Raw genomic sequence first — 72,089 nt, forward strand, 5'->3', positions numbered from 1 at the left:
TAAGTATAGAAAGTATTGATATTAATATAGTTGTTCTAATTTATTAATCAAAATTTTATCTTTTATACCAAATATAAAACAATTTGTTCATCAATATCGTATATATGTTCCAGATTTTCAATGTTTTATACAACATTTCATCCGAAAAATAATTGTAGCTCAGAGAGAAAAAATATTTTGTATGAATCAGGAACTATAAAGAATGTTTCAGTCTAACAGAAAATGAACACACATGTAACAATGTTGTTGAGGATTTAAAAGCAAGTCTCCCTTGTTTTACCAATAATATTATGTTATTAGATGTTTTAGAAGACTGAATAATGTATTAATAAAATTAAAATATTATCATAATTTGATTTTAACGAACTGTCATTTCAAGGAAAGACAAAATACATTTTTTACTATTATTATCTTAGGATATGTTTTTCGCATAAAACATCACTTTGGGATTTTACTATTACTATTAACATTTTAGGATTTTTTTTTTCAATCCTATAGAGTCCTTCATTGTTAGAAGCTTGGATGACGTAGATCCTCCATATTTTACGGCCACTTATTCTATATGTTGAAGTTAAATTATATTTCAAATTTAATATTTTTACATATGAAATAATTTTAAATATTAAATGTATATAAATATTACTAATATATATAGTGTTAGACTTAAATTTGTTGTGGAGATGCTAGTAAAAGTGGATATGCTAGTAAAAACCAGTAGATGCTGGCTTAGTACAAAACCAGTAGATGTAAAATAGCAGAAAAAACAGAAGCACTTGTATCGAGCTAAAGACCAGTAGCAGCACTTGTCAAGTACTGTTTCTTAGCTAAAACCAGAACTAGAAGGATAAAAAATTCGAAATATACACTAACAGAATCTTGCGTATTTCAAAGTCTCTAAATATTACCGTTGATCTATTAACGTGATACCAGCATTTATTGCTTCATTAAATGCAATTAAATGTTATACAAGAACATTTAAGACGGTATACCATTTTTGGTATGAACTGCGACTGATTACTTTTAATGTATTCTGCAGGGTCCATTTTCGGCAATAAACCTGAACCACTGAAAAGTCAAAAAGAGCCGTTCAGATTTTAACGTTGGATAAAGTCTATATATATGGAGACGAATCACTTTTCAAAAAAGAGAGAGAGAAGTGGAACGAATCTAAATCAAAGAATATCATTTGAGCATCGCTAGAACTTTCAGTCATCCCAAAAGCTCAACACTGAAAAAGCAGCACACGCTTCATTGCATACTCTTGATCATTGAGATCATATTGTGCTAGCTATTTTCATTATATCTTCTCAAGCTATTCACTTCATTATTTCATTGATAGAAGAATTTGTAACTGGAAAAGAGTCTTTTCCAGAATTTAAGATCATTCAAGAAGTTGAGTTGTAAAGCTAAAAGTTTCAATAGGCGAAGGGCAAGTCCTATTGAAGTGGGTGTGTACAATTGTTGTGTTGTATTCACCAAAGTCTTTTAGTGATACCTTCTGGAAACAGAAGAAGGGGAGACGTAGAAGATTCATCTTCGAACTTCCAGAAACAAACCTTGTGCCATCTACTGTTTTTCTGTATCATTATTTTTCACCTACTAACTAACAGATCATTTTCGCACATTATCTTGTGATCTGCTGGTCTTTATACTTGAACAAGAATCTGCTAGAATCTTTAACAGGACTCTAGCACATCATTCCGAAAAATCGGTTAAGTTTGCCGTTGAGTTTATTCAACCCCCCTTCTAAACTCAACCCGATCCTCAACAAGTGGTATCAGAGCAGAGTTATTCTTGTTCTGAAAAATATTTAATAGACATGGCTCATTTCAGCAAAGTTTCAATGTTCTCAAAAGAATATTTCGATGATTGGAAAATCAGAATGCATGCTCATCTTGCGGCTCAAGATGATGACATGTGGTATGTCATCACTGATGGTCCATTAAAGATCTTAAAGCCAAATCCAGCTATTGCTATCACCGAAGGTGCACCTCAGATGCTTGAAAAACCAAGATATGAATGGACAAGTGAGGACAAGAAGAAAACCAATCTTGACAACGTTGCGAAGGACATTTTATACAAGACACTCGACAAAAATACCTTCAGCAAAATCAAGATGTGCCATACTGCCAAGGAAATCTGGGAAAAATTAATTCAGATCTGTGAAGGAAACGAAGAAACAAAGGAAAACAAACTGTCTGTAGCCATGCAGAAGTTTGAGAATATGAAGATGAGGGCTGGAGAAACTATGAATGAATTTGATGAACGATTCAGCAGCCTCGTCAATGAACTCTCAGCTCTTGGGAAAGACATTGGCAATAGAGAAATTGCATTAAAGGTAATGAGAGGCCTACCCAGAGAATGGGACGTCAAAACAATGACAATGAGAGCTTCCAAGGATCTCAACAAGTTAGAACTACACGACTTGTTCTCGGATTTAAAGGCATATGAGTTTGAACTTGAAGTTCGAAGTGGAGAAGTGCCCTTAGCAAATCCACCAACCAAAGCTCTAGCAGCTATTGTTAACTCTACTACTACAGTTGCTCCAAGCTCATCTTCTGTTACTGCTTTAGAGAACACTTCTGAGAGAAGTGTTGAACAGATAAGCAATGACGCAATGTCATTATTTGTTAAGAAGTTTTCCAGATTCATGAGAAAGAATCATAGAACATTTCAAAGTCCCAACCGCAATTTCAAAAAGGAATAATCACCTAGTGATATGGCATGCTTTAACTGTGAAAAAGTTGGACACTTCATTGCTAATTGTCCAAAACCAAATAAGGATGACCAGAGGAAGAAGGGTGTCAAACTCAATGATAAAAAGATCAGAAGAGACAGGAAGGCAATGGTTGCAAAAGAAAGTAAGTCCAAATGGGCAGACTCAAGTTCTGAATCTTCTGGTTCTGAAAGCCATTCGAGTGAAAGTGATGAAGATGAGATCAAATGTCTGATGGCAAATACTGAGTCAACCTCGACATCCGGAGATGTATTTGACTTTGACTCTGATGAATTTACACGCAATGATTTAGTCAAAGCATTACACGACATGGCAGAAGAGTATTCTAGACTTTCTCAATCATTCGAGGAAGTTAAAATTGAAAATCAGAACTTAAGAGATCAGAACAGTAAGTTAACTTGCTTGCAAGTAAACAGCTGTAATGATCTACAAGTTGAGATGAGTAAATTAAAAACTGAGAATGAAAGAGTAATAGCAGATTACCAGACGATGCTTTCGGAAAATCAGAAGCTATAGCTACTGGTGAATGCTTGGAACAAGTCCTCTATTTTACTAGAAAAGATGCAAGAATTACAAAAACAATCTGGAAACAGGAGTGGTCTCGGATTTGGTAATAATGAAGGCACTTCTGAAACGAATACTAAGCCAAAACTGGATATGTGCAAAGGGAAGTACATTCACTTTGTGAAATCCAGTGTGGTACAGAAACCAGAAGTACCTACTGCTTCAATTGAGAGGAATGTAAATCAGATGAACAACAGGATGCATTATGGTCTGGGTTATGTTAAACCTAAGGAAAGAGTTGACCAGAGTTCTGGATCCAGTAGAGGATTCAACTCAGGAAGACAACCTCCTATGAAGGTTAAAAACTACCAGTACTACAATTCTAGACCTGTTCAGAAGAGATACAGGCTAGACAATAGAAACAGAAGGGAAGAACAACTTTTTAAGATGCATAATGTGAGAAATAACAGACCCTTCGTTGCACACACCTCCATGGATACCCGAAGTACAAGAATTGTACAAATGTGGGTTCCAAAGGGACTAATAAGGCTTGGACCCAAATAGATTGGGTATCAGATAATAAAATTTGTGTTTGCAGGTACAGGTAAAGAAAACCAAGATCAGTAGCTCAACATGGTATTTGGACAGTGGATGTTCCAGACATATGACTGGACAGAAAAGTCTACTATCAGAAATAGTGAGTTGTGCTGGTCCAGAAATAACCTTTGGGGACAACTCAAAAGGTAGAACCGTGGGTAAGGGTAAGATTATCCATGGTAACATCACTATTAAGGATGTGCTCTTAGTTGAAAATCTTTGTTATAACTTGATCAGTATTAGTCAATTATGTGATAGTGGTTTTTCAGTAGCATTCCAGAAGCACACTTGCATAGTCAAAAATGCTAATGACTTTACTGTTCTAACCGGAGTTACAAAAGGCAACACCTATAAAATTTCATGGAACATAGATCATATCATTGCTCCTACATGTTTAGTTGCATCTCTAAGTGAAAAACACTGGCTGTGGCACAAGAGATTGAATCATCTGAATTTCAAGTCTATCAACAATCTCAAAAGGCGGAACTTAGTCGACGGATTGCCAAGAATAAAATTTGTTACGAATTATGTATGTTCTGCCTGTCAACTTGGTAAGCAAGTAAGATCTAGTTTCAAAAATAAAGGCAGCAAATCATCCTCAAGATGTTTAGAATTATTACATATTGACTTATTTGGTCCAATTTCTATCATGAGCTTAGGGGGAATTAGATACACCTTTGTTGTTGTTGATGATTTCTCTAGATTTACTTGGGTAATCTTTCTTGCTGGAAAAGATGAAACCAGTAACCTCCTGATCAAACTTGTGAAAAAGATTCAAAATGAAAAATCAGTTTCTGTCATTAGAATCAGAAGTGATCGAGGTACTGAATTTACTAACAAGATTCTTGAGATATATCTAGATGAACAGGGCATTCATCATGAATATTCAGCTGCCAGGACGCCTCAACAAAATGGAGTAGCTGAGAGGAGAAATAGAACACTTAAAGAAGCTGCTAAAACAATGCTAGCAGATGCAGGCATCTCTCAGCGCTTCTGGGCAGAAGCTATTAATACATCTTGCTACACACAAAACAGAACGATGATCAACAAGAGAAACAATCAGACTCCGTATGAAATATGGAAAGGAAGTAAACCGAACGTATCTTACTTTCATGTTTTCGGTTGTAGATGCTTTGTGCACAATAATGGCAAAAATCATTTAGCTGCTTTTGATTCAAAATCTGACACTGGTTTATTTCTTGGATATTCAGCAGTTAGTAAGGCTTTTAGAATTTTCAATAATAAAACTCTTAATGTTGAAGAATCTATTCATGTTGTCTTTGATGAAGACAGCAGTGTTCCCGAGATTACTAACATATCTAATTTAAGTAAAAGATTAGACAGGGTTTATCTGGAATTAGACAGTGAAGATGATGCAGAAGCAAGTGTCAAAGATATTCAAAATCCAGAACCAGACATTCACATTCCAGAACCAGCAGCTGATACTCCAGAACCAGCAGCTGATACTCCAGAACCAGCAGCTGACATTCCAGAACCAGCAGTCGATACTCCAAAACAATCTACTGCCTTATATGAAGACAATCTAAATCCTTTTATTTGGAGAAAATCTCATCCTCCATCTTTGGTAATTGGAAATCCAGCAGCTCCACTAAGGACTAGAAGACAGATGATAAATGAATACATGCATGCTGCTTTTATTTCTCAAGATGAACCAAAGAAAATTGAAGAAGTTCTTCTGGATCCCAGTTGGATAGAAGCTATGCAAGAAGAGCTGAATCAATTTGAGAGGAATAAAGTTTGGTTTCTAGTACCTAGACCTTCTCACCAAGCTGTCATTGGAACTCGGTGGGTATTCAGAAACAAACTAAATGAGGAAGGAACAGTTGTAAGAAACAAAGCAAGACTGGTTGCACAAGGATTCAGACAAGAAGAAGGAATAGACTATGATGAAACCTTTGCACCAGTAGCTAGGCTCGAAGCTATCAGAATATTCTTAGTCTTTGCTGCTTTCAAAAACTTCAAAGTATATCAAATGGATGTAAAGAGTGCGTTTCTTAATGGTCTACTACAAGAGGAAGTATATGTTGAACAGCCTCCAGGTTTTTCTAATCATTTGTTACCAAATCATGTTTTTAAATTATATAAAACATTGTATGGTCTGAAACAAGCACCTAGGGCTTGGTACGACACACTTTCACAATTTCTCATTAATCATGGTTTCACCGTTGGTACTGTAGATAAGACTTTGTTTACCTTAGCCAAAAACAAACACATATTGTTAGTTCAGATTTATGTTGATGATATCATATTTGGGTCAACTAACCCCAAATTATGTGCAAAGTTTGCTAAGTTAATGCAGGACCAGTTCGAGATGAGCATGATGAGAGAATTAACATTTTTCTTAGGACTTCAAATCAAGCAAGTTGATACTGGAATCTTCATAAACCAAACTAGGTATACAAAGGAACTACTGAAAAAGTTTGGGATGGAAACATGTTCTGCTGCTTCCACTCCTATGAGCTCATCTACTAAACTTGATAAAGATGAAGGGGGAATTTCAGTAGAGGTAACTCAGTATCGTGGTTTGATTGGTTCATTGTTATACCTTACTGCCAGTAGACCAGATATCATTTTGCTGTTTGCATTTTTGCTAGATTTCAATCAAACCCTAAACAATCACATTACATTGCTGGTAAAAGAATTTTAAAATATCTTAAGGGTACTCAAAATGTAGGCCTCTGGTATCCCACGGACTCGTCGTTTAATCTTATTGGATACTCAGATGCTGATTATGCAGGATGTAAACTGGATAGAAAAAGCACAATTGGTTTTTGTCAATTTCTTGGTGATAGGTTGATCTCCTGGTTTAGCAAAAAGCAGACTTCCATAGCCACGTCTACTGCAGAAGCTGAATATCTTGCTGCTGGAAGCTGTTGTTCTCAAATACTTTGGATACAGCAACAACTCAAAGACTATGGAGTTCAAGCCACTGAATCACCAATATTTTGTGACAATACCAGTGCAATTGCTATATCACATAATCCAGTACTCCATTCCAGAACTAAGCACATTGATATCAGACATCATTTTATCAGAGATCATGTGCAAAAGAAGAACATTCGTCTGGAATACATTCCTACTGATCAGCAAGCAGCAGACATTTTTACAAAACCTCTGCCTGAGAATAAGTTTTCTTACTTTCGAAATACACTTGGATTAATAGATTTAACTTGATTATTTATCATCATCTGATATTATGGCTTAACTTTTCCTCTGTGATTATTCAGTTTTTAATTTTGCAGAAGGTAAAAGCTGAACGATAGAAATAATCAGTAGACATAAAATTTCATTAAAAATAATAGAAGCGGGGACGTACATTTCTCACTTTTTTTTCAACGTACTCCCTCCAGAATGCCAACCAAGTGGTCAGTTCTCCGGTAAAAGTACGTAGAAACTCCTCTGAAAAAGCAACCTTTTTCAGAGTCTTTTGCTCCTTTAAGAGCATGAGAAGGTAGATGCCATCATCAGAGACGACGTCTGCACTATCAGCACTATGGAGACGTCGATAATATTTCTTCATCATTAACAACTCCTTGGTGGAAGATGCTCGCCCACTCTCGAAGGAGGACTTAAGCTCCTGGATTTTAGTCCATGTAGCAAGTGTCTTCTTCATCACTTTGTCTTCTATTGCTTTCTTTCTTGCAGCGGTCACCTCCCTCATAAACTCATCAGCCAAATCAGGACTATTATCTCTTGCCATTTCTCTTAAAGAATGATTATCTGGTTTACCCCATGTTCATATTTATAGATGAAAATCAGGCACCAAAGCTCGAGAAAGTCTTGACTACAGTAGATATATATATGAAACATCCCATATCAAGCTATCATCGGTTCAGTTACCAAGTATTTTCATTTAATAATTGCACTAATTTAGGTAGAACTTTATTCTGATCTTCTGTGATTTTGTGTCAGATACAGAAAGTATTTTGTCTCATTAACAAAACAAGGCTTTCTTCAGTTTCCAGTAGAAGCTATCATAAGACGACTTACTTCCTTCTGAACTTAATCATTTATTCATTTTATTCTTCTAACATTGAGTTGTTTGCAGAAAGGAATAAAGAAACATCAAGTACTTCAACTGAAATTTTATTAGAAATTTTCCAGTACATTAAACAAAGCGAAAGTTACAGAAATCTCAAGACAATCGAAACGTCTTCTGAAATTCTAGACTAATCAAGCTTATGTCTTCAATAATATCAGCAGCTTGTAGTATTTTTGCAAAGTACTTTAGCAGAAGAAGGAGAGTCTTTTTCGAAAAGAATCCAGCAAGCTTAGGTCTTGCAAAGAATCTAGCAAGCTTGGGTCTTGTCAGCACTAATGTATAATCAAATACTTTACAGGGCATTATAGATGATATTAGCATTATCGATCCACCAGCACTCTCTTATTGCATTAGCATGCTTCTGGAAGGGATCGATGCTACATATCAATCTCAATGAAAGCAAACAATCTTTTTGATTGTTAATATTACAACTCCAGGAGTATGATCCAAGGATCATTATGTGCAGAACGACTTTTTCCAACATCTTCTTAGAAATCGCAGCAAGCTGTCTTCTGAACATTCTTGCTTCTGCTTCCGGATAAGTTGTTACCTCTTCTTTCATTTGATTTTTATGTTTACTTAACCTTGTTTAACCCTTGCAGGTATTTATAGTGATATTCAAAGGAGATAAGGATCCTTGTGACTGTTCAAATTCAAGGGTTTAAATTGAAAGATTGCCAAGAGTCGTTTAGTATTTAATATCCATTACTACTGCACTAATTGTGGGGGAACATCTTTAGGGCATTTATATTAGAAACTGATTTGTCTTTTCGATAAAACAGTATACCTACCAGAAGTTGTTGAAGTGCTGCATTTGTTTCAGCATCTTATCCACTTCCAGTAGATATTATCATAAAATGACAAATCAGCTTCTGTTTATTTAGCAACCGCCTCGGACAGCCCGCCAATTTTTAAAATATTTTAAAATGAGTAGAGTAACTGACACTTTTGCCTCTCTCTCTTCTAACACATCGACACGTGTCCCTATGTTCACTGACGGCTGTATATTTTGCTTTAACCGTTCATTTTTTTTACTACGCTTTACGAACTCAGATTATTTCCTTGTCTCTACTGCTTTTTCGCATCTACTGCTAACATACTTCTATTCTCTTTCAAACTTAGAAATGGCCGCAGCATATACGTTGAATGCTTATCAGGTGAATTTTGCTTCTGTTCTCACTATTAAGGATGAGAATCTTGTCAAGATGTTCAAATCATTGGAAAAGTCTGGGCTTCGAATATTCTTGGAATCGCCTGCTGTTATCTACAAGTCTGTTCTTCTGGATTTCTATGCCAAAGCAGAAGTTGTGGAAGGCAAGATTACCTATACACAGAGAGATGCATCGATCTCTATTGATGCTGCACTTCTGGGTTCTACTTTCTTCCTACCGATTTCTGGCCTTTCCGAGCTTTCGGATATCACAAAGGAAGAAATGTCTACTGCTTTAACCATCTTTTCAGCTACTGGTGAAGAGCTCTCACTTTTCTGATTCTAGAAGCTACTGAAAATTGAGTACCAGGTACTCGCTGATATAGTAGCAAAAGCCTTGTTAGTTAAGGCTGGAACCTTTGACAAACTAACAAAAGAAAAGGTTCAAGTGATGGTGGCCATCACATCAGTAAAGAAAGTGGATTGGGGACGTTTTCTATTTCGCATTATGAAGGATATGATTCTCAGGAAAAGTACTGGATTTGCTGTGCAAATCAGTAAGATGTTGAAAGATGATGGCTTTCCTGGCACAACAGAAGAGGATGGCTCTTCGGTCACCATGACTTATGCTGATAATGTGCTTGCCTTAAGGCCAAAGCCAACAGTTGGTGAATTTGTGGCCATTAAGAAGGAGATTGGAGAATCTCAAATTGAGGGGCAGAAGAAAATTAAACGAAAAAGAGTTGTGGTCTTGTCTGATTCTGACAAAACGGAATCTGGAGAATCAGCAGCACCCACTCAGCAAGCTTCACTGCCTCCCACCCCAGCTAAGAAGAAGCCTCGCACCACCATCCGCATCAAGAAAACAGCAGCTCTTGCTGAATTAGAGAATGTTCCTCTTCGATAAGTTTTTCCACCAATTGTCCCTTCCACCAAAGCTAAAGCCGTTGAATCAGGGCCTTCAACTGCTCCAAGTTTCAGACCAACTTCTGGTGTGGTCATTAGAGAATCTGCTACTGGTTCTTCTGCTTTTAAACCAGTAGTCCCTGCTGCTTCTGAAAAAGGGAAAGAAAAGATTACTGAGTTGTCTCAGTAACCGGTGGCAACATCAACCATTCAAACAGCAATAAATCTACATCTGGAAGAAGTTGAGATCTCAACCAGAGAAGATATGAAATTTTTTGACGATTGGCTTAAGGTACGAGTATACCACCCAATCACTTTTTTGAAAACTACTGGTGTTTATGCTCAAACAGTAGAAAATGAGAAAAAGGTTTTTGATGCTGCCGGGACACGAAATGTGATAGAAGCTATAAATCGTCGCAATTACATTCTGGAAAAATTCAAAATGCAGAAGATGAACACTGTTCTGAAAACCTTAAAGTCAAATTTTGACTCTGCAAGTCCTACTGCTTTTCATGACCAGAATGTCATTCAAATTTTGTCGGAGCAGCTGACAATTCTTTCTGAACAAATTGCTGATAAGGAAAAGGCTTTTTCTCAGCCTCCAAAATTCAGTGTCACCACTGTCCCCACCATTTTGAAGACTTAGTCAGTTGAGGAACCGGCCAAAGCTTCTTCTGAAGTCAAGGTCTCTAGTACTCCTGCACCTCAAGAAGTTCCTACTCAATCATCCTCTCTGATTTTTGTTCATGATCTGGCATCGGTTGATGAGGTGATCGAATCGATTGTGCAGACTCAAGCAGCACAGGATGACACAATGCCCGTTATTTCTACCTCTGTTGATCATCCTCCAGTCCAATCCATCCCAGAATCTGCAACTGCTACTGTTACGGCTACTGCTTCTTCATCTCTTCCAGATCTTGAGCATTTTTCAGAAGCTCATCAAGCTGAAATGACAACTTTGTTGCATACTTCACCCTCTGTTGTTGAGCCACAAGCTGTATCTGTACCTGCTGCTGTTTTGCAGCAACCAGACGAAGGGCCAACAAATCAATCTACTGCTTCAGAAGGACCTTCTGCTGAACCAGAACCAGCTGTTATCACTCAAGAAGAAGTTGCACAATCTACTGCTCTTATTATTCCTTCTCTGCAGTCTCCTGAGCGCATCGCCAGAATGGAAGACATTAAGCAACGATTGCTTGCAAAAACCCCTTCACCAGTTGTGGAACCATTTGATTTAGAGTTTCAGATTGATAATCTACAAAAGGAGCTACAGAATCTTTCTGATATAGTCAAGCGGCTATCTCGTGAGAATGCCGTAGAAATCAGTGGTGCTCAGTTTTTCCGAGACCGTATGTCCAAGGAAATACATAAAACGGCGGAATCTGTGCATAAAATGAATGCTGAAACCATTGTTTTTCGACAAGCTATATCCAGAAGTTCCAGTCAGCTCATGATTGCTCAATCTGACATACTTACCCGGCTCACCGAGCATGATGGTCTTTTTCGCTCAATCTCTACCACCATGGACCTAATGGATGCCAAGATCGATTCTCAATCTCAATCTCTCACCGCTCTAAATGATCGAGTTTCTAATTAGGCTCCATATCTAGAGATGTTGACTAATGGCATTCACAACTTATCTGGGCGAATGGATGACTTAATTGCTAGGGTCATTGCCGATGATGCCAAAAAAGGGGAAGAAGATAGAACTGGAGATAGAACTGGAGCGAGTAGCAGCAGACCTCATTCTTCTGGAAGGGATCAAAATCCAGATGAAGCTACTTTCAGAGATATTGGAACAAATTAGTTTTATTTTCTTGTCTTAACTAATTTGTGATTTACGTGATTTTTCTGGATAATAACTGTTTTTATCTGCTTCGTAATCTGTTTTATCTATTCATCTTAACGTCTAAGGAACATCTAGGTTTTGGCATCAATACAAAGGGGGAAATTGTTAGACTTAAATTTGTTGTGGAGATGCTAGTAAAAGTGGATATGCTAGTAAAAACCAGTAGATGTTGGCTTAGTACAAAACCAGTAGATGTAAAATAGCAGAAAAAAACAGAAGCACTTGTATCGAGCTAAAGACCAGTAGCAGCACTTGTCAAGTACTGTTTCTTAGCTAAAACCAGAACTAGAAGGATAAAAAATTCGAAATATACACTAACAGAATCTTGCGTATCTCAAAGTCTCTAAATATTACCGTTGATCTATTAACGTGATACCAGAATTTATTGCTTCATTAAATGCCATTACATGCTATACAAGAACATTTAAGACGGTATACCATTTTTGGTATGAACTGCGACTGATTACTTTTAATGTATTCTACAGGGTCCATTTTCGACAATAAAGCTGAACCACTGAAAAGTCAAAAAGAGCCGTTCAGATTTTAACGTTGGATAAAGTCTATATATATGGAGACGAAGCACTTTTCAAAAAAAAGAGAGAGAAGTGGAACGAATCTAAATCAAAGAATATCATTTGAGCATCGCTAGAACTTTCAGTCATCCCAAAAGCTCAACACTGAAAAAGCAGCACACGCTTCATTACATACTCTTGATCATTGAGATCATATTGTGCTAGCTATTTTCGTTATATCTTCTCAAGCTATTCACTTCATTATTTCATTGATAGAAGAATTTGTAACTGAAAAGAGTCTTTTCCAGAATTTAAGATCATTCAAGAAGTTGAGTTGTAAAGTTAAGAGTTTCAATAGGCGAAGGGCAAGTCCTATTGAAGTGGGTGTGTACAATTGTTGTGATGTATTCACCAAAGTCTTTTAGTGATACTTTCTGGAAACAGAAGAAGGGGAGACGTAGAAGATTAATCTTCGAACTTCCAGAAACAAACCTTGTGTCATCTACTGTTTTTCTGTTTCACTATTTTTCACCTACTAACCAACAGATCGTTTTCGCACATTATCTTGTGATCTGCTGGTCTTTATACTTGAACAAGAATCTGCTAGTATCTTTAACAGGACTCTAGCACATCATTCCGAAAAATCGGTTAAGTTTGCCGTTGAGTTTATTCAACCCCCTTCTAAACTCAACCCGATCCTCAACATATAGTATAGATACGAGGTATTTACAAAAATGAATAACTTATTAATAAAATTAAAATATTATTATAATTCGATTTTTGTCACTTTGTACTATCATTATAATTTGAGGTAGGGGTGATCAAATTTTTTTATTAACCGCCCGAACCGAATTGCACCATACTGTTTTTCCTAATATTTTATAAAATCGCGATTAAAATAGTAATCATAAATCGCACCGCATATGCAGTTCGGTTATTTTTTCCAAGAACTGCACCAAATTGTACTGACTAAATCGTTTGTCATAATATTTAGCCTAATATTATAATAATTTATGAACAACATATTCAATTTAAAAAGTTTTCATTCTTTATATATCAACTCTCTTAAAAATTATCACTCCTACAAAGAAAACTTATCTCTTCATAATTATTCTTCATATGAGTCTTTTAATAGAGTATTTATTTCTTTTACCACAATATTTTGTTTGAAGTTTGAAAGTAAAAAAAGGATAAAATAATGTAAATGTTATTTTTGTTGTAAGTGTGTTGTGTTGTTAAATTATTAATCTAGTTTTGAATATTGATTATTGTTTTATCTTATTTTTATCTTTGTATGATTTGAACTATATTTTATATTTGAGAACACTATATTGTTGTTGTTTTCAAATAAATTAGAATATATGTTATAATATTTTTCATTAAAAAAAACCGTAAACCGCCTGAAATCACTCAAAACTGTAAGACTAATTATACAAGTAAAACCGTAATTATTTTTTTAAAATACTAACCGATCGCACATGGTAATTCAATTTGAATTTTTTAAAAAAAAAAACCTGAAAACCGCACCGTGATCAGTCCTAATTTGAGGCTATGGCGGCTCCCGTCAATTTTGTTGTCTTTTAGTTCTAAAATAAGGCTTTTTTGTTGAGAAGGTGAATAACCATATATGAATTAATATATCTTGGAAATATTATTTTTGACAAGTTAATGACGATCTAACATATCTATACTTGTAAAATGAATTAACTAAATTCATATTGTAATGAAAATTAATACTTTTAATATAAATAATAATATTTTTTATGAATCGAACCAGCAAACACTTCAGACAAGTTGTTTATCTATAGTCTATACCAAACCAAGAAACTGCTGAAATTTTATTTTTAAAATGTTCTTTAATCAAAACGAACACTTGGATATTAGAATGAGTCTGATCCTTCAAATCGAGGAGAAAAACTCAAAAACAACACGATTGAATATTTTATAAATGATTGAGAAGTAAGCAAATCAAGTGTGTGCTGTTGATCTCACTTGCAGTAATTTGAGATAATAAATCCGAAAATAAAGAATAAAATGGACAACGAGATTTACGTGAAAAACCCCTAAAAATTATTATGATAAAAACCACGGGTAAGATGAAAAAAATTTCATTTTAATATTTTACGGTGTACAATTTACTCATTGTGTTTCCAAAGAGAACACACTCGCTTAATACAGGAGAACAAACACCTCACAAATATTATAGAACTAATAAGAGGAATAAGAAAACTCAAGAGGAGACTTGAGAATGGGATACACCAACTGATGAAGGAATGCATCTATTTATAAATACAATTCCTCGTCTGAACAAAAAAAATTCCGTTTCAAACTTTTCCAACTTGGTCACAAAACATGTGTCGATTATTCAACAACCATTAAATGGTTGTCCGCCAATTTGTCAATTGCCAATAATCAATTGCCGACATGTGCAACAATGAAGCTAGCGGTAGAGCATAGAGAAATTGTTGAGCAACAAAATTACAAATATAAAATCAAATAGAAAAAAAATTACTTCCTTAATTAAAAAATCTACCCGGTATAGTATAAAATTTATCTTACCTAAAATTTTGATAAACAATGTACACAAAATGAAACATGAATCACAAATTAGCATGAGCATATCCAAGATAAAGCCATTAATAATCTTCGTAAAAATATCTATTAAAATTTACAAATTGTTTCTGAATTTCGAACCATACTTCAAATAAACTTTGAGAATCCAATAATTTTACCAAGGGTCCATGAAATTCAAATGTTCAAAAGTACTAAAACTTGACCTTTTTTTCAACTTTGATTTTACATATCAAACAAGCAGATAAATGTGTAGATTATGATCGCCCTTGTAAAGTTGAGAGTTGCTTCTTGAGATTTAACACTTCGGTACAATATACACCCAACTGTTTCTTCAGCTTTTCTGAAGCTTCTCTGTACCTCTTGTCCATGTGCTCCATCTCTTCGACACCATGCTCGTATTTGATACGAAAAGAGTCGAGTTTTGCTTGTGTTCCTCGAAGCCTCATTCTTGATTTTGCCTTCTCCTTGTTGTTAGTAATTTGATCCTATTAAGATTCAACAAAAAAACAATACCATCTCTAAACAACGAATAAATATTTTAAATAATCAATAAAAAAAACTTGCACAATATCAATGTGACACCAGATTTCAATATTTTTTTGGTTGAGAATTACGCGCAGGTAGTTGTCTGCTTATGCATTTAAGGTTAACTGGCTATGGCTGCACAATGGCCAACTACATTGATGAAGCCATTTGATTGCTTTAGGTCCCCTTGTAGAACCACCCTTGAGCTGCTATGTACTTGATTTCAGATCTGAGTCAGCCATGGGCCAAAACCAGGACGCGTCAGCTGCAGATAATATGTTGCAATCCCTTGAATCAATATGGACCCCACATGATTTAATCCAAGGGTTGTTGCCCCACCCGGTGTGTTACACCCGGTGGAGCATAGTATATGCGCGTGTCAACCACCCTTGAGGTGCTCCTTCTGTTTAAATTTTAATATACACAAACTAAACGGAATTCAAACTTGGGACTTGATTCCAAGTAAACCTACGCCAATATCGGGTTAATTAGTTGATCAGGGACTCGCTGTTTTATAACAAAGAAATATTAAGTCAACTTAATTTTGCTACAGTATCCCACACGCCAAATACATATAACCCACCATGTATGAACTGCTACAGAAGAAATAGGATGGCTGCTTCAATTGTACAAGATTCTTACTTTGTGAATTTGGGCTTCCAAACTAGCAAGTTTATTATTCTGCTCCACTAATTCATGCTCTAGCTTCAACATCCTGCCTTCCTGTGGCACAGGGAAAAAGATAAAAGTCAAGCTGATCTTCGACACTTTCTTACATCTTAAGTCCACACGTCCCATGATTTACATCAAAACACACAAAAGGTACTGTTAATGTTTTAATTTCTGGTAGAAACAGTGATACAAAAGTGCGTAAAAATAAGCCATGAGTCAGGCCCTGTAAAAGCAATTACACTCAACATCCCAAGCCGTATGGCACTGGGAAAGAATGGCCAAAGAACAGAAAATCTTACCTCTACATATCTTTCGCTTTCATCATCAGAAGCTCTTGGTTCATTGGCTGTGAGATCAACTACTGACGATGTCTCCCTATTAAAATTCAAGTATCAAGCCATAAAAATAATATCAATGTTCAAAAGCCAATCAAAACATCAACCAATAACCAAAATGAAACCTGCACTTCACAGAACTCGCTTCTTCTTCTAGCCTTCTCAACCTTTCTTCAATATCCTTTGAATATTTTGTACAATTCCCCAATTCATTTCTCACCTGCGTATAATTTTCTCTACCATATGATTAGATTCATCAATGCCATTTCTAAACTTGAAAAGGGGAAAAGAAACAATTGACAGAAAAATAGAGAGTATTGGGTAATAGTTCTTGCTTATTCTTATGTATGTGTCTGGACAATAATATGTAGACTCTACTTTTAAAAAAACAGGAAACAAATGAGAGATAACAAATGAACTCCTAAGATCTCTCGAACAAAACTATACAATATTATAGGAAATCTTCCAACACTCACCCTCAAGCTGACTTGAATATATCATTCATAGCAAGCTTACAAACCAATTTTTCAAACTGTGCTCAAGGAAGGCCCTTGGTGAGTATATCAGCCACTTGACTAGTAGTAGGTATATAAGGCATGCATAATACATTGCTGTCAATTTTTTCTTTGATAAAATATTTATCCACTTCTACATGTTTTGTTCTGTCATATAGAACTGGATTATGAGCAATAGAAATAGCCGCTTTGTTGTCACAATATACTTTAATTGGTGCTGGTATGGGAATCTTCTGCTCTTCCAAAAGCCTCTTTATCCACAGCACTTCGCAAAAACCATGTGCAACATAACGTAATTCTGCTTCAGCACTACTCCTCTCAACAACATTCTATTTTTTTCTTCTCCAAATAACCAGATTACCTCCAACAAAGGTGCAATATCCTGAGATAGATCTTATATCATTGACATCGCCTGCCCAATCAGTATTTGTACAGGCCTCCACGTGCAGGTGGACTCTATTTTTTAACAAAAGTCCTTTCACAGGTGCCCCTTTGAGATATCTCAAGATTTTGAACATAGCTTCGAAATGAGTAGGTCCAGGTGAATGCATGAACTGACTCACAATTACTGCAAAGGCTATGCCAGGTCTGGTATGTCCCAAACAGATTAACCTTCCAACTATTCTTTGATAACGTTCTCGGTCTACCACTTCATTTGTTGCTGCGGCTTTCAACTTAATCATCCCTGTTTCTTTGAGTAAGTCAAGAACATTCTTACCTTGGCTGATAAACATCCCCTCATTCAATCTAGTGAATTCGATCCCGAAAAAATATTTCAGCTTTCCAAGGTCCTTGATATCAAATTCGACTTCAAGTTGTTTCTTCAAGTTATTTATCTCAAGATAATCATCTACAGTCATGATAATGTCATCAACGTAGACTATTAGGATGACCACTTTACCTTCGATGGAATGTTTGAAGAATAAAGTGTGACCAGCTTGGCTTTGTCAAAAACCATGTCTCCTCATTGCGTTCCCAATTCGCTCGAACCAAGCTCTAGGGGACTGCTTTAGTCCATATAGGGCTTTCTTCAATCTGCACTCTCCTCTTTTCAAACATGTCTTCAAAACACGGAGGTAAGTCCATATATATTTCTTGTAAATCTCTATTTAGGAATGCATTTAACATCAAAATGATGAAGTGGCCAGTTGGAGATAACCGCAAGAGAAAAAAGTATTCTAATAGAGTTAACCTTAGCGACATGGGAAAAAGTCTCTTGGTAATCTATACTACGAGTTTGAGTAAATCCTTTCACTACAAGTTTTGCCTTGTATCTATCAACACTTCCATCAGATTTACACTTTTCCGTAAACACCCATTTGCACTCAATTATCTTTTTTGTCTTTTGGAAGATCAACCATAGTCCAACTATCGTTTCTCCTAAGAGCATTAAATTCTTCCATCACTGCTAATTTCCAATTCGGATCACCTAATGCTTCCTGGACAGTTCTTGGAACAGATAGATTAGAAATCTTAGACACAAATGCTTTATGAGTGTGAAAATTTTCCATAAGACAAAAACTTAGCAACGGGATGGTTATTGCATGCTCGAGTTCTTTTCCTAAGTTCAATAAAAAAATCAAGATCAGAGAGTGATATATCAAATGATGGAGAGGTAAGAGGAGTGGAAGGAATATTACCCTGACTTGTAGAACCATCACTCGGCAAGTTGGATTGATCAATTGCTTAAGAAATAAATGGGGCAATAGCACTTTTGAGGAACTGTCTTCTGGTATAGACTTGAAGTTCCTGTTGAGGCTTTTCTCCTCCTGTCTCAGATAAAGTAATGTCTGGCATAGATGAGGTACGAGTTCTAGTTTCCGTACTTCCGACGGTTTTTTCCACAAAATGTTTATATGAATCAATTAAGGGAACATAAGCCTTTGGTATAATTTTTGGAACAGGCTAAAATGTCACAAAAATTATCTTCTTCAACCACCATGTTCTCCCCATGAAGATAATTTTTTTGAATCATCGTCAACTTATCGGACATCCGTGCTCTCAAAAAAATAATAGTGACATGGTTAAAACATTTATACCTTTTCTTGTTAGAAGCATAGACATTTATACCCTTTCTTGTTAGAAGCATAGTTTAGGAAAACACAATATACAGATTTTGGATCAAGTTTGGACCAGAAAACATTAGGTATATGCATGTAGAAAACACAGCCAAAAATTTTTGAGGGAAGGTTGTAGTGATGCGCGACATGGGAAAGTAACTTTTTAAGGTTTGCAAAGGTGTATCAAATTTCAAAATTCGAGATGACATTCTATTTATCAAGTAACATGCAGTTAAAAGAATACCTCCCCAAAGATATTTTGGAACACATTGAAAACACAATGGCTCGAGCAAACTCAAGTAAATGTCTGTTTTTTTTTCCGCAATGCCTTGTGGTGTTTCTCGACAAGTTGATTGGTGAATAATTCCTTTTTCTAAAAGAAAATGTTGATAGAATTACTCAGTGCCATTATCACATCTTAAAATGTCAATTTTATTTTGAAATTGATTTTCAATCATGAGAAAAAAATATTTGAACCTTTGTTCAACCTCAGATTTTTTTCCCAGTACATAAATCCAGCATATTCTTGTGTGGTCATCAATAAAGGTCACAAACCATATTTTTCCAGAGATCTTTCAACCTTTAATGGTCTTCAAACATCACTATGAATCAAGTAAAATGGTTTCGAGGCAGAATAGGTTTTTACTTGAAAGGAAACACGATGATCTTTAGCAAAATGACAAGCTTCACAATGTAATGTTGAATAATTAACTCCTTTAAATAATGCAGGAAATAAGTGTTTAGGTACAGAAAACTAGGATGTCATAATCGTCTATGCCATAGCATTACTTGATCATTAACAGAAGTGCAATTAAAGCTACCTAATCCATGAGCCTTAATTTTCCAGCAAGCAGTTTCATCAAAGTAGTACAGCCCATTCATTTATCTAGCAATTCCAACCATCTTCCCTGAGCTCTGGTCCTTTAAAACACAAATGGATGGAAGAAAAAAAGCTGAACAATTAGAATCCTTTAACAATTTACTGACAGAAAGGATATTACAGGCAAGTTTTGGCACATGTAAAACAGATTTCTTTTTTTTTTGATAGAAAACTAATTTTATTATAATATTTTGAGGTTAAACCATGTGCGCGGATGAGTAATCCGCAACAACTTTACAAGAAGATTATCTAAAAGTTCAGCTCTATGACATCATCACACAATTCTCACGACCATACAAATTTCCAGTCCCTAACTAAATCTGAAATACATAAATGATTGTACTCTTGCAAGTTTATCGTCCAAGATGCGACCCTGAATTTTATTTTCTCCCAAACTTGATCGATGGAGTCAGACGCATCTTCAAATATTCTACTATTCCTTTCCAACCATAGGGACCAAAATATGCAATGAATTATCATATACCAGAAATTGCTGAATTTTTTCGCAATGGGACACCCGGAATCCAAATAGAAAAGATCTTTAGCTTGCCTCGGAAAAGCCCATTGAAATCCCAGCTCTTTTAGAACTTTCATCCAAATACATCTCGAAAATGAGCAATGCAGAAGTAGATGATCTTGATTCTCGTCATTCTTTCGACATAAGCAACACCACTGTGGGCTTAAAACGCAATCCTTCCACCTTCTTTGCACTGAGTCGCACGTAGGCAGCTTCCCCAAGGCCACGATCCACGAGTAAATCTTAATCTTTTGTGGGACTTGTACTTTCCAGATTTTTTGGAAAAAATTGAAAACCGGGAAATTTAAAATAGGGAAAAAAGAGTTATAAAAAGATCTGACAGAGAACAAATCTGAAGGGTCCCCCAACCAAACTCTAAAGTCCTCAATACCCATCTGCAGTCTGACACTCTCTAAGACTCCTAACAGCATAGTGGACTCTCACCCTCAGTAAGATCTCTTCTAAACCTCACATCCCAAATGATAGAAAAACTGCCCCTACTATTGACGACCTCTACGAAATGAAGGATAGGTTTAGTCGGTTGAAATGCAAATACGAAACAAAGACAGAAATCTGATTTTAAATGAGACCCTTCCCTCCAAACGTCCTCCCAAAAACGAATGATATTACCCTGTTTTGGCACCACCCTAATAAGTTGATGAAAAGCCTGGTAAGACCGAGAGATAAACTTCCAAGGACTTCTGTATGTCGTCTTATCCGCCAACGCCAAGTCCCACTCGTTTTCCTGTAGCCCATAAATACTCTTGATAACTTTTTTCCACAACAACCCTCTTTCCACTGAACATCTCCACCACTATTTACAAAGGAGAGCCTTATTCCTCGGACATATATTCCCCAATCCTAAACCTCCTTTTTCCTTTGGTTTACACACCTGCTTCCATCCGACCACATGGCAATGTTTCTCCCCTTCATCACCATCCCACAAAAAATCCCTCATCAGTTTTTCCATTCTACTAGCCACCGTTATTGGCACTTTGAAAAGGGACATGAAATAAGATGGCATCGCACAAAGCACGACCTTTATCAAAGTAAGACGTCCCCCCTGGATAGGAATCCAACTTGCTAATTTCTTTGACATTTTCGAAAGCACAAGTTCCCAGAATTCCATTTTTATGGGATTACCTCCCAACGGTACCCCAAGATACTTAATAGGCCACCTCTCTTTTTTGAACCCAAAAGTAATTGCCATATCATCGACTTCCTTTTCCGAACAGTGCAATCCCAGGACAACACTTTCACCCAGATTAATTTTCAACCCTGAATTGGTGCCAAACAGATTGAGTATGTTCACTGTTGCCAACACATCCTATTGTGATTTTGCGAAGAACAGAGTATCATCAGCAAACTGTAAATGCGAAATTTCAATTTTATCTTTCCCTACTTCGAGCCCCCTCACCTCATTAACTGCCCTTGCCTTGTCCACCATCCTCCCCAACACATCGACGACTAAATTGAATAGGAACGGTGATAATGGATCCCCTTGTCTTAATCATCTCTCCCCTTTTATTTTCCCGCACGGTCTTCCATTTATAAATATTGAGAAAGATACATTAGAGACACATCCCCTGATCCACCTGCTCCATCTCTCACCAAATCCTTTATTGCGTAACACAAAGTCTAGAAATCGCCAGACGACGTTGTCATATGCCTTTTCCAAGTCAATTTTGAGCACCCATCCTTTCTTTTTCTTTCGTCGATAATCTTCCACAATCTCATTCTCGATAAGGCAACAATCCAGTATCTGTCTTCCTTTAATAAAAGCACACTGGTTCTCCGCAATGGTATTACACAAGACTTTCTTCCGGTCTACTTGTCAAGACCTTAGCCAATATTTTATACAAGCTCGTAATCAAATTGATTGGTCTGAAGTCGTTGATTTTCCGCGCATCGTTTTTCTTTGGGATAAGACAGATGTAAGTCTCATTTGTAATTCTATTAACAATCCCATCTACAAAAAATTCAGCAAACACCTTTAACAGATCCACTCGCACTGTATCCCAGTTATTTTGAAAGAAAGCCAATGTGAACCCATCCGGCCCCGGCGCTTTTGTGCCATCGCAATCAAACACCGCCTTTTTAATCTCTTCCTCCTCGAATGGTTTTTCCAGACTCCCGAACATGGAATATAAGAGTCGAATAACAGAGAATTATTTCCACAATATTCACAATTGCGGCCAATTTTGTCTCCTACACTATGGTTCTGGAAGGATTTACGACTAGCATGAGCTTCAGGAATGGCCATGGGTGATCTTTCGACAGATTACATTTTACCAGCTGCCTTTTTTTCCTAGCATAACCTGTCTACGGCTCTCTTCTCGCTGCACCTCTGCAAAAGCTTCTCCAATGGATGGAATAGAGTTCCTCTCAACAATTTGGTCATGGACTTCATCATATTCAATGTTTAATCCTGCAAGAAACTTAAAGCGACCAACATCGGCCATCCTTTGAGTAATTGCAGTCATCGGGTGATTTCCACTCGTAATCATTGAATAAGTCCAGATCTTGCCAAATTCTCTTAAGGGAATTGAAAATTATGGTCACAAAACTCTCACCTTGGCGAATTTCCCCAAGTACATCTGCGAAACATTTTCCTATAACTCTTTGGATGTTGAATAGCAGAGATAATTCGCATTTATCTCTTCAGCACGGAGTTGACAACCAAGTCATCCCCATTGATTTTTCAGCATCCCAAGTGGCATAGGCTTGGTTTTTTGCATCACACTTTGTTGTTTCACCTGTAATATAACCGATCTTGCCTCTCCCCCAGATGTACATTCTAATTGATTGAGATCATCAAAGGAAATTGTCACCATTGAGTCGGATTGTAATGATTGAATGGCATGATTTTCAGATGGGTTTCAAACAAGTTGAGTCTCAGGTGGAGGAGGCAGGGAACTCACGGCCTTAGACATTTTCGGAAGCGAATTTAAGCCCTAGGATCTGATTTGTCTATGATGTCAAATATACAGAAAAACACACAAATTATTACGTAATAATTCTTGTATATTCTTATGTACAGTGCATGTACATTAATATATGGACTCTACTTTTAAACAAAACAAGAAACAAATCTTCCTAAAAAGGAAACTAACAAATGAACTCCTAAAATCTCTCTAACAGCTAATTATCTAAATATAATCCTAAAAATCTATACACATATATACAATATTCTAGGAAATCTTCCAACAGAAACCTTCATGGGGTTTCCAAACGTTAAAAAAGAATCAAAAGCAGGGCAAAGACAAACCTTGGCTAACTCATGGTATGTCAAATTTGAAAGATTACCTGCAACAATTCTTCAGATAGCATGGATATTTCAGCAGTATATAACTTTGTCTTTTCTTCAAGGACTTCGACAGATGCTTTCTCCTTGGACATCCATATTGCCTTTTCCTCTTCCATTGTTAAAAGGGCTTCAGTGAGTTCCTACAAAAAAGAAATAAAATAAATGAATCGATGGATATGGTAGAGAAAGTTATACGAGTTACCTTTTAATTATACCATTGATAACTCATCCTTCTCCTCTAATATGGAATTAAGAGAGCTATCCAATTCCTGCCCATAGGCCCTAGATTCTTCCAAACTTGTTTTCTGAAATATTTTCACAGTAAATTGGATTGGTGTGGGAAAACAAGCTAGCTAATCAGGCAAAAATTAGGTAAATTCAAATAATAATGATAAAGCATTTCTAGAAACAGTAGAATTCAAAGAAATAGAAAAGTTTACGAGAACTGAAACTTCTTCCTTCAGCAAACACAATTCTGAGCGTGTCAAGTCTAACTCATCAGACAATTCCTGCAACTCAAGAGCCAAACTTTCAGATCTAGAAGTGATTACATCTTTTTCCTCATGTGCAGTTGCTAGTTGATCTTCGAGTGACTCTATAGTGGCATCCATCTCAAATGCAAGCACTTCCAGTTTATTGTATTCCTCCTAATCAAAATGATAGAAACACAACGTAATCAATCAAGAGAATGAAAAGGCATACTGCACAAAAAACAAGTCGCCTGTTAGAGAAGTAAAAGACACACTGAATACCCTTCCGGTCTCCTCAAAAGGGCGCTGACAACTAATAAAAAGAGACAGCGAACGGAAATGATGTGAGCTGAATATAAATCGTGGGATCATCAAAAATATTATCCATGCTTGTACAAAATGATTATTTGACCCCGTTTTCCAATACTAGTTAAAAAACGACTTTTATCCAAACCTTCACTCTTAACCAAAATGATAAGTCTTACAACCATAAAATTGTGCACCAGTAAAGAGATGAACAGTGAAATGATAATGCAAAGTGGAAATTGGATATTGACTAATAAAAACGGGTAATATGTTTCTTTCAAAAAGTCTTAAACTAATCATGTTAACTTCCAGTTCTTCTCTCTGGTTTGATTTTTCAGAGGTTCTTATTCACGGTTCCAAGCTCCAAAGATCAATAATTTTGTTGCGGGAGCAGTTGGTCACACAATATGCAACATGAAATGGATATCTACCTGCATTTCCAGTTCTACCGAAGCGGTGTCTTTAGCTCGTTTCTGATCAAACACATTTGAATTCCTTTCTGTAGTTGTCTCATGCCTTCTGCCAAATATATTATCACGTTTACTCATATCACGTTCAAGAAGAGCCTTCTGTCCGTGCAGTCTCTTAACTTCTCTCTCCGTGCATGCCTTCTCACCCTGGCGACAGGAAAATGAATTGCAGGCACAGGATAGATATATAAAAAAAATGCATGATACAAGAGAAATGGTACAAGACCTCGAGTTTTGTTTTTTCTTGGACAGCATTCTTTAGCTTGAATTCTACATCTTTTAACTTCAATTTTGTTTTTTCCAAATCCTTTCTGATATTTTCCTTTTCCTTGGCCAAAGAGAAAGATGACAAGGAGGATATTTCCTTCTGAAGATTTTGAATTATAACAAGGAACTCAGACTTTTCCATTTCATGATTCTCACTAAGTTCCTGGAAAAAATCTGATTGTGTCAAAAGTGGAATCAGCTAAACAGATGAAATGCCCAAAAAGAAAATAATAATAATAATAATAATAGCATACCATTAATGAATTTGCAGATTTTTGAATTTGTAAACTTAATTCTTGTATCTTACTCTGAAGTTCTGAACCTTGACAGCAGAGAACACGCTAAATTGCAAAAAGAGATGCTGAGAAACTTTAGCAGAGTGTGAAAAAACTAAAAGTAGCCTTGTATTTACTTGTAGAAGCACTACCTTCTCATTCTCAAGATCAATAATTTTGTTCCTCAAGCAAGAATGTATTTTCTCATGGCTATTAACTATAGATTTCATTTCAAGCAAGATCTGAGAAGCTGAGGGCTTAAGATCCTGCAACAACAAACAGATATTTGTGGATTAATAAAATCAAAGTGAATGTGCAAAGATATTGTCATAACCTATGCTACTAAATGGCGAAGAATTTTTATTTCCTGGATATATTAAAATAGGATGGTCAAGAATGATAGAACAGATGTTGAATGCAGCTCACTCACAAGAATCAAGTTTGATACAACAGAAAAACAACGGCGAAAGTCATCCAAAACTAAAGAGATGGAGTCAACAAAGTGCTCTGAATTTTGTAATTCCATTGTCTCTTGAGCTTCAGTTAACAGATTGACCAGCCAACCAGATTCTTCCTGAAAAAAGTGAATAATCAGTTAGATTTGCATCTTTAGCTTTTAACAGAATTCATATATTTAAAGAACATCAAATGAGGAAAACACGAAGAAATTTTGTAGTATGAGCTGAAACTCATGTGCCAGGTACCCTGTTAGACTGAGATGAAGTCAGTGCCCGATGAACTAGAGTCTCTTCTTCTCGTGCAAGCAAAAGTTCCTCATAAAGCTGAACCAAAACATGATTTTAGAAATTCAACATAGAAGAAAGAATGAAAAACTTCAAAAAGGAGACTTTCACCTCATGAAGAAAATTCTTGTCTTTCAGAAATTTTTAAACAGTAACCTCGCAGTCAGATGTAATTTCTTAATAATTTAATATCAGAGCATCCTACAATTTTATAATTACTTGATTTATTTTCTCATTCTTTTTACTAACAAATTACTTGTGAGTGAAGATGGGGCAACTCATATTTGGTCACAAGTTTCTGGAGGAGAGGGAGGTAGAGGAATAAAATGCAAAAGAAACACCATAGTCACATGATAACATGAGAAAACATCACAATTCTAAGATCAGTTTATCTGAAAGCACAAAGACAAGACCACAAGTTTTCAAATAAAGATGCAACAAAAACCCTGGAAAAGGGGAAAAAAAAAGAAAAGAAAGTCGAATTGGTAAAACATGCAAATTAACTTTGAATAATAACATGGACTAAAATAAACTCAATTCAAGTCCCTTTTTCATTAAGCACATTTTTCATTCATAGCAAACTGTAGGTAAGACAAGTCAAAGCAAAACACCTTTTTATAATTGTTCTGCGCGGATATAGTCTGCTCTGCTGCTAATTCGGCTGAGCAATCTAAATTTTGCTGACTTGAGGAATTCTCCATCTCTAACATTGCAATCTGTTCATAATATTTAGACAATGACAAGAATGAAAGATGCAAAGCAAAATTCGGAAGGGAATTAGCAGTGACTTCAAACTTGTAATGACAAACACCAACATTGATATGGGCATCTTCAATAAATTTCCAAACTGAAAGCCATAGGTGTCATTCAAAACTTCTAATTGCAGAGAGAGCACTTAATGAGTGATCCAGAAAATGAGAGATTATGTAGCTAATTATAACTTAAAACTGAGCAGCGGACACTGATTTTGATAGCAGTACGGAATGCCAAGCCAGGGACAAGTCCCTATCTTGCTTAAGACATCTGAATAGACCAGAAAGGGGTTTTTTTCTTTTCTCAAGGCAGAATCTTCTCCAAAATTACTTAAACTATGGCCAATTTTGGTTGTCAAATAGCATGCAAGGTTGTCAAAATCAATTTGCATATGAAAATATTAAACTTCAAAAGTTGGTTTAATAAAAATTAGGAACGCTAATTTAGATCTAAATATGTTTGTCCTCTCTCATCCTTTCTTTACCCTTTGTAAAACAGAATATATAATTTAAATTTATATATAAAATATAAAAAAGAAACGCCCATTGATGATTGGCACACTCCCCACAAGTTAATTGTAATTTTAATTGTAAAACTCATCAAATAAACAAACTAAAATGGCCTAGCAGTGTTTAATGTGATTCATATTCAATTTCTTTAAAAAACTTAAGAAATTGCAGTGCAATCTAACATTGAATTATGAATCTGGGAGCCTCTTAAACAATCTTCCTAATGGTCCAGAGATATCCAAGTGTAACTCCTTTTGTTCCACCGCCTGTTGAAACTCCTTCGTGGGCTGGCAAAATTAATTTTTTTTATATAAAAAACGTTATTTTATTAATGATATGATAAGGACAAATTACATCAGTGGACTAGTGGTCCACTACATCATGAAGTTTGTACATACACCCAAGGTGTTTTAATGATACACGTAAGCCCAATCTCGCAATATATCTAATATCGAGACATTCTTGAAGTCATCATGTGAGCCGATCCACATAGCAACTGTGATCTTGATTTTTTCCCAACAATGTTGTCTAGTTTCTTCCTTGTCATCAAAAATTCTTCTATTTCTTTCAAGTCATACTATCTAGCATATGCAATGTACCACGACTTGCTAAAAAATTCTTCCCCTCTTACCAGTTAGCTGTCCCAAATCCATAGAAAATAAATCCTCTGTTGACTTCGGCATCACCCAGACCAATCCAAGCTCTTGCAACGCTGTAGCCAACAATCCGGTCATGAATGGACAATGGATGAGCATATGATCCTGAATTTCTGTTTCATTTCTACACAACACACACCAATTTGGGCAAATAGCAATTGAGGGACACCTTTTTTGCATCATCTCCGAGGTCAGTAGCTTACCCTTAGTCGCTGTCCACGAGAATACCTGAATATATTTTGGAACCGGAACTTTCCAAATTTGATTGAAAAGAGGAGAGACGGGAAAACGAGTATGAGGAAAAAAAGACTCCAAGAAAGATTTGACCGAAAAAATACCAGAAGAATCCCCTCTCCACACACGGAAATCATATATCCCTTCAATCAACCTAGTTGTCTCTAAGACACCTAATAACTCGAACAACTGAAAAATCTCTTCATCTCTGACCGCCCTTCTAAAATGAAAATCCCATGATTAATTAATTGTATATGAACCCGCTATCTAATAAAGAATTCAATAAGATGATCCACAGTTATTAAAAGCTTGCAGTCTGGCTGTCGCCTAGCCAGGCGCACCCATTGCCTGGATTATTACTCAGGCGCAGCACTAGAAACAAGTACGCTTAAAGCGTGCACCTCTGCCAAGGCGCGAGGCATCCGAGAGGAGCAGAATTGTTCACTTTAAAGAAGTGCGCTGATATTCTGTAGGTAAATAAAAATTAATTCGAGTCCAACAAATTTTGAAGCCCAATTGGCAAAGCCCATGACTATTTAATGATAAAAAAAAAACCTTATTGTCACTCATTTATGCAAGACTTTTTAATCAGAAAGTTCATAAGTTCTCAATGCAAACTTTTACTATAATCTTCACCCTAAGATGATGATGATGATGATGATATAGTTGAGGATGAAGAGGAATTTGATGATTTAGATAATATTGTAATCCTCTATTCAAACTTTTACTCTATTTTTTTCTACACTCACTATTGTTTTGGAAGATGATGATGATGATATAGTTGAGGACGATGAAAAAAATTTGACGATTTAGATATTTGAACGTTTTTTTTCTTAATATACTATGAATTGATGATTACTAATAAATTTTAGATGATGTTATGATTTACGCTACATTATCTATTAATAAATTTGTATATATAATATTTGCTATCTTTGTGAAAAATATTTAATTTATGTAATATTATAGTATAAATCATTTTATACATATTAAAATTTACACCAATGCGATTTGATTCGATAAAGCGTACGCTTCGCCTTACGTCTCAAGTTTTAGATTACCTTAGCGATTTAGTGCGCTTTGCATCCTAAATAACTATGAGATGATTTAATTAATTATGGGTTTCCAAAGTATTAAAATTAATTGCACAAATAAATTTTTTGTGATGGGTCAAAGATTGCATATGTTATATATATATGGTTATGGTCCCCGAGGTACAACGGATAATACAAAATATACAATACGCATATCCGAGATCTCTCTCCTACTCTCATCTCAGACAAAAATAAAGTGGTTGATTCTTTGTTGCCTCAAGAGATCCTCGTCTCTCACTCTAAATCAATCAATGGATTTAGGTATGTGATTACAATTATTTATTTTCTTTTCATTCAAAATGAATTCCTGACTTGTTGTGATATATGGTTTCAATCACAATGATTTATTAAATTCCTAACACCTCCAACATAAAAACTACTGAGTAGTCTTCATAGCATTTGCATCTCGGCTCTCAAGCTTAGAAACCTAAGGTAGAGCTCAAATCTTCAAATAACTGGTTCAATCCGGTTTTCCATATGTTGAGAAGTTATTTAGGAAAGATTTGTTCAAGATATGATTTGATTTTATTTGATAGGAACAAAATATCTCAGGATTTGGTGGGATATGATTATGAGGTTTTTTATCTATTTAAATAGTATCAATAGTTAAGTTTATACATGCAGAAAAATAGGAGATGATAATTTTCTCTCCAATCTATCGTGTTATGTAACTTCTACATGGTATCAAAGACCGAGGCGGTCATGAATTTTAAGGCAGCAATGGTCAACGCTACCAATGGTAATGAGTCCGGCGGTTCCAGAAACGCTGGAAACTCAATCTCTTCAAGCAGCGGATCTCAAACCGCTGGCCTCTCTCTCTCCGATACATCCATACAAATCAAGATCCATAAATTAAATGGGAAAACCTACCTTGAGTGGGTGCAGTGTGTGCCTCTCATCATCGATGGCAAGGGTAAGCTAGGTCACCTGACCGGTGAAGTGAAAGCACCACAAAAACCTGATGCAAAGTTCATTCAGTGGAGATCTGAAAACTCCCTGGTCATGGCATGGCTCATTAACTCAGTGGATCCAATAATTGGCAACCTTTTCTGTTTCTGCCCACGACCCGTGATATTTGGGAGGTAGTTCAAGAGACATACTTCGACTTGGAGAATTATTCCCAATTATATGAGCTGACCACTCGCATGTGGCAAATACAACAAGGTAGTAGGGATGTCACAACCTACTACAATGAGCTGATGGTTCTTTGGCAAGAACTTGATCTCCTTGACAGGGAGGAGTGCGAATGCAACAAGGACTGCTCTGAAGTTGTACATTGTATATATTTACATAAATATGTATATATATTTCTACAATATATTTATATAAATACGTATATCTCTACAATTTTTATACTAAATTTATATATATATATATATATATATATTTTAATATTGTAGTATCCTAGCCGTATCGTATTTTATATTTTCAAAATTTTTCGTATCGCCGTATCTGTATCGTATTCGATACGATACCCATACCCGTATCCATGCAACATAGGATGTGAGAATCCAAATTTTCGAATATTGCATCCCAAGGAATATCAGAATTTTGGAAGGAAAATCAACCATATTGATTCAAAATTAGGCCTTGTAGTGGCCGAAACTAGGGACCTAAATCAACCGAGAATGGAAACTGATCAATTAGCAAGATTTTTGCCATGTAGTGACCGAATTCTAGGGGCAAAAAATCAACCAAGATAGGGGTAGATCATGCAGAATATTTGCAGCCCTTAATAGCCAAAATTAAGGCTGATTTATGCTGCAAATTCGTCCCCTCTCAGCCCATTAAATACCTGTTCTATGGCCTATGCTGAAAGGAAACACACCACAGTTCACAAAAAAATTATTTCAAATTTTGAGTCCTTTAAGCTGCAAGTTTTCGAGAATTATAAGGTGTCAGTCTGTCCAATTGTAAGCAGAAAATCTGCACAAGTTCGAGCTACAATCAGGCATCAAGAAGCACACATTATCGAGCACAAAGAAGCAAGGAACTTTCAAGCATCAAGGATTCTATCCCGTTTCGATTCAAGAACTGTAAGTGGGCTTTTGTAATATATATATTTTTCATAAGTAGGTTTATCTATGTTTTAAACAATGATGTTTCTGTTTTAAAAATTCGATCTTATACCATGTGTTTTGTGTCCTCTAATTCGTATATGTTTCATTCACTCCCTTTGATTCATTTGATACGCTTGAAATTTTGAAAGGTCGATGTTATGATTTGATTTTGATGTGGAAAGTTATATGATAAGATATAGCCTCGTATGGTAGGTATAAAATCCTACTTATAACCATGTGCAGTCAGTATAAAATTGTACTTATGGTCCCTTTCGGTCGGTATAAAACCGATACAATGGTCTTCCCCTCTTGGAGGAGTAATATATAAAGAGCAAAATAATGAACCATGAATGATGAGATGAAATTTAAGTTTCTTATATATGTTCACGTTCTGTTTATATAATGTTTCAATGCTTCGTTTCCATTTTATCTATGTCATGTCTTAATCCATGTTGTAACACGTTTTGCGACATGTTCTTTTCAGAATTATTTTTATATGTATATTTCTGTTGTGAACAGTTAGATGAATTCCAATACCATAAATATATGTGCATACTTCGTTTATGATATGTTTTAAGATTTCATTTCAAATTTTGTCTTGACTCATGTCTCGACATGTCCTACAACATGTCACGTCCGCAATTATAAATATATATATGTGTGTGTGTGTTTTATGTTATTCGTGTGTACGAACGTCCCCCACATACTTAGTATTTCCCCAAACGCTCACCCATTACTTTATTCTCTAGATAAGAACGAAGACGAAGTAGAAGAGGATGGACAAGACATGTTCTGAGGCCGGTGATGAAGTTTCGAGACAAGAAGATTTTTGGAATTGTTTTTAAATTGATTTTCTTTATGTTATCGGTTCCGCACTTATGTTTGGCATCGTAAAGACAATTTTGTTTTATGTAATAGACTGGTTTTTTGGTCATTTGATGTACTACGAGGCTTATTGTTACACCATTAAATTGTTAAACAATGCCGATGTCGTGTCTCGGTCTCGGGACGTGACATTTGAGGTCATGCAAAGCAAGAACTCTGTCTGGAAAAAAGTGGTTTATAACCTTTATTGACGATCATTCCTGAATGACTTGGGTATTTCTTTTAAAAGATAAACTGAAGCAGGAATTGTTTTCCAAAATTTTTATAAAATGGTTCAGATACAGTTTCATACTAGGATCATAATTTTTCGGAGAAATAATGGCAAAGAATATTTCAATCAGATGCTAGGGAATTTTTTCACTAATCATGGAATTATACATCAAAGTTCTTGTCATCATACTCCTCGACAAAATGGAGTAGCTTAAAGGAAAAATAAACATCTCCTCAAAGTTGCTCAGGCCATTAGTTTTCATGCTAAGTTCCTAAGTACCTATGGGAAAAAGCAATACAAACAGCTACTCACTTGATCAATCAGTTACCCACAAAAAATTTGAACTTTCAAACTCCTATGACCATTTATCAAAAATGTTTCCCTGACACGCGACTGATAACAAATATTACTCTCAAAAAATTTGGGAGTCTAGCCTTCGTTCATAATCATGATCCGAAAATTTCGAAACTTGATGAGAAGGTCATTCGGTGCATTTTTGTTGGTTATCCTGCAAACCAATGAGGATACAAATGCTTTGATCCTATTTAAAAAAAAAATTCTTTGTTTCTATAGATGTCACCTTTTTAGAAGGTGCAGTCCTACTACACTTCTCATCTTCAGTGGGAGCAGGAACAGTCTAAAGTAAGATGAATACTCAACCAATTCAGATTTCAAAATTGAATTTGGAAATAACGAACCTTCCGATCAGCCATTAATTGAACACACTCTTGATCCAACTAACACAGTAGATACATGTAAGACATATGATTTTGTTTACACAAAGAGAAGAGATGCAAAGAAAATGGGAGACTCTGTCCCAATACCAAGCCATGAATCAATTCTGAGACCCAATCAGGAAACTCACGATGGCACCTCAACAAATCTTGACATCGAACTTCCAATTGCTTAAAGGAAAGGTGTTTGGTCGTGTACAAAACATCCTCTCTCACATTTCGTATCATATAAAAAATTTTCATCTTCATATCACACATTTATCTCTCAGATGAACGTCATTAGTGTTTCTAACAATGTACAGGAGGCTCAAAAGATACCTAAGTGGAAGGCCGAAGGAAGCAATTCACGAGGAGATGAAAGCTCTGCTCAGTGGTAAGTCTGTTATAGGTTGTAAGTGGGTCTTCACTACCAAATAAAACTCCAATGGGTACCAAGAACGATACAAAGCTCGTTTCGTTGCCAAAGGATTCACCCAAACATATGGAGTAGACTACACTGAAACATTTTCTCATGTGCCTAAACTTAACACAATTCGAGTCATTTTATCTATTGCAGCTAATCTAGATTGGTCACTAAATCAACTGGATTTGAAGAATGATTTCCTGAATGGAGATTTAGATGAGGAAGTATATATGGAGCCTCCACCTAGTTTCATTGATTTTTTGGATAAAAAGTGTGCAAATTAAAAAATCACATGTATGGGCTGAAGCAGTCTTTCAGGGCATGGTTTGAGAAATTCACAAAATTTGTCAAAAGCCAAGAATACCATCAAGGACAATCTGATCATTCACTTTTTAGCAGAAAGTCCAACACGAGCAAGATATCTATACTGATTGTTTATGTTGATGATATAATATTAACAGGAGATGACATAGAAGAGATGGGAAGACTTGAAGAAGAGCTTAGCAAAGGAGTTTGAAATGAAAGATTTGGGGTAGCTGAAATATTTTCTTGGAATGGAGATGGCAAAGTTCAAGAAATGAATTATAATCTCGTGCAGAGGAAATATGTGCTGGATCTTCTGAAGAAAAAAACAGGGATGAGTGGGTGCAAGCGATCATATACTCCTTTGGAAGCAAATGCTAAGCTAGGAGACATCAAAGATGGCATTCAAGTTGATAATTGGAAGATATCAAAGATTAGTTGGAAAACTGATTTATCTAGCTCGCACGGCCTGACATTGCCTTCGCGGTGGGTTTGGTAAGCCGAACATCTTGAAGCCGTGTACCGAATTCTAATATACCTAAAAGAAACTCCTGGGAAAGGCATATTCTTTGAAATAAATGAAATGAGAGAGATAGAAGTATATATGACGCATATTGGCCGGATCAATTACTGATCGAAGATCGACCACAAGGTATTGCACATTTGTACGGGGTGATTTGGTAACTTGGAGAGGTAAAAAACAGGATGTAATTGCTAGAAACAGTGCAGAGACTGAGTTTCGGTCTGTGGTTCAAGGAATATGTGAGGTATTATGGTTAAAAGGGTTATGGAGGAACTAAACAGGACAATGAACTTTCCCATCTTTGTTAACCAAATATATTGTGGTTGACAAGCACTTCATAAAGGAGAAGATTAAAGAAAGCATTATTTGTACCATTTTTGGTCCCAGTACATTGCAGATAACTTATGTCCTAACCAAGGGGTTGTCAAGACAAGTATTTGAAGAACAAGTCAGCAAGCTGGATATGATAGATATCTTCGTACCAACTTGAGGGGGATTGCTGAGAAGTATATTTAAGAAAGATTTGTTCAAGATATGATTTGATTTTATTTGATAGAAATAAAATATCTCACAGATATGTTGGGATATGATTACGAGGTTCTTTATCTATTTAAAGTGTATCGATTGTTAAGTTTATATATACAGAAAAATAGGATATGATAATTTTCTCTACAATCTATCGTGTTCTGTAACTTCTACACCATACATAGAAAAATTACCTAGAAGAAAGGACACAATCAAGCAACAGAGAGCTTAAGAAGATATTGCTTAATAAATACAAAAAAGACTGAAAAATACCTTCTCTTGGAGTTTCTTTATGACAAGAATAGCATCAGTGTCCCTCAAATTTATATTTCCATCTCTAAGAGATGTTGTGTTGACTTCTAGTCCATTAATACTTTTGTCTTCCGCATCCAAAATAAGATCAGCCTCAGCCAGCTTCCTTGTTAAATAATCGATACGTGCATCACTAATTGTTTTCTGCATAAAGAAAAATTTAGCAAAAGAGATACAAATGCAACCATTCATAAAATAAAAACAAAAGTGAGGTCATACATGAGTTTCAAATTTCAGAAGTAAATTTTCATATTCTTGTCTAATTTCTGCCAAATCCTGGTTCTCCTGCAAGAGAAACGAAAAGTTCAATAGGATTTAAATAGTAAATTTAGGGGTGAAATTTTATGCAATTAACCATTGGTAGACTTCTATTTCTTGGTGCAGCCTTTCGCCTACTGGTGACATGTCGCAAGGCGTGTGGATCAGGTAGACAGTTTTCCAGTTCATCTTCTCCACAATTTTTTATTTGTTTGCAAACAGTGGCGGTACTTGTTTCAGTCACCAACTCTTGAAAAGGAAGAAGCGACCCCATTGTTCGATCTGATACGGAGGATTTCAAATCAGAAGGTCTCTCTTTGATGGCAGAGTATAACTAAACACCAAGGAAGAATGTTACAAACACATCATGAAATTGTAGTTAGAAAATTAAGGAATATAAGTCCGGCACATACAGTATGGCACTTACGACAAAGAAACCTATCTGATAAAGGAAAACATGATAGTGTTTGAGTACTTAAGGCACCCAGCTGCGTATATGGCTGAAACTATACAAAGTTGAAAATAGGTCATATTAAGTGCTATCCCGTTCTCATCTTAAAGCTGATGTAATCAGTAACTTGTAACGTCAGTTCCACTGATGTAGGGAACTAGGAAGATAAAATAAAAGCAGGTTCTATGAGGTAATTATTGTGATTACTTAATTCTTGAAGTAGTTTCTTATCCATACAGTAATAAACCTTTTCGCTGATGGTTCCTCGTTAAATGCCGACAGAACAGAGTATTGTTGATAATTTTTTAACACATCGGGTGGGTAAGCTAAGAACCTTAATATGTTAATTCAATACTACCATAAGCAAATCTGTTACCTCCTGTGATGTCTCCCTGGCAAGATTTCCGGGGCACCAGGTATCACGCCTTTTAACCTAAAAGCATTATAGACAAAAATTATACAGACAGAAGAATAAGAAAATAAAATCAAGGAAAAGGGCAAAATAAAATAGCAGTGAAAGAACAAACTGCTCAAGCACACTGATGGTCCACTAGATCCATCACTTGACCACAGGATAGAAACAGCAGAAAGGTATTCCATAACATCGTAATTTTTGTTTGAGCATCTTCGTAGATTTGGAAAAAAACCAGGGGGGCAGGGGGGGTTGGAGTTGCTATGAGGTCAGCACCACGTTTTTTCAATCGATTTTCTTATTTCTATCAATCTTTCACATGAGCTGGAACATCAAATTAAAAAGATTTGAAACTTACTAATGACCATACAGCATCACTTAAACTCATCAAACAATCATACCAGAACTTGACTACAAAGATGATAGGAAAAGAATACAGACCTTATAAACATCACGAGTTTCATCCCTATTTGCACACAAGAACATTGAACTCAAGTTTTCAATTTTTTTTGCTTGCTCTTGCAATCTCTTCTCTCGTTCAGCATGAGCTTTCCTTTCCTCCTCCAGCTCTAAGGCCATTCTCTCTCTTTCCAACTCACTCTGTCAATGAGTAGCGCATTTCTAATACAACATAATAGTAACTTTAACAAACAAAACAAACAAATTAAGTATTCAGTACGAACCGTTAGCAACGTATTCCTCAGATTTAAAATTTCTTCTTCTAGATGTTCTGAATGTAAACCCTGGAAACCAAAAAAAATGAGCATATTATCATGCTACCCTAAGCACCAATACTCTTAGCTTAATCTTATATTTCAAGATTATTGCTAGCAAATCTGTTCTAACCTGCAATTTGGCTCGAAGTTCTTCAATCTCCTTTTTCTGACGCTTGAGCAAAGCAGCATCAGTCAATATCTGCAATAAAAATTAGATTAGGCCAAATGCAAAGAAAAACAAGCAGACAAGGGAAAAATATAAATAACAACTAAAATAAAGTCGGGCTTTTCAAAACTACCACATTTGTTAAAGCAGACCAAGGAAAAAATATAAATAACAACTACGTGAAGAATTGAACAAATTCATGATGAATTGTAAACTGATTGAAAGAATATTTATCATCATTTTTCCAGCTACTGTACAAAGCCTTCAATACATTTCGGAAGAGAGGAAAAAATGCTAACTGGCTAAAGTCACAGTGTATTTGTGAAAGCGTGTTAACGACACTCAACAAACCAAAATAATGTGGGGTTTTCAAAACTACCACATTCATTAGCACAAGCATACATCGATTAGAACATGCAGCAAGCATAAAATTGTCACGCGTAGCTAGTTCTGAGGATTTCAAAATTGTCACGCGTAGCTAGTTCTGAGGATTTCCTCCTATCATTTATTGTTTTATGGTATAAAAGTAACTAGATTTCTCTCCTGAATTAGAAAGGCAAACAGTTTCAAAGCATGGAATATGAATCACTACCCCAATAACCCCATTGAAACAATATGTGACGTGAACATCACCTCATTTACATGAGCACAGTTCGTCACACGCAATGCTCTGCTTGCAAATTGAAGACTGCTTTTTGTCTCGTCGGCATGTATCTGACATCAAACGAGTTCACATGAACACTTAAAGGGAACTAATTTCTATCAGCAAGTAAACGAGAAAGAAATAGCGACCCTGTATGCTTTCAAAATTACAAATAGGCAACCAATCAAACATCAGCCATAATAAAAGAGATTAATTTCAGAAAGAAGATGCATGGAAATAAAAATAGTCCATTAAGCAATGTAAATTTAAAGATAATGGTAGCAGAAATATTGTTTCAACGATGAAACTGACATTATTTTTTTATGAGAGAACATGAATAGCAAGAGAAAATAAAAACAATGGGTGGTGCTTTTGGACGCTGAAAAAGGCTCGTCGTCGGCTAAGAAAGAGCATCTGGCCATAAAACTTGAGTTTGCTCACGTAAACTTGCTATTCCACGTAAAACAATAAAGCCTTTATGGTCAAGTTCTTTTTCCTTATTTGTTTTGGAAATTTTGGCATTTTACTCGATCATTTTAGAAAAATCTTATCATTAATTTATTGGTGTTGTGCATTCCGATGAAAAGAGCAAGAAGAAATCACATAAACAACCAATTTCACCAAAGTTACTAGTCACATGGATACTATAGAAGCATAGATTAAATCCGCAATCATTTATCTTGCTCAGAAAACACAATCTTGTAACTTTCAACGCTCAAAGCACGTCAATTTGCCATGTAATTTTAGTCTAGAAACAATGTTTATGTAACCCTATATTCTAAGATAAGTGAGAGAAAGGAAACCTCCTCTAGCACCTACTAATTTCTTAGATAGAACAGGAAAAAAATAAACTTGACTAACTTCTTGTAAAATGCTCCAAATTCACAAGTGACTACAGTACCTAAGATGCTAACATCCTTTTACATCAATGATCAATGTACAAATCAGTATTACCAACCCCATCTATTTTACCAGAATGCAGCTAAATAAGACTAGGTTTATTGAGTTAAAAAAAATTCACCTGTGCAAGTGTAATGTTGCATATGATAGCAGTGTTTGCATTCCCACCTAATGCAGGTTGCAGAATACGTGTGAGTTTGCTGTCTCGATAAGGGACATGCCCTCTGCAATATTTGGGTGATGTATTACAAACATAAATTGTCAAAAAATGTCAAACGCGTTATCAAATTTAAAAATTCTTACCCTTGGCTCTCAGCACCTTCACTCAATTTTTTTATGACAGTCCCCAAGGTCATCAGGCTTTTGTTGATGTGGGAGCCTTCCTTCAATCGAACGCCTTCGGCTCCAGTCTTTGCAGCACGTTCTGAACCAGCAAGATCCACTAAATTCTGCAAGATCGTAAAAACTACAAGCTTACAGAACAACGAATTATATATTAAAAGCAAGTAAAAGGGAATCAAAGAAATACAACTATCTAACCAACTGATTCAATAGTCTGTACCTATTAAAGCCCAACAAACCGTATATCTAACTTAAAAGTTCACACAATGTGCCTTGAAACAAGCCAAGGCTCATCCCCGAAATGAACTGAATTTCTTAATCATAAAGCCCCAACTTTCTCACCCTGGTCGCTAAATGCTATTTTGAAACATGCCTTGAATGTATGGATAATAAATCCAAGATGACATGCTTGGTAATGTTAATTCATTTATACTACTACCAAGTAATTTTTATTATCATTTATATTTTGTAAAAAAAATAATTGAGATGAAATTTTCTTCACTATGCAGATTCTGTCATTATTCCTCAGAACACCTCACTTAATCAGGTGTGTGTTTAACTTTGCACCTTGGGCCTAAGCAAAATGAAACCCGAGAGTATTATTATGCTTTTAATAACCATGCAATAAAACTAAACCAAAATTTCCAATCTGAGTTTTCTCCAAAAAACAAAGCACTGTCCCTAGAGAAACCATCTCCTGAAAAATATGACAGATTGAAGTACCCTCTCTAGTCGTGGCATATTTACAAGAATTTACCCTCATTAATGATTAATAATATCCCACTTTTCATCTTGAAAAGTAAACTGCTTAGGCAGCTAGTCTAGTAGATGAACTCTTCAAGCATTGAAAAACCCTCCAGCAATAGTGCTATGAGATAAAAAAACAAAAAACAAATACAAAAAAAATGTAAGAGCTTTCAATCAAATCATCGTGTATGTCAAAGACATTGAAAGAGGTGGTCTTTTGGAGCCAATGGTTCAATTAAATAGCACCAGTACCCTTACATCAAGGAACAATCAAATGCACACATTTATATTAGAAGGAACTTCGGGTTTCAAAATGAAAGATTTTGGAAGAAAAAGTTGAAGAAACTGATTCCATACTAACCCATAAGTTTGACGTAAGAGTACAAGTTTAAAAAAATATAGATGACAAAACAAAGAGAGGATTTTGACCACATACCAAGACAGAGACCCGAACTGCATCACAAGATATATCTGCTTCCACATCATCACTTATCTCCCTGCTCTCTATGATCTACGTTTTCACAAACATTTAATTACATAAATTGATAGAACCACAAATATGATGAGGAAAATAGAGCATGCATACCATGCGAAATATCGTGTGGGACCTGCTACTGTATACATTCATATTAGTCTCTCCAATATGACGATGAGCTGTAAATTCATATCCAAAACCAAAAGAGTCAATTGTTAGCATGTGTGACTTTAACTATGAATCACTAAAACACGGTGAGGTTGGATTGCTTCTAACTTTCCATTTTCTTCTCATGTTTGAAATAGACGAGGGATTAAGCTTGCTATAGTGATATACAAGCTAATCAATGTTTGAATTTTCATGAACTCTTCGAAATCGAAACCATATAAATTACAAAACAGAGGCAAAATTTAGAAGCAGGAAAAAAATAAGAGGAAACTTACATTCTCCAAACTCCATAAGTTCGAGGACATGTTCGGCAGATGCTACAATTTCTTCTCTTAGCCCAGCAACAAAGATTCCTCGCTTCATTTTTTACATGAAATTGGAGATGTTCATTACACAATGATTTTGATACCAGGAATAGTCATGTTGGTAGAATCCCAAAAATTTGTACCTCGATACTTTCATGAATTTGTAACTTTCGATGCTCGGGAGCTAGCAAATCATTTATATCCTCGTTGTAAATTTCCATGTATGACATCCGTAAAAGAAACTCACGATCCATGTCCTTGAAAAAGAAACAATTATACTACATCGCATCCAACTATAAGGACCAGTATCAGCGTACAAACCAACCATTGTAGAAATTTCAGCACAGGATGTTGTTTACTCAATATGAGGTCATATACAATTGCTGAGTAGCTTGAGAGAATTGGCTAAGCTGACAGTTATTTATCACTGTTGTGATTAACCTTTTGCGTTCCATGCTTTCAACTTATGTAAAACATCAAAAATTCATAGGCAGTCAACTAATCACATAAAATAAACTGAATCACACCATCCAACCATCTTCTATGCTTTTGTGTTATTTTTCTACTATTGCTAGCTGATGATAAGCTTTCATTTTGTAAAGAACTTCAAAACACCACAGAATTAGCAATTAGAAGAAACAAGTACCTGTTGTATGATGTGAAAAAGTTCATGTACAGACAGAGGTATAACTCCAGGTTCAGAACTTGATCCTCGCATCGTATGAGTTTTCCCACTACTTGTTTGTCCATATGCAAAAACCGTTCCTTAAAAAAGACAAGAAGTGTCTAAAATTCATGAGATTAAATTGTTTTAAATAAACCATGTACCAGTTAGCATTTTTTTTTTGGATAAATTTCATTTAGCATATCGAAGTTGAATCATATGCACATTTGACTAGTCAAAAAATTTGAATTACAAAGATGAAAATGTTTGATTTTTCAATTTTATACCAAAGTGCTTCCATTTCAAAGAAGCCAGACAATGAATTGCGAAAAAAATACCATTAAAACCCTTGACAGCAGCCGCTACTATATCCTTAGTTTGTGCCTTGTACACATCTTCAGTCTTACTCTCCTCCCCAAATATTCGATCTACAAAAAATGCCAGAAAAGAAATTGAAAAATCAAGCAGTTATATGCCATAGAATAAAATGCAATTGCATGTGGCATAGGTAAAATTCATTTTTCCAACTTTTCAGTTGGAATACACTTTTTCCAAAGTTAAAATTCGTAGGAGATGGCCCAAAAAATCATTTTCTATTTCAGCACCACACTCATGTAGGAAACTAAGAAATACATCCAAATTTTATATCTATCATATAGATGTATGATGATCGGATATTGGCAATGGAGACATCCATAACCACCTAACACCTACTTAATAGAGTATATACCTCAACCTTCTGATACATTCCTACAAACTACCACTCGAGCCAACATAAGGTGTTTGGGAAAAGGCTTTATACTTCCATATTTTTTATGTATCACTTTCATAAAATATAATTTGTTAATAGAAAAAACAAAGAAAGAAGAAAATATGTACCGAATTCAAATTTAGATTGTTGACTGGGGATGAAAATGGAATTCTCAGAAATGCGCCATGGACTGGTCTTGATGTCCTCTGGTGATAAGGGCCTTGCTCTTACTGAAACATGGATTCGATCCATTTTTCTCATTACCTGTATGTTAGAGTATGGTGTGAGATTGTGTGAGATAAGCAGTAGGGTAATGGTAATTGAGAATGAACAAATAAATATAAAAGCATTAAACAACATTTGTTAATGTAAAAAAATTCCAGATCCTCAGTATGAATGAAGTGGCATTGTCAAAAAAAAAGAAGAAGAAAGAAAGAAAAAACATTAAAACAGATTATTAATACAAAATAATAAATCCACGCCAAATCTTTTTTTTGCTTCAAGAACAGGATATTAATATAAAATTTGTTTACATGACAAAAAAGAAAAATTAAGCCATATATCAACAAAGTAGCATCAAACTGTGAACAAATAATATAAAGCATGAAGGATAACAAGGAAACAAAACAAATTCAGAGAAACCACTTTGAAGTAATTATACGGTGACCGAGAAACGAAGTTAAAAGAGCAAACAAGACACATGAAGGTGACAACTATTTACCCCTGACAAAATGAAAATATCACAACTACTATGGGGTATATGATAGCACATTTGTCAAGGAACGGATCAAGGCAGGCACTCTCAACATTCAGTTCGATCTGTGTATTCAGAACCTGAGTGCAGATAAATCAATAGACGTTGAAAATAAACATGGCCACAATTATCGAACTTCGTTACACTACCAGACGCCAGATAACCCGGATAAACACCCACAGCTGGAGGCAAAGGATAGAAACCACAGCTTTTGAAAAACCAGATCTGGGCAACTAGCAAAAGCACCATGAAAATTGCCCACCGTTCAATGTTTTGTTTTGGCGCATATTTTGCCGGACTCGGGTCTCAAACAGCTATTACATAAACTAATTTGGAAAATTTTACGCATATTTCAACACAATGGCATAACTCATTTCAAGTTAACAGTTAAATTTTCAGTTTATAATCGAATCAGAAAAGTCTAGTAATCCTTTGGAATTCAATTGTGCTTCGTGTGCTGTCCTGATCCACTAATTCAGCCAGAAATTCCAAGAAGCAGCGGCTAACAAAATTTCTAAAAAATCAAAATCATACAATAGCTATGGTTTCTTTACCTTGTCTAATCCCGGGCAGAGCTCCGTTTGCATAGCACGATTTTGCTTCACATTCTCCCCGAATTTTCCTACTTTGCGTTCTTCCAAGGGCAGAAGTTTTTGCGAGTCTTGTTTGTATCTCTCTGTTTTGAGCGGGAAACGAAATATTTTTCCCCTACCCTTTCTCGCTCTTGAGCAGCTTTAAGCGTTGAAGGTTATATATATATATATATATGTGTGTGTGTGTGTGTCTGTCGACGGTATATTGATCCATCCATTTTTGTTGTGTTTAACTAGTGGGTAGTAAATAAAAATTCATAATCATTTATTTTTAAAGTATTTATAAATATTACCTATATACTTGGAAAAGTAGATGGTCCAATTTAAAAATTCTTCTCAAACTTCGTACCTTGATCACTGAAACAAACTGGTTATAAAAGAAAAATGAACCCTGAATTTTGGGTTTGACGGTATAATAATCGATACTCACGGAAAATTTAGGGTCCGATTCCAGCAAGTGTCACTAGTCCAGACGCAGGTTTCAAAATTGTTCAGAGCCTGAAATCATGAATAAGACCGTTAGAAGGGGGCCAAGAGAGTGTCATGGCGTAACCACTCCGATGCTCAAGTCAGAAACTGAGGATATAAGTGAAGAGCAGCTAAGAGTTCTGCTGAAAAACAATATAGTAATGACTGAATTAAACACTCAAACTTGGTATTTATAGGGAAATACATGGGCCCGTCATGGACCTGCCTTCCATTTGGGCTAGAGATGGGCCAGGGGTAGTGGGTCCATCCATGGGATATCACCAGTCTCCCTCTCCCGAGTCGAACAAAATCGTAGGTTCGAAGTTCGATTAATTGTGTTGTCCTCGGTTTATCGGGCACTAGTTGTGCATTTTCCTCCTGCCGCTCGTCAGTATCCAAAATTTTTGAAACAAATCAAATCGTAATCATGCTATTAAAGGAAAGATTTAGTCTAGCCTTCCCATATATAAATACAGGTTCCCTCCTCACTTCATTCTCACTTCTCCCCTACAGAATTTCCTCTGCAATTCATTCACAAGCTCTCCCCTTGCCTACGCCTCACCTGCACGTTAACCCTAGCGTCGCTTCATCATCACCTCGCCATCACCCGTGTCAGAACGTCGCCCAAGCACAACCCACCTTTGCTCGGCCGACAGCGCGCCCTGTGCTCTCGCCTGCACAGCAGCCGCGCCGAGCCGAGTGTTCACTTGCACAACGCCGCCCTCGCCCGCCAGCCCCTCGCCATCCTGCTTCTCCCTCACCTCGCCTCGCTCAGCCGCCCCTCGCCACGCTCGCATGCTCTCAGCTCTCTCCCATGCGCCAATCGCCCCCTCGCCACGCCCGCACACAGTCCACACAGCCCGCTCGCCCCTCGCCCACACAGTGCCCAGCCATCACCCTCGCCACGCCCGCACACCGCCCACCCAGCTCGCTCGCCCCTCGCCCACACAGTGCCCAGCCATCAGCCCAGCCACTAGCCGCGCCCTTGCCCTCTTCCTCTCGAAAGCCCTCGCCACACTCGCCCTCGCCCGCACAGTGCCCAGCCATCAGCCCCGCCCAGCCGCGCCCTCGCCCTCGCCCTCTTCCTCTCGAAAGCCCTCACCCCTTCGCCTCGCCACCCTCGCCCACATAGCGCCCAGCCGTCACCCTCGCCCAGCCGTCACCCTCGCCCTCACCCTCTCGAAAGCCCTCGCCGCACTGCTCTCGCACACCGCGCACTCTCGCCATGCCTGCTGTGCGCGCCCTCGCCGCGCCTCGCCCCTGCCAGCCGCGCGCGCACATGCTCACCTCCACCAGCCTCGCCCCTGCCAGCCGCGCCTCTCCCCTGCCAGCCGCGTGCGCACACGCTCGTCCCGTCGCTTGCTAGTTCCGTCAGTCTTGTTCCTTGAGTACTTTTCCACGATTCATCCGAGTTAGTTTTCTCCCTTGTTTGTCTGATTATCCTTAATAATTATGTCTTCTTCTACTTCCGAGTCTAGTTCTTCGAGTGATTCCGAGAGATCTAGCGGGTCTAGCGAGAGTAGGACTTCCGTAGAAGATCCTAAACTTACCCTTGATTCTCATGAGGAGGAAGTCACAACCCATAGCCGCCCTGGTAAGGAAGTTAGTCATGTGACCCAACAGATGAACATATCTAACGCAGATAACTTATGGTATGGTCACTTGTCATCCCACATCCCTCCTAGCAGCGAGTCAAAACTTAGGACTTTGTGGCATATTCCTTCCTCCCACCAGATCATCATTCCTACCTCCGAGGACCGACCTTATCTAGCTCTCAAGGGCTGATATACTTTCTTTCAGCACCACCTCAATGCCGGTCTTCGTTTTCCCTTATGTAACTTCCGTCAGAAGTTGAGCACTTATTATCAAGGTACACCTAGGTCTGCTCACTCCCAACGGTTTCCGCTCAATATGTTGTTTCATTGTGTTATTTAGGGCCTTGGACCTTCCTTTGAACTGCACTACTTTCTCCTACTTCCTGGTCTTAGCCAAGTCGAAAGAATGACCTTTCTATGTCACATCTCAGTCTAGCCATAAGCTTTTTGACGGAACCCCCAGTCATATGAAGGACTGGAAAAAATATTTCTTCTTTTTTCAGCCCCCCAAGGAATTGACTTGTTCCACGGATTGGTACCCTACTTTCACCAAACCTAAGATTTCCAAGGGGTATAAGAAAGATAAGGAATATCTGCGAATAATGAGAGTACTAGGAGATCAATTCTTTAGTATTCCGCAACTTCATCTGAAGATCTCTTATGCCATGCGGGGTTGAGTCCCGCAAAAATTAAGCTGTAGGAGGATGCCTATAGATATTCTCACCCTTACACACTTCTTGTTTTTCTTTTACTTATTGTGTTCCTTGATAATATTCTCATTTGGTCCCTTGTTTTTGTTCGCAGGTACCAGAGTCATGAAAGCCGTATTGCTTCGTGAGGCTGCGAAGAAGAAAGTTGGGGGTTCATCCTCAGTGCCCCAAAAGTCAGTTGCCCTAGTAGTCAAGACAGGGATGTAGGGAACTTGCTCTACCACTGCGAAGAAACGTGTTGGCTTGCCTACCCCTGCGAAGAAGAAGAAGGCAAGCTCATCCTCTTCCACCTAGGAACGAGCCGCCTCGCCACCCCCTCAGGCCGAATCCCCTCCTCCATCTAGCAAAGAGAGGACGTCTACTGACCCCAGCCCATCAGTTCAACATGCAAGGAAGCGCAAGATATCTGAGATCTCAGTCACATCTACCTCGTCCCAGAGGCATCTGGATCAAACGATGAGCATCCTGCTAGGCCGACGATACATCCTTTGTATACCCCGGCGTCAGCTATCGTGGGCCGAGGCCCTACTCTCATAGCTCAGAAGCTGTTATTTCAGCTCACATCCTCCACAGATGCAACTTTCTTGGGTTCATTGGGATGGTCTGATTTATCCCGTCGGACATGCAGCAGTCTTACTGAGGTATATTTCTCCTTTCAATTTTAACTTGATATTCAATATATGATTGATATTTCTCTTGTTCTCTTATTTTAGTCTCCTTGATTCAGGGCATCATGTATCTCGGGTAGTTGGCTGAGCACACTGACAATATCAGGTCCACTGCCCGCCGCGATTTACGTGAATGTGAGGTTCTTCGCGAGCAACTCCAGGCGACCATAGACGAAGCGAAAACGACACATGCTAAGGAGCTTTTGGAGTCCCAAGCTCAATGTGGCGAGCTTCTGAAAAGAGAAACAGGAGTTTCAGCGACTGACAGAGGACCAAGCTAAAGAGATCCAGAAGCTGAAGGAATAGTTAAAGAATTCCCGAGCTGAACTTAAAGAAGCCAAGCCATAACATGCTGTGGAAGCATCCTCCTTCAAAGAATAATTTCTCAAATCTGAAGAATTCAACGAGATTTGTGGTCCTAAGGCTTATCATTATATGGAGGTGGGTTTCGAGGGTGCAGCCGACCTCTTCAAGGCTCATGGCTACCCTCCACCAGGCGCTCCCACCGACTTTATCAACATTGAGGACTTCATAGCGAGTCTCCCTCCTGACGCTTAGATCACGCTCATTCACTTATGCTATTTTTTCATTTATGCAGACGATGTATGCCTTCAGGCCATATTTGTCACGCACTGCATTGCTTTACTTTCCGCACTATTACGCGACTATGGATTTTGTGACGTTTATATTTGGTTATCCTCTTTTGCGTACTTTTGGCATGTATGAAACTCGTTTTATGCAACATTGAGTATTTTGCATTTGCATTTACTGCTTCTTCCGAGTTTATCTCTGATATTATTAAACAACTAGGATAAATAAAACCTGCAAAGTGCGAGCTTACCGAAGCTCTTCCCCTCTGCAACACTTAACTTATCAAATAAGATACCACTTTTGCTCCACCTCTCCTTCTTTTCTACTAGGCATATCTTAAGTAGGTAATATATGATTTTCGATCTCCTCACAACTTCTCCATTATTAGCTGTAGCCCCGATAATAAAAACTCCACATGTCCACCCCATGACTCTCAGCCAGAAGGCTATAAGAACTTCATCCCTCCACTTCTAACTCCTCTACTATGCGAAACCTTAGCAGGAAAATTTTAATTTTTCTCATCCACTCTGTTCCTCTACCTAGAGATGCCTTAGTAGGAAAATTTAATTTTTCTCCTGCACGATGCTCCTCTACTTGGTGATGCCTTAGTAGGAAAATTTAATTTTTTCTCATGCACACTGCTCCTCTACTAGGCGATGCCTTAGTAGGAAAATTTAATTTTTCTCCGGCACGCTGCTCTTCTATTAGGCGACGCCTTAGGAGGAAAATTTAATTTTTTCTTCTACACGCTGCTCCTCTACTAGGCGATGCCTTAGTAGGAAAATTTAATTTTTCTCCTGCACGTTGCTCCACTATTAGGCGATGCCTTAGTAGGTTTAATTTTTCTTCTGCACGCTGCTCCTTTACTAGGCGATGCCTTAGTAGGAAAATTTAATTTTTCTCATACACTCTGCTCCTCTACTAGGCGATGCCTTAGTAGGAAAATTTATTTTTTCTTAATTTCATAACACAACAACATTCATGAACCGAAAAGAAGAACTTGGTTTTATTGAATTCCAACCGATTACATGGTAAAATTCAAAGATGAGATACATCAACAATAAAAATCCAGAATGATATTTCCTAAGGTGATAAACATTCCAGGGCCTCTTCAAAGCTTTGCCTTGTGCATTCTCCAAGTAATAGGCTCCAGAGCTTAGCCTCTCGATCACTTTGAAAAGACCCTCCCATTTAGGATCTAGCTTCCTGATAGGCTCATAATAGTTTGTATTTTTATTGTCATATATCTCATTGTTACAACTACCAACGTGCTTAATTGACACATTTTTTGTGATTTTATTGTAAAAAAGGAAGTTTTCTGCTCTTGCGATAAATCTGGGCTAAAAAGGATGATTTTATATCACAATTAAAGTTGTCGATATGAACTTAGTGGAAGACGTGGAGCAGATAAATTCAGAAGATTTTTTTTGATAAGGCGTGATCACGCCTTGAGACGATTCCTTGGCTGCCTAGTGAGAAATAAGGAGTTTTTATATCAAGGAAGAAATAAAGGATGAAGTTTTTATGGAAAAAAACTCTAAATTCTTGGAGGATGATTCCTAATATCTTTTATTTTTTTAATGATTAGGTTTAATTTTAGATATTTGGGTTTTTATATTCTTTTGGACCCAAAAATAAGAATACTTCCTTTTTCTTTCCAACCTAATCAACGAGTACTGTGGAGGCGCCACAATCAATTTTTTCCCCCAATCACCACAACTCACGTGAAGAACAAAGAAAAAAAAGGCTCAAGGATTTTCTCTCCGATTTTCTCCACGGCTCTAGTACCTTTCTTTTCTTTATTTATTTTTATGGAGATTGTAAACCGAGTAATGCTTGGCTAGTTTTCTAGTCTGGTTTAATGGTTGATTTTACTGTTTAATATATCATTGTGAGGTTTTGTTCTTGGATTTAATATTCTTGTTATTCCAAGTATTTGACGATTTATGATTTAATTCTATGAATATTGTATATTGATTAATCTGACAATTTAATTCGATATATGATCTTCTACTGCTAACCTTGAATTCAGTGGTCCGTAATTGTCATGAATGATTGGTACACGAGTAGCATAGATTAGATGTGTTGTACTATCATAATATATTTAATCTAAATAAATCAACAAAATTGGATTTATCAATTGCAGCTATCTCGATTGTTAGATTTCAAGATTAACTATTTTCACAGATCTAAAAGCTATCGTTAATTAATATAGAACGATATCGTGCCCAATTGGTTATTGATAAGTTTTGACGGCATGCTGGGTTCGATAAATTAATTTAGGAAAACACAAGAATTTTAGCGAATATCCCTATAATTCTAAGGTTAATTGTTTAGAACAACTTGAATAAATTATTTATTTGCCGATGAACAATGATATGATTAAATAGTAGAACTCTCTTGAATCATATATTTCTCATATTAAATTCTTTGCTTTATCCTGGTTGATTAATTGTCATTTAAATTTATTGTTTTCTTTTCATGGAAAAATTTAGTTTAGTAGTTTATTTAATTCATATACAAAAATCCCCCTTTAAATTATATTTTACTCGAAAGAAATCATCATCAGTTCCCTGTGAATTCGATTGGACCCTGCTTACCATTATATTAATTTTATTTAGAGAGTAGGAATTAAGTTTGGTGGCACAACGACAGCACACCAAATTTTGGCGCCGTTGCCGGGGAACGATGTAAGGTTAGTTTCTTTTGAGTTTAGTTATTTTATTTTCTTTTATGCCTCGTTCTTCTCATACTGGTGAACTCGAATATAATCCACAAATCAAGAAGACATCGATTTGAGGAAAAAAGCAAGGCTACGGGGCAAACAACCATCATCATCATCATCTCCTGGTTTAAACGTAGCCTTGGAGTCAACAGACACTGAAAGAGAATCCGAACTTGATTTTAAAGACAGAAAAAAGTGAGAGTGACTGAAGAACTAATGGCAGAACCAGTTCAAAGAACACTCAGGGAGTTAGCTAATCATCACGTTATTCAACAGCCATTATGCATTCAATTCCCTACTACTGATGCCACTTTTGAATTAAAATCGGGTTTGATTCATTTATTGCCTACTTTCCGTGGTCTTGCAGGTGAAGATCCTCACAAACATCTGAAAGAGTTTCATATTGTGTGCACATCCATGAAACCACAAAGGATTATTGAAGAACAAATCTCATTGCGAGCTTTTCCATTCTCTTTAGCCGACAAAGCTAAGGATTGTCTCTATTACTTGCCCTCTAGGACGATAACAACTTGGGTTAAATGAAACACCAATTTTTGGAGAAGTTCTTCCCAACTTCGCGAGCATCAAACATCAAGAAGGATATTTGTGGGATTAGACAATTACAAGGAGAGACATTAAATGAAAATTGGGAGAGATTTAAGCAGTTATGTGCCAGTTGCCCTCAACATCATATTCCAGAACAGCTGCTAGTCCAATATTTCTACGAGGGTCTTTCACTTTTTGATAGAAACATGATTGATGCTGCAAGTGGAGGTGCATTGGTAAACAAAACGCCTCAAGAAGCACGAGCTCTAATCTCCAACATGGCCGCCAATGCACAATAGTTTGGAACTAGGCAAGTAACCCCCCACGACAAGTTAATGAGGTAAGCACTAATCCTATCGATCAAAAGTTAGATTCTTTGACATCTCTTTTGGAAAAGTTGGTTGTAGGACAGATACAACAAATAAAAGCTTGCGGAATATGTGCAATAGTTGGACATTCGACGGACATGTGCCCTACGTTACAGGAAGATCCAACGCAACAGGTTAATGCAATCGGTGGATTTCTTGGACAGCCTCGACGCAGGTATGATCCATATTCTAATAGCTACAATCCAGGATGGAAAGATCACCCAAATTTCAGATTTAGGAATCAAGGATGCCAACAAGGATATCCACAACAAAATTTTAACAAACAGCCACCACCTGCGCAAGCCTCTAACTCAGGTATGTCCCTAGATGAAATTGTGAAGGCCTTAGCTGAAAACACTCAAAAATTTCAAAAGGAAACAAGGACCAGCATTCAGAATCTAAGAAACCAAATCACTCAAATTGATACGTCAGTTAGCAAATTGGAGGCAATGAATTCCGGCAAACTGCCGTCACAAACGGTAGTTAATCCAAAAGAAAATGCAAGTGCCATAGTATTAAGGAGTGGGAAAGATATTTAGAATAAGTCTACTCCACCTACAGAGAATACTAAAGGAAGAGACACAGATGAGGATGTTGAAAGAGAATCTGACAAGCAAACGAAGGTAAATTCTAAATCTCTTTCATTTACTACTTCTAATGCAATTGTTCCTTCATTTCCTTCTAGGTTGGAAAAATCCAAAAAGCTTGACTATGAGAAAGAGGTGTTGGAAACATTCAGAAAGGTGGAAGTAAATATTCCTCTTATAGATGCCATCAAACAAATCCAAAGATATGCTAAATTTTTGAAAGATTTGTGCACTAATAAGAGGAAGTTGAGAGGTGATGAGAAGGTAAGTGTGGGAGAAAACATGTATGCAGTTATTAAGAAGTCACTACCAAATAAATGCAAGGATCCGGGTATGTTTACGATGCCCTGTGTTATTGGTAATCTGAAAACTGAACGTGCCATGCTAGATTTAGGTGCATCCATTAATGTCATGCCATATTCAATTTATTGTGCTTTAAATTTGTTTTCTTTGAAAGAGACTAGAGTGGTGATTCAATTAGCGAACCGATCTAATGCTTATTCGGAAGGATTTGTTGAATATGTCTTGGTGCAAGTTAAAGAATTATATTCCATGCAGATTTCTATATATTGCGAATGGAAGAGGACTCCACTGCGATGTCAGCCCCAATTCTATTAGGGAGACCTTTCATGAAAAGTGCTAGAACCAAGATTGATGTGGAAGAGGGTACTCTTTACGTTGAATTCGACAGAGAGATTATGAAATTTAGTATTTTGGATGCTATGAAATATCCAAATGAAAATCACTCTATATGTTCTATTGATATTGTTGATTCAATTGTGCATGAACACTTTGAGGAGGAATACGAATGTGAAAAATTTCAGATGCATGAACAGTTGAATGTGGAAGGAGAAGTAGCTGAAACTTGGGAAATTTTAGAAGTGGAAATGGAATCACCAACAGTGGTAACAAATCTAGAAGCCAAAATTTCAGTCTCTCACAAGAAATTGTTGCCCTCTGTTTTACAGGCACCCAAGTTGGAGTTGAAAATTTTGCCAGAACACTTGAAGTATATTATTTGGGTGATGATGAGACCTTGCCAGTGATCATCTCGAAGGGATTGACAGAAGAACAAGAAGAGCAGTTAGCCACACTCCTTAAAGAGCACAAAACTGCAATTGGTTGGATTCTTGCAGACATCAAAGGCATAAGCCCTTCTATTTGCATGCATAGAATTCATTTGGAAAATGATGCTAAGCCGGTAAGAGAATTCCAAAGAAAACTAAATCCAGCGATGAAGGAAGTGGTAATGAAAGAAATCCTAAAACTTTTAGAGGAAGGGATAATATATCCTATCTCTGATAGTAAGTGGGTGAGTCCGATCCATGTTGTACCAAAGAAAAAAGGTATCACTATGTTGAAAAATCAAAATGGTGAGTTGGTCCCAATGAGGGTGCAAAATGGATGGCGTATGGTTATTGACTTTAGAAAGCCTAATTTAGCTACTAGAAAGGATCATTTTCCCTTGCCTTTTATTGATCAGACTTTGGAAAGACTTGCTGGAAGAACTTATTTTTGTTTTCTTGATGGATTTTCAGGTTATTATCATATGGTCATTGCTCAAGAGGATCAAGAGAAGACGATTTTTACATGCCCTTTCGGAACATTTGCCTACAGAAGAATGCCTTTTGGACTTTGTAATGCTCCAGGTACGTTTCAAAGGTGCATGCTTATTATCTTTTCTGAATATATTGAGAAATGCATTGAAGTATTTATGGATGATTTCACTGTCTATGGGGATTCATTCGATGATTGTTTGAATCGCTTGTCCAAGATTTTGAAAAGGTGCATGGAAACCAATTTGGTTTTTAATTATGAAAAATGTCATTTCATGGTGACTGAAGGAATCGTGTTGGGACATGTTGTCTCCCCTAAGGGAATCGAAGTTGATAAAGCGAAGGTTGAAATATTCAATAATTTACCATTCCCAACTAACGTTAAGGAAGTTCGAGGTTTTCTTGGACATGCAGGTTTTTACCACAGATTTATTAAGGATTTCTCTAAGATTGCTCTTCCAATGTCCAAGTTGCTCCAAAAGGATACACCTTTCAACTTTGAGGAAGATTGCAAGGAAGCTTTTGACAAACTAAAGCACATGTTGACCATAGCACTCATAATCCAACCACCTGACTGGAATTTGCCTTTTGAAATCATGTGTGATGCAAGCAATTATGCGGTGGGAGCTGTTCTAGGCCAACAAATTGACAAAAGGAATCATGTTATATATTATGCTTCAAAAACATTGGATCATGCGCATTGCAACTATACCACTACGGAAAAAGAGCTCTTAGCTATTGTTTTTGCCTTAGATAAATTTCAATAATATTTGCTTGGCTCTAAAGTAATTGTGTTTTCTGATCATGCAGCATTGAAGTATCTACTGGCAACAAATGAGTCAAAACCGAGGTTGATAAGATGGATACTCTTATTTCAAGAGTTCGACATCGAAATCAAGGATTGTAAAGGAACTGAAAACCCAGTCGCTAATCATCTGAGCAGACTGGTAAAAGACGAAGATGTTTTGCCTATTTCTGAAGTTTTTCCAGATGAGCAATTGTTTGAAGTGAAAGGCACGAACCCTTGGTATGCAGACATTGTTAATTATCTGGTCACATGAGTTTTACCTAACACTCTTAGTAAATCACGCAAAGTAAAAATTCGTTGTGAAGCAAAATATTATGCGTGGGATGAACCTCATTTATGGAAGTTTTGTGCTGATCAAGACATTGTTAATTATCTGGTCACATGAGTTTTACCTAACACTCTTAGTAAATCACGCAAAGTAAAAATTCGTTGTGAAGCTAAATATTATGCGTGGGATGAACCTCATTTATGGAAGTTTTGTGCTGATCAAGTGATTAGGAGATGTGCTCCTGAAAACGAACATAAATCAATTTTGGGATTTTGTCATAATTATGCATGTGGTGGTCATTTTGGACCAAAACAAACGGCTAGAAAAAATTTGGATAGCGGGCTATATTGGGAAACACTGGTTAAAGATGCTTATATGTTCTGTAAGAGTTGTGAGCGATGCCAAAGAACAGGTTCATTGTCCCATAGAAACGAAATGCCTCATAACCCAATTTTGTATGCAATATTTGGGTCATGGACTTCATGGGACCGTTCCCTTTTTCGGGAGGCTATCTTTACATACTGCTGGCAGTTGATTATGTTTCGAAGTGGGTGGAAGCAAAACCCACTAGGACTAATGATTCTAAAGTGGTTGCAGGTTTTATCAAGTCTAATATTTTCAGCAGGTTTGGAATCCCAAGGGCGCTAATAAGTGATCAAGGAATCCATTTTTGCAATCGAACAATTGAATCATTATTGAAGAAATATGAGGTACATCATAGAGTGGCCACTGCCTATCATCCACAAACGAATGGCCAAGCCGAAGTTTCCAATCGGGAGATCAAGTCTATCCTAGCAAAGACCGTCAATCCGGGAAAAAAAGATTGAAGCCTTCGTCTAGATGATGCACTCTGGGCATATCGGACGACATACAAAACTCCAATAGGGATGTCTCCTTACAGGTTAGTCTTTGGAAACTTGCCTATGGAAATTGAACATAAAGCTTATTGGGCGGTCAAACACTGCAATATGACTTTGGAAGAAGCGGGCGAGTTGAGAAAGTTGCAATTACAAGAGTTAGAGGAGATAAGATTTGAAGCATATGAGAATTCACGAATTTACAAAGAGAAAAAAAAGTTGTTTCACGACAATTCGATTCTGCGAAAACAATTTATTGTCGGCCAAAGAATACTGCTGTACAATTCTCGGCTAAAGCTCATGCCAGGTAAGCTTTGTTCCCAATGGATTGGACCGTTTGTTGTTACTCATGTGTTCCCTTATGGTGCAGTGGAAATCAAGAATTTGGATACTGATAAAATTTTCAAGGTGAATGGACATAGATTGAAGGTGTTTCACGAGGATGAAAGTGTGGCAAACATGCTCGAACGTGAGTTGGAAAAACCACACTATTCAAAAATTTAAAGGGACGAAAAATGTCGAGCATAACGCCGTAAAAAAATTGCGCTTTTGGGAGGCAACCCAAATTTTTGTTTTTTCATATTTATAAGTTTGGTTTATTTTTGTACAAAAGATGTCTTTTTACAGGGCGTGATCACGCCTTATAAGAAAACCACTTTTGGGAAAAAAAATATTTAAAAATGAAAAGGTCCTGGGTGCAGAAGAGGTTTTTTTACAGGGTGTGATCACGCCTTATAAGAAAACCACTTCTGGTATAAATAAAAAATTAAAATTTTGAGGTCCTGAGCGCATAAGAGGTTTTCTGTTTCACAAAAAAATAAAAATAAATAAATAATAAAAATTTAAAAGAAAAACGAGGATCCAACACAGCAGAAGTCTTTGCCTAAGGCGTGATCACGCCCTACCTAAAGACTTCTTCTGTTGTAAAAAAAAGGGGTTTTGAAAATATCAATTCATTAACTAAGATTTACGTAATTGATTGTTCACTTTCCTCACCCTATCTTTCTTCCCTTTTCTCAATTCTCGCAGGCCGCCTCTTCCCCGCCAACCAACCTCCCTCTCTCGGTTCTTCGTACCAGCCCACCTTCACACGGCGCATCGCTTTCATCTGCAAACCAGCAGCCAACAGCACACCAGCCAACCTCCCTCTCTCAGTTCTGCCCACACAGCCACAGTGCACGGGTCTCATCTTCGCAGCGCAGACCACCACCCACACCGCAGCATCGTGCAAAGCCGTCGCGCCACTCAAAGTGATCTCTTTCCTACCCCTCTCATATTTCGATTATCGGTGTTTATACGGTGCCTTGTTAAATTATTCTTTCCACTAGCAATTGAATAACACTGTGTGCGCCGATTATTACTTTTGTCTTTGTGCTTGTGACTCATATCTGTTGTTGGTTGTGGGATAATTGTGTGGAGTGTATAATTTGTTGTTAGAATGCAGCGGGGTTCTCAAGCATCGCATAAGAAAGTCGGCACCTCAAGTTATTTGCCGGGGCAAAAAAAGGGCTAGAATGGGAAAGGGGATGAACGTCCTACCACCCGCCGATTCGGATTTGCACGGACATTTAACCTTCACTAGAAAAATTGAAAAGGATAGGTACAAAGCACTATGTCAAAAACAAATTATCCCCTGCAAATATATTCATCACCCGACCTTGGAATTTTTAAATATTCGAACAGAGGTGTTTGAGTTAATCAATAATATTGGGTGGGTGCCTTACTTTGCAATCACTTGCCCTTAGGGATGTAAATGAACCAAACCGTTTGCGAGCTATTCGAAGCTCGGCTCGATAAAAAGCTCGTTTGAGTTTGTTTGTTAATCATATCAAACCAAGCCCAAGCTCGATTTTGAGCTCGAAAATTTAATCAAACCAAGCTCAAGCCTAAGGATATTTGGCTCGTGAGCTCGCAAACATGTTTGATAATAGGCTCGCGAGCTCGAGCTCGAGCTCGGCTCGATTAGGTAGCTCGTACTCGAGCTCGAGCTCGGCTCGTTTAGGTGGCTCGCAAACAAGATTTTGGAATGTTCAATAATATACTGATTTATGTTTTTTTAAGCTCTTATTTGTGTCGTTTTGGTTATTTATGAATGAAGTTACATTTTTATGTATGATTTAAAATTAGTTTATAGATATATTTAATTTTTAACAAGCTCAATTCAAAATCAAACTCGAGCTCAATTTTATGCTTATCGAGCTCGAAAGCGAGACGAGCTCAAGCCAGGTTTGTTAAAAATGCTAAACAAGTTATTAATGAATCAAGCTCGAGCCTGGCTTGATAAACATGCTAAACGAGCTTTTAACGAGCCGAGCTCGAGCTTTTCTCGAGCTCAGTAATTTCAATACAAACCGAGCTCGAGCCTGATAATAGAAGCTCGAATCGAGCTCAAGCTCAAACTCGAGCCTGATAATAGAAGCTCGAATCGAGCTCAAGCTCGAACTCGAGCCTCAAACAATCTTAAACAAACCAATCTCAAGCCTGATACTTTTTGGTTTGTTTTGGATCGTTTACATCCCTACTTGCCCTGCATATATTGAACTTGTGCGTGAATTTTATACAACGTTTGAATTCACAAAACCTGACAATTTCACGCTTTCCAGCCCGGGGGTAGTCCGATTTTGGTTAATGGTCACCCCTTTAACTTTTCGATTACTGAACTTAATCTTGCTTTCGGTTTTATCACCGAGGACTTTGCAAACACTGAAGAATATTTGACTAGTGAATGTGATTTTCATGATCAATTTAATCTCATTGCTTTCTATCGCGCTTGTTCTACACAACATGACTACGACCCAAGTAAATCCAAAGATTATCATATACATAATCTAGTATAGAAATATATTAATAGGTTTTTTGCTTTTACTTTTTCGGGTCGTAAGTATTCTGCGGGTGTGTTGACAAAAGCTGAATTCTTTTTCCTATGGTGTATGCAAAACCGAATTAAAGTGAATCTCGGCTATTGGTTAGTTTCACAATTTGTCGGTGTGGTCGCGCATAAACGTCATCTGATTCTTGGGTCTTTGATCATTGCACTTGCTGTTAACTTGAATTTGATTGCTCTCAATAATAATAATCTTCATATCGCTTGTTCTATGGAGCTTTTGGATTTGCGTTGTATAGAAAATATGGGACTAAGAGAACAATTCCATGGAGTTTTCTCTTTTTGTCCTCCAGGCACTGCAGTGGCACGTTCCAGCCACACCCACTATGAATCAGATGGCTCACCGGAGCCTTTGGATTCACGTGATCCTCCACCCACTTCGTTCGCACCTCCTCGCCGACGTTTGACATGGAGCTTGATGAGATCACACAACGTTTGCACCTTATGGAACAAAACCAGCTGGCGTTTTACAAACACATACGATTCGACCCACCATTTCCTCCGCCACAACAATAAGAAGCCTTGATCTACGATGCCCAACAATTTTCAGGGGAGTTCTTTAACTTTCCTTGCTTGCTTTTACTGTCTGTGTTGTGCATATACTTTTTGTGTCATTGAGTACATTGCCACATATAGGTGTGGGAAGCGTATATAGCCTCATTTATCGTTTCAATTTCTATTTTTCTCATCTTTTTGCATGTTTAATTAAAAATTAATAAAAAAATAAAAAAAATAAAAAAAAACAACATGGTAGATTGAATTTGTTTGATCCATAAAGCATTTAGTGTTTATTCGTTATCTCTCTCATTTGAATCTTGAATTCCTCTGATGCGAGTCTATGAAAAAAACTGATGTTTTCTTTATGTGCAACTGATTTTGCATTCTTAATGCTATATTTATGGGTAGTTTCTCTTGATGATGTGTTGAAATGACAAGTGTATGGGATTTAACACGCATACCATTTTTTTGTGAGCTTTGGGCCTATGAGCAATCATCAGATCATGATCCAATTTTTTCTTGATTGTGCGTTAGTCATACATTGTTGATTTTTCTAGAACTTGAATTTTTATACATGTCTTTGTTGATATCTTGTGATGGATTAGGTGCATAAACAAAGTAAAGGGCATTAGGTTCAAACCGTTTTTTTTTTTTTTTTGCATCATCAGTGTCATTCTTTTTGAACCTACCCTGATTCATTTACCACTAGTTAGCCAAGTTTAAGCCTGAGCCTATTTGTTGGAAAATAACCAGGATACAAGTCATGATAAATCCTTTTTGTTGGTTATTCCTCTATTTGAACCTTGAATTGGAGAATCATACAAACTTTTCGCATTTAGCATTGCTTTGAGCCAAGAAAGTGCAATTGTTGAGATCGGGTGATTAATACTCGAAATCGTTGTCTCAAAAAAAAATCCTTATGAAAAAAAAGTGAAAAAAATATATATTTATGATGAAAAGAAAAATGAAGAAAAAAAAGGGAGGGTGAGAAGGAAAATAAGAGCACTGAAGAAAAAAATGTTCTTGAATGTTATAATGAGGTTGAAGATATTATTGTTAGCAGGATGCAATTGTCTTTGTGAAAAGTGTGTATGTGTTCTTCAGTCCCATAAACCGTTGTACTTCTTTTCTATCTGACCTCTAGCCACGGTACAACCCATTTACAGCCCTTGTTCGTGCATTTTATTTAATTCATTTGGTAGAAGATATGGTATATTTGCAAGCTTATGGTAAAAATTTTCAGTGTTTTGACATGAGAGCTCCTTCATACATACCTAGACACTTACGAGTGAAATGAGCGAATCTAGTGAAGAGTGTTTGGACCCTGTGCATTTTTTATTTCAACACATTCGGATGGAAAAAATTGTTCATGATATTGGTATGTTAGGTGCTTAAAAATTAAATTGCTTTGGTTCATGACAAAATATTTTGCAGACAAGTGAATGAAGCAGAAAGAGGATAATGAGTTGAAATAATGAATCAAACTCTTTTATGCTTGAGGACAAGCATAGTTTAGGTGTTGGAGATTTGATAGGCTCATAATAGTTTGTATTTTTATTGTCATATCTCTCCTTGTTACAACTACCAACGTGCTTAATTGACACATTTTGTGTGATTTTATTGTAGAAGGAAGTTTTCTGCTCTTGCGATAAATATGGGGTAAAAATGGTGATTTTATATCACAATTAAAGTTGCCGATATGATCTTAGTGGAAGACGTGGAGAAAAATTCAGAAGATGTTTTTGGATAAGGCGTGATCATGCCTTGTGACAATTCCTTGGCTGCCTAGTGCGAAATAAGGAATTTTTATATCAAGGAAGAAATAAAGGATGAAGTTTTTATGAAAAAAAACTCTATATTTCTTGTAGGATGTTTCCTAATATCTTTTAATTTTTTTAATGATTAGGTTTAATTTTAGATATTTGGGTTTTTATATTCTTTTGGACCCAAAAATAAGAATACTTCCTTTTTCTTTCCAACCTAATCAACGAGTACAGTGGAGGCGGCACAATCAATTTTTTTCCCCCAATCACCACAACTCACGTGAAGAACAAGGAAAAAAAGGGCTCAAGGATTTTCTCTCCGATTTTCTCCACGGCTCTAGTACCTTTCTTTTCTTTATTTATTTATATGGAGATTGTAAACCGAGTCATGCTTGGCTAGTTTTCTAGTCTGGTTTAATTGTTGATTTTACTGTTTAATTTACCACTGTGAGGTTTTGTTCTTGGATTTAATATTCTTGTTATTCCAAGTATTTGACGATTTATGATTTAATTCTATGAATATTATATATCGATTAATCTGACAATTTAATTCGATATATGATTTTCTACTGCTAACCATGAATTTAGTGATCCGTAATTGTCATGAATGATTGGTACACGAGTAGCATAGATTAGATGTGTTGTGCTATCATAATATATTTAATATAAATAAATCAACGAAATTGTATTTATCAATTGCAGCTATCTCAATTGTTAGATTTCAAGATTAACTCTTTTCACAGATCTAAAAGCTATCGTTAATTAATATAGAGCGATATCGTGCCCAATTTGTTATTGATAAGTTTTGACGGCATGCTGGGTTCGATCAATTAATTTAGAAAAACACAAGAATTTTAGCGGCCATCCTTATAATTCTAAGGTTAATTATTTGGAACAACTTGAATAAATTATTTATTGCAGCTGAACAGTGATATGATTAAATAGTAGAACTCCCTTGAATCAGATCTTTCTCATATTAAATTCTTTGCTTTATCCTGGTTGATTAATTGTCATTTAAATTTATTGTTTTCTTTTTGTGGAAAAATTTAGTTTAGTAGTTTATTTAATTCATATGCAAAAATCCCCATTTAAATTACATTTTACTCGAAAGAAATCATCCTCCGTTCCCTGTGGATTCGACCCTGCTTACCATTACACTAATTTTATTTAGAGAGTATGAATCTAAGTTTGGTGGCACAACGACAGCACACCACTTCCCTCTCTGCTCTTCCTGCAGCTTCCTCAAGACCAAGTCGCCTACATGGAAGGTTCTCTGAATGACCCTCCGTTTATAAGACCGTGCAATGTGGTTTTTTATAAGCTTCAATGCGAATGCTTGCGGCCTCTCTCTTCTCTTCTAACAGATCAAGATCAGTGGTCCGTCTCATATAATTATCTTCATCATAAAACATCACCCTCATTGATAACAATCCAATCTCAGCCGGGAGCACCGCCTCATTACCATAGACTAAACTGAAAGGAGTTTCCTTGGTTCTTTCTCTTGGAGTGGTTCGATAAGCCCATTAGACACTTGATAATTCATCCACCCAATTGCCCTTAGCTCTACTAAGTCGAACCTTTAGACCCTGCACCAGCATCCGATTAGTCACCTCCACCTGCCCATTACTCTGCGGGTAAGCTACATATTAAAGATTTGTTGAATCTTCATCTCTTTACACCAGGCTTGGATCCTAGCTCCTTGGAAATGCCTTCCATTATTAGATATCAGTATTCTAGGCACCCCATATCTACACACTATACTCTTCCACAAGAACTTCAGGACGTCATTCTCAGTTATTCTAGCCAAAGGCACTGCTTCCACCCATTTCGAAAAATAATCAACTGCTACCAATAGAAACTTCTTCTGAGTGGGAGCTATAGGAAAGGCCCCACAATATCAAATCTTCACTGATCAAAAGGACAGACGGACGTGATAGCCTTCATCACCACGGCCGACCGGTGATGCAACCGGACATGACGTTGACAACTATCACAAGACATTACTAACTCTTGAGCATCATGCAGCAATGATGGCCAACAATAACCGGCGAGCAGCTGCTTCCTTGCCAACGCATAAGCCCTCAAATGATTCCCGCAACATCCCTCATGAACTTCTCGGAGCACATAATCAGCCTCTTTATAACTCAAGCACCGAAGAAGTGGCCCTGCAAAAGACGTTCTATACAACACTTCTCCGACTATCACATAGCGCAGGACATTTTATCTTCAACTTACGAGCTTCTCTAGGATTATCAGAAGCTTTCCCTCCTTTAAGTAACTGGTTATGACAGTCCTCCAATCCTCTTCTTCTTGTTCCACTCTAGGCGAACTCGTGTGAGGTGTGAGTTCGACTTGGAATACCACATCCCTAGTCTTCCAACTTCCCATTGTTCCAGCCATTTTGGCTAGAGTGTCCGCCTTTTCATTTTCTTTCCTGGGAATCTGTTCGAACGTGATCTCTGTGAATTTCTCTCTAACTCTGTCTACTTCTGGAGAATACTCAATAAGTTTTTCATCTTTCACATCATATATTCCCTTCATCTGTTGTGCTACCAGCTGTGAGTCAGAAAAAATAAGTACTCGCGTAGCTCCCACATTTCTGGCTGCTCGAAATCCTGTCAACACAGCCTCATACTCTGCTTCATTATTGGATGCTCGAAAGTCCAACCTTACAGCTAACTTCACCTCTTCCCCAGCTTGCAAAATCAATACTACCCCCACCCCACTGCAATCCTTCGACGAGGAACCATCCACATACACCTTCCAAGGGTCCTTATTCTCCCGATGCACGGTCTCAGCCAGAAAATCGGCTAAGGCTTGCACTTTAATGGCTGTTATCGGCTCATACTGGATGTCATACTCTCCCAGCTCAGTAGTTCACTTAACCAAACGGCCAGACATATCGGAATGAGTTAAGATCATACCCAATGGACTGTTGGTGAGCACCACAATTGGATGAGATAGGAAGTAGGGTCTCAAACATCTCGCTGTCATCATTAAGGCCAAAGCCAATTTTCCAACCATGAGTATCTTATATCTGCCCCTTTGAGTGCATGCGAAACATAATACACTGGTTGTTGAGTTGATCCCTCTAGCTTGACAATGACCAAACTCACAGCTCCCTCGGTGGCAGATAAATATAACCACAAAGGCTCACCTGTTGCCGGTTTGGCCAGGACAGGGAGCTCAGCAAGGTACTTCTTCAATTCTGCAAAAGCTTTCTCGCAATCCGGACCCCATTCAATTTTTTTCGCCTTACGCAAAGTCCGAAGAACGGTAAGATTCTGTGAGCAGACCTCGAGATAAACCTCGCCAACGTAGCAATCTTCCATGTTAACTTTTGCACATCATTGGGTCCTCGAGGAGAAACCATGTCTTGCATAGCTTGGAACTTCTCGGAGTTAGCCTCAATCCCCCTCTCTGTCACCATATAACCCAGAAATATCTCAATCTTCTCCCCAAAAATACACTTCTGGGGGTTCAGCTTCAGCCCATAGGACCTGAGGGTGGAAAAGGTCTCCACTAAATCAGGTATAAGCTGGGTTGAGTCCTTTGACTTTACCATGATGTCGTCCACGTACACTTCGACATTCATTCCCACCTGCTCAGAAAATACTTTATACATCAATCGCTGATACATGGCTCCGGAATTTTTGAGTCCGAAGGGCATGATCACATAACAGAAAGTTCCTTCAGAGGTAATGAAACTCACTTTATCTTGGTCCTCTATAGCCAAGAGATTTGGTGGTACCCTTGATAAGCATCCAACATGCACATATATTGGTGTCCAGCTGTGGAGTCCACCAATTGATCTATCCGAGGCAAATGATAACAATATTTAGGGCATGCCTTATTGAGGTACCTGAAGTCCACACACATCCTCCACTTCCCAGAACTCTTTGGGACTAGGACGATATTCGATAGCCAAGTAGGAAATTGCACTTCTCGAATGTGCCCAGCCTCAAACAATTCACCCACCTCTTTTCGTATAACTTTATCTTTCTCAGGCCCGAAGTGTCTTTTTTTTTTTTTTGCTTTACAGGGCGAGCATTCGGCAAGATGGTCAACTGATTCTCTGTAACATCTGGGGTTGTTCATGTGAGCTCTTGGGCTGACCAAGCGAACCTGTCGAGATTAGTCTGTAAACAAGTAATGAGTTTCTCCCTGACCCTAGGGTCAAGTCAGGGGCTATTTTGAGCGTCTTCTTTTCGGGCCACAGCACTATGACCTCCGGCTCTTCATCCATCACCTCCTGAACCTCCTTCCTTACCACGGGCAACCCGCTCCTTCCCCTTCTGATCATATTAACCTCCACACGCGCCCTCTTTCCCTCTTCTTTTACTATTCCTTCATAACACCGACGTGCAACTTTCTGGTCCCCGCACAAGACTCCAACCCCCTTTCCCACAGGAAACTTCAGCTTTTGATGATAGGTGTAAACTACAACTCGGAAATCCTTTAGGGCTGGCCGACCCAGAATTCCATTATACGCTGATGGGTTGTCCACCACGGTAAATGTTGTCATCTTTGTTACACGCCGAGGCTCATGTTCCAAAGATAGAGGAAGGACAATCTGACCCAATGACGGAATGACATGTCCTGCAAACCCATATAGAGGAGTAGAGATCGGCTCCAACTCAAATCATTACACCTTCATCTGGTCCAGAGTGCTCTTGAACAAGATATTCACGGAGCTTCCATTATCAATAAAGATTCGTGCGACATCATAATTGGCAACTGTGGCCGTTACCACCAGAGCATCGTTATGTGGAGCCACAACGCCTCAGAGATCTTCCGGCCCAAAACTGATGACATGATCCTGGGGTAAGTCCACACCCCTAGATATTTTGAAGCTCTCCAATCTTCTCCCATGTGCTTTTCAAGCTCGCCCGTAATCTTCGTCAGTGGCACCCCCTGAGATCATATGAATCATTCATCTCGTAGGATGGTTGTCCTCATTCGCTCCCCTCCTCTGTTCGACGGGCTTCCGAGGGACATCCTGACCTCGACCTTCCCTTCCCTTCTCTGCTCTCCAACCCTCTGATTTATCCACGGAGGGCCTCGATCTCGCCTAGGGCAGGGGCGAGATCTCGGTTCACTCCCGGATGAGGACCCTTCTTGCCTACCCAGCGGCGGAAACCTAGCACTGCTCTCCATTCTCTGCAACTTCTCCCCCCTCTCCCCTGATTCTCTCACCTCCATCACTTTATCCTGATTCCTATTCAGAGGAACATGTGAGAAAAATTGCCCTCTACCTCTAGTTTTGTCCTCCTCCCTTTCACCTGCACCCCTCTTCATTCCTCCTCTTTTCGCTCCCTCAACTCTTCCTCCCCCTGGCCGCTGCTCCATCCTTTTGTGCCGCTGGGCATCCTCTAGATTCACATATTTATCCGCCCGAGACAACAAATCATCATAGCTCGACGGAGTTTTCTTTACCAGAGACTTGAAAAATTCTCCTCCCCTCAGCCCTTGGGTAAAAGCACATATCATGATGTCAGGAGTAGTCGTTGGCCTCTTGTTGTTTCGTCACGAACATGCTCAAATAGTTTTTTTGGTGCCTCTTGCTGCTAGCAAATCGGTGCAAGAAAGCTGTAGAAAAATCCTCGAAAGATTGTATAGAATTGGGCTGCAAAGTGTTAAACCATTGCTGGGTTGACCTCACTAGTGTATCCAGGAACACCCTGCACCTGACCTCATCTGAATATTGATGTAATAGAGCCGCATTCTCAAACCTCCCCAAGTGTTCTTCAGGGTCAGTATGTCCGTCGTACTCTCCGACATTTGACTGTCGGAAATTCGAAGGAAGCCCTTCTTCCAAAATGGCAAGTGAAAAAAGACTTCCTCTCTTGGGGGCCGACACTCTGCTTCCCACCTGCTGTCTCAACATCCGTATTTTCTTCCACATCTCTCCCATCTCCATATTCCCCTCGCTAGGGAGGGGCTGGGTCTCTTCAACCCTGCTCCGATGGCCCTCAGCATTTTTCTCTCGCTCCTAGCGAGTGGCATGTTCCTTAGCAAACATAGACTCTTAGTTCCTCTTCATGGACTCATCCACTGTCCGAGTGATAAATTGGCCCAACTGTTACTGGGTCAAGTTCCCCATATTCTCATTGGGACGGAGTTGCTCGACCCTTGTCTCTTGACGGGGGTGCTCAGCTCTTGTCTCTTGACGAGGTTGTTCCTGCCTCGTCTCAAGACACGGTTGTTCATGTCTCGTCTCAACATGGGATTGTTCGGGTCCCATCTGAGGATGCGATGATGCTGAGTTAGCTCTTCTGCTCTCTCTCCTTCCTACCATCCCTACGTCTCAACTCAAATTTCCCACAGACGACGCCAAGTGATTCTCACGGTAAATTTAGGATCCGATTCCAGCAAGTGTCACTAGTCCAGACGCAAGTTTCAAAATTGTCCCGAGCCTGAAATCACGAATAAGATCGTTAGAAGGGGGCCATGAGGGTGTCTTGGCGTAGCCCCTTCGACGCTCAAGTCAGAGACTGAGGATATAAGTGGAGAGCAGCTAAGGGTGCTGCTGAAAGACAATATAGTGAATGTCTGAATTAAACACTCAAACCTGGTATTTATAGGGAAATACATGGGCACGTCATGAGCCTGCCTTTCATTTGGGCTAGGGATGAGCCAGGAGTAGTGGACTCATCCATGGGATATCAATAATCAATCTATTTTGGATGTGTTTAAATGTGAGATGAAATTATATGTGATAGATCATATTGAAACTATTAAAATAATTTTATAGGATATGGAATGATGATGGATAAAAGATAACATGTTTACTACTATTGATCAAATTTGTGATATAAATTATAATTAATTGACGAGTTATAATTGTGTACTATATTTATGATAAGAATCTTATTTTTAGTTTGTATTTGTGAAAATTGGGAAGCAATGGGTATTAATATAATTTTTCTTATTTGAAAAGAGTATTGCTTAAAAAATGATTATTTATCACGATTAAATCATCAAGTTTTAAAATCTAAATTAGGTAAATATGAATGAAATTTATTAGTTAGTACTAAGCATAAAAAATTAAGTAAATATAAGATTGATCATTAATAGGATTATTAGTATAATCGTATCTTTATCATAACAAATACACACAACTTTTAAATATTAATTGCACATTGCCGATGGGCATGTATATTAATTTTTTGTAAAAAATATATTTGTATTAAAAAAAATACATTTTTATATATAAAAAGAATGTTATGGTATCTACCAGAGTTGTTTATCGGTCCGAGACGTGCTCTTAGATGATTTTTTTTTACATCATTGATTTTCTTGTATGCAATTTATTATGTGTGATATGCTCTAAAAATTTAAGGAAGCGTCCACCCAACCCTGGTATTTTCTAAACTATTTCTTGATATGTTCTAGAAAATCGTCGGATCTCATTTGGATATTAAAAGGATTAAAAAAATGCTTGATAATATATTCTAAGTTTAATGATTTTCTTTATCAGTTTGAATTTTTAAATCCTAGTTTTAATAGTTTGAGTAGTTGGATTTTATAGATAAAATTGGATTTTAAGATATTTGACAGGATTTGGTTGTGTATAAACAAATTTTCTCAAGACTGGTTAGATTTGATGATATTTGAATTTGAATAAACCTAAAAAAATATCATAACACAATTTTTTAATTATTATTATTTTTATCATCTTTATATATCATGGTTCGATTAAATGACAAATTTATTTATTTTTTATTTTGCATATTTGATTATTGAGATCTATTATTATAGTTGTCATGAATATTGAATAATTCTTTATTAAATAATAATTTATTTTTCTACTCATAAAATTAGGATGTTGTTGAATATTTAATTTTGAAATAATTTATTTCGTATAATTTAATTTTGAATACTTATATGATATGCTTGATTATTTTATTTTAATAATTTATTTTTTGTTCATTAATAGTAGTCAATTATATAAGAGTCTATGTAGTTTATATAACACAAATATTTTTTTTTGAAGGTTTATATAATACAAATATATAATTGAAATGATATAAGAAATAAATGATAAAATTAATTGTAATTTTTTAGTTTTTTAATAATGTGAATAATATGTTTTAAATATTGATTTAGATAATTAAGGTTAATTTAGTAAAATTTTAAATTTTCAAATTCAAATCTTTTTTTCCAAACAAAAAATGAATTTTAAATAGAATTTTTAAATTTCAAATCAAACATAAGATGAAATTATAAATTCATCGATTTTCAAATCTAATTTCAAATCCAATTATACTTCCAAATCCAAGTCAAAAATTTTAAACATCCAAACACACTGTAAACATGGGACTGAATATTTAAAAAATTAAATGTTGTTTAATGTGTTTTTTAAAATTTAATATCATGCATAAAATATTAAAAAAGTAATACATTTTATTTTGGAAAAAAATATTCTTAAAAAAAAGTAATATATCAAGATACACAATAAATCTAATATATAATAATGATGAACTTTTAAACTCAATGCACAAAAGAATACATAAAAAAAAAATGGAATAATTCAATAAAATAATTTTAGCTACTCAATTTTTACTCCAACGACTTCTTGTTTAATTTATTTATTATTTAATTTTTGTATATTTTTTATTTTTTCAGGATATTAATGAAATTTTTTATTTCCTTTTTTAATGAAATAAAAATCCAAGGAGTAGAGAGCCCAAACCCTTTTGCAAGAAGATTAGGTTGGCCCATTTCTACACACCCGAGGCCTTGCTCCTTTCAAAATCCCTACCCGCGACCATTCGCCCTACAACAAAAACTTGGCAGATATTTTGGAAAGGTAAGAGATTTCTGTTCCATTCTTGTTCTTGAATGCACGTTGATTTTTCCTGTTTTGTTTCGGATTTTTATTGGCATCTGGAAATAATTTAAGTCCATAATCGAATAGAGGAAACGGAGCAGAATACACTACGTATTTGAATTCTTGAAGTGTATTACACTGAATTGAAAATTTGGGGTTGTTGCTGTTGCTCAGTTTAAACCCATTACCGAATTCATGGTGTTAGCAGCGTACAATATGTCATTAGAGTTAAACTAACAGTTAGCAAGTTACATTGATAGTTAGCAGCGGTTGGAATTCGTTTTGTACTCGTACTTATATAATCGACTCTATGTCTTGATGTGTTACTATGTTAAATTTCAAGAGTAGTGATATTTTTTTCTGGTTAGTCGAAGTATAGCCCTGATGTTGACCTTTTGTAGTCTGATTTTAATTTCAACTTCAAGTGTGTAATAGCTTCGTCTCGAGAAAATGTTTAAACTTCCACAGATTATTTTATCAAATTTTCGTTAGAGACCCGAGGCTCCACGAAAATGGTGCGAACTTATAAAGTGAAAGGGCAGAAGAGAAAGACGAAGAAAGAGAAGTACGATTCAGGAGAAGAATCCGGGCCGTTGGACGAAGATGAATCCCTGCAGCTGCCAAAGAAGCAGAAAACGGAAGCCGTGGAACCCAATAGTGAAAATTTGATTGATGAAATGCCTGGGATTCCAATTGTCCCTGTTGAATCAGAGAATAAGCCTGGGGTAATTTTTATCCTCGAGAAGGCATCACTGGAAATTGCCAAAGTTGGTAAGGTGAGTTCTGGAAGAAAAGATGAACATTTTTGAAACTGCGGTAATGTTGTCAGAGATTAACTGTTATTTTTGTTAATGCATGTCGCACTTGGCTTTTAATTTTTGTAGAGCTATCAGCTTTTGAGTTCGGATGAGCATGCTAATTATTTGTTGAAGAATAAGCGGAACCCGGCAGAGTATCGACCTGATATTGCATTTCAGGTCTGTGATGATATTTGACGAGGACTTTTACTGTCATCATGATGTGGAAATTGTGTGTTTACTAACTGTGCAACTGTTCCGTACGTTGGATGAAGAATGATGTATGAAATACTTGTGTATGACATATATGAAAATCTATCTGACTATACTCAAGTGTTTTGTACGTAGCTAGAGCACAGGGTGTTAACATCATTATATGTGGCTTAGTTGTTGAAAACTATCATTTCTATGATCATGTGAGGTGATATTTCAGCACTATCAATCTGTCATCATGTAGAGTAGTTAAAGGGAGTGATACATCAACTGATTACAAGTTCCAGCCGTGAACAGCTTTGCATTACACGCCCACACCCTCAGTCATGTATGTTGATGTGTGCTTTGTTATAATTATAGCTAATGTGACACATTGTGAAAATTGTTGTTCATCCCATCATGCATATCACATAGCATTAAGAGCCTCGCCGTAGGTGACTGGTGATTTTTATCTTCTTGCATCCTCAGTGCCTTTATGATGCTTTCGTAATGAGTATGGTTTTACTCGTATTGGACGTAAGTGCTTTCATTTTGTGGGCAATGTCCTGGTACTGATACGCAGCTTCAACATGTTTGGAACTTTAGGCAATCCAAACAATTCTGGATAGTCGTGTGAACAAAATAGGACGTTTGAAAGCTTTATATGTGAAGACACAAGAAGGTATTCTTTTTCAAATCAAACCTCATGCTCGTATGCCGAGGACATATAAGCGATTCTCTGGTCTCATGGGTGAGTTGGCTGAATGTGACAAGAACTTTACAGTGCGTTTTGTACACTCGCTTTCTATTGTGATTTTTAATTTTATTTTTGACTATGATATTGCAGTTCAACTTCTACAAAAGCTGCATATTACTGCAGCTGGCAAGGGGGAAAAACTTTTGCGTGTCATCAAGAACCCCGTCACCCAGTACTTACCGATAAAATCTCGTAAAATTGGTAACTTATACTTCACTATTTATTCTTGTTTATTGTTTTTCAGTGGCCATGAAAAATGACTAGCGATTTTCTTGAGCAGGCTTCTCACACAGTTCAGAAAAATTGGTTAACATTCATGATTATGTTGGTACTGTCAACCGTGAGCTGGACCTTGTTTTTGTGGTATGCTCGAGAATTGCTCACAATGTGCTGAATATTTTTACTGGGACGAATTGCTTGCTTAGTTGAAATGGTTTATGTACAGGTTGGGGCAATGGCCCACGGGAAAATTGATAAAGATTATGTAGAGGATTATATTTCAAGTAAGTCAAGATTAAGTTCCTCTGTACTATGATATTATCGAGCATAAACCACCATTTATTTGCAATTTGGAAGCTTCTTATTTTATTTTAAGTGTATACTATTCAAGCTGTCCCTGTTAGTTGTTCTTGGATGTTAATGGGCCAGAGGTTAAGTTGTTACCGATACAGGAGATATTACTTTGAGAGACATCCAAAAAATCTTGTATTTGTTTCCTTTTTGAGCATCTTTGATGGTGATGTTTTAGATAATGCATATCACCAACTAGCCGAATCTCAAGTATTTGGAACACCCAAATTCCTGAAATATAGAAGCTATTGGCACAAGTTTAAACGA

General features: G+C 37.1%; 2 protein-coding genes across 8 annotated transcripts in view; one reads left to right on the top strand and one right to left on the bottom strand.

Annotated features, from left to right (window-relative positions):
- Positions 1 to 14,916: 14,916 nt before the first annotated feature.
- LOC142542019 (kinesin-like protein KIN-7O) lies at positions 14,917 to 43,919 on the bottom strand. 5 transcript variants are annotated; one of them, XM_075648471.1, is made up of 32 exons: positions 43,743 to 43,919; positions 42,563 to 42,698; positions 42,022 to 42,111; positions 41,666 to 41,784; positions 41,163 to 41,276; positions 40,990 to 41,071; positions 40,658 to 40,725; positions 40,508 to 40,582; positions 39,286 to 39,431; positions 39,104 to 39,206; positions 38,073 to 38,153; positions 37,404 to 37,472; positions 37,241 to 37,300; positions 36,999 to 37,157; positions 36,522 to 36,578; positions 35,792 to 36,028; positions 35,656 to 35,721; positions 35,398 to 35,580; positions 26,846 to 26,950; positions 26,196 to 26,273; positions 25,922 to 26,065; positions 25,644 to 25,757; positions 25,471 to 25,557; positions 25,176 to 25,379; positions 24,911 to 25,096; positions 24,144 to 24,350; positions 23,919 to 24,008; positions 23,703 to 23,843; positions 16,550 to 16,644; positions 16,389 to 16,464; positions 16,060 to 16,140; positions 14,917 to 15,377 (listed from the first exon to the last, which is right to left on the bottom strand). In XM_075648471.1, the coding sequence occupies exons 1-32, from the start codon at positions 43,773 to 43,775 to the stop codon at positions 15,147 to 15,149; spliced, it is 3,717 nt and encodes a 1,238-aa protein (XP_075504586.1). In that variant the 5' UTR covers positions 43,776 to 43,919; the 3' UTR covers positions 14,917 to 15,146. The 5 variants fall into 5 exon arrangements, 4 of the variants coding, with proteins under 4 accessions (XP_075504586.1, XP_075504582.1, XP_075504591.1 ...); XM_075648467.1 differs by having other exon boundaries at positions 16,389 to 16,467; XM_075648476.1 differs by lacking the exon at positions 26,196 to 26,273 and having other exon boundaries at positions 16,389 to 16,467.
- A 25,437-nt stretch (positions 43,920 to 69,356) lies between these two features.
- The window catches only part of LOC142542040 (uncharacterized), a 3,330-nt gene continuing 597 nt past the window's right edge, over positions 69,357 to 72,089 (top strand). The window contains exons 1-7 of one of the 3 annotated variants that reach the window (XM_075648490.1): positions 69,357 to 69,485; positions 69,975 to 70,282; positions 70,391 to 70,483; positions 71,102 to 71,246; positions 71,343 to 71,453; positions 71,533 to 71,615; positions 71,698 to 71,755. In XM_075648490.1, the coding sequence (XP_075504605.1) occupies positions 70,019 to 70,282; positions 70,391 to 70,483; positions 71,102 to 71,246; positions 71,343 to 71,453; positions 71,533 to 71,615; positions 71,698 to 71,755 (754 nt within the window). In that variant the 5' untranslated portion in view covers positions 69,357 to 69,485; positions 69,975 to 70,018. The remainder of the gene's footprint in view (positions 69,486 to 69,974; positions 70,283 to 70,390; positions 70,484 to 71,101; positions 71,247 to 71,342; positions 71,454 to 71,532; positions 71,616 to 71,697; positions 71,756 to 72,089) is intronic. The other 2 variants (XM_075648494.1, XM_075648497.1) reach the window with 2 other exon arrangements.

Source organism: Primulina tabacum, chromosome 1, assembly GCF_025594145.1.
Source record: "Primulina tabacum isolate GXHZ01 chromosome 1, ASM2559414v2, whole genome shotgun sequence".
Lineage (NCBI taxonomy): Eukaryota > Viridiplantae > Streptophyta > Magnoliopsida > Lamiales > Gesneriaceae > Primulina > Primulina tabacum.

What these genes read in the sequence shown, in the direction of transcription:
- LOC142542019 (XM_075648467.1), bottom strand. Translation starts at nt 43,775, where the DNA reads ATGCAAACGGAGCTCTGCCCGGGATTAGACAAG. An exon ending in GAAATAGAAGTCTACCAATG is followed by an intron (nt 35,722 to 35,791) that starts GTTAATTGCATA and finishes TTTCTCTTGCAG; the next exon opens with GAGAACCAGGATTTGGCAGA. An exon ending in GCGAGTTCTGTGAAGTGCAG is followed by an intron (nt 16,468 to 16,549) that starts GTTTCATTTTGG and finishes CTTGAATTTTAA; the next exon opens with TAGGGAGACATCGTCAGTAG.